The following is a 72,089-nucleotide window of genomic DNA, read 5'->3' as shown; positions in this document are numbered from 1 at the left end:
CGACTAAACCCGTTTTATTTGCTTCACTTGTTTCATATTTAAACTAAAAGCGAGCGTATAGATAATGAGCCAACAATTCGTATTATTTGAACTTTAGCTTCACCTGTTTAAAATGAGTTTATGAAACTTAAACAGTTTTCATATATAAATTTCAAATACTAACTCATATCTGATGGCGTAATGTGTTCTTTAGGTCGAACATAAAGGGAGAAATGTATTCAAAGACAAATGTTTAACAAGCGCTGTTTAACAACCTTTGTTAGTGAAAACTATTGCAAGTGAAATTCAAATTTTGGCCATTCAAGTATTTGTAAGCGAGGTATCCCTGCCTTTATAATATGTAAATCTAACCTACTTTTGTCTCTTATGTTATGAAGAGCAATTCAGCGCGGCCCCAATGAATATTAGATTTGCACTGATTGTCCAGTCGCAAACTTTGTGCACTTTTGAGCCCTAAAGGGTTAACCTTTACATATTTAGGTTACATTTCTACAGCGTAACAAGACATTTAATTATTAGCGAAATTCTTTAAACACAATAGAAATATTCTACTGCGAGTAATTTATAGTGTTTATATAACAAGTGACAATATAAACGAATCTATGGTTCAAGAATTTTATTCTCTTGATAATGCAAATTTGCAGTTGCAAGTTCGCATTATCCGCTATCAAAAAAACTTCTAACAGGAATCCTTTTTTGGTTTAGATCGACACCGTTGCCATATTTGTATTTGCAGATTCCGCCTAAAAAACGCAGAGCGCGGAAAGCGCTTAGTCTAAACCTTGTTTAGATAAATCACGAGCGCACCCTTGGAAACCTCAGCTCGTTAAATCACATTCAATAGTAGGAGATCACCAAGCTCTAAGATCGCATAGACGGACGTTCCATGGACCTTTTCGACTTTGTCTGTCATATCGTTCAATTTGCGTATAGCATTCTGACTCAAGGACGCCCGTGAGGGACGAACCTTGACATCTCGACTAACTCGGTCGCCATTGTTAAACTTCGAAAAGTAATAGCGCTAAAAGGAAAAGTGGCAGAAGAAACTCCATCATGCTTCTATCTAGGAAGATTGGTTTAGATTCTTCTTCTTTATGTTCCTAATCGACATCGCCGGAGATGTCGATGACAGCTTGTTTTTGATCGACTGCAAATTGCTCTATAAGCTTTCTATCTTATTGTTATCACGTCGTTCGGATAGTCAAGAAGCTTCAGAGCGGCGCGACATTTAAATGTCATGACAAGGATTGTCTTGTAGGTTACCTACAAGTTACGAATTTAAATTGAATAATTGCTGTTGTCATAAAATATTTTCAAGTCGAAAAATAAGAATTAAAAAAAAATCTCAAATTTTACGTATTCCATAAAAATAGCAATGAATATTATTTCATGCGTGCTATCAAAATATGCACCTTCAAAACGAGGGTTCGTCTGTAAGGCAAAAACGTTATTTTGAGAGGCTTACAAAAATATCCCTTTTCTACTTCAGCTGATTTATTTACAAAACAAACACGTGTGTAATCTTCTAAGTAGTACTTATAAAAGAGCTTAATTAAAAGTCTTCTTGATTAGGCTACGGGCAACACAACGTGCCCGAAAGTTATAAGACAATAAGAAGGAAGTAATTAAAACATTACCGTACAAAGTCAGAGGTTTCCGTCCCTTCATTACATGGGCTCAACAAGTCTACAAAATTACCGAATTAGAAAGCAAATTAACTTTGTAATTTAATTTTGCAAAGAACTTTTCCAAAGAAAAATTGTTAATTTATTTAAATGTTACAATTTTTAATATTATTATTATCCGTTAATATTGAATGACTACTATTTAATCATGTTAATTTATATTAGTTATTAAAAAAGATATTGTAATTATCAAGCGTACATTATATTTTAAACATTTTGCATTATTTTTTTACAACATATGCTCACCTGTCTATTTGTTCAACCCAAAGGGTATTTAGTTCACAATTGCACAAAGTGTACAAAAAACTTATGTTGTAGAATAGTCAATCCATGATTAAATAATTTAGATAAAAACAGCGCCGACACTGGAATTTGAGTGATAGTATCATCATTTCAGGCCATAGATACTCGCTTAAAGACATAGATGCCTCCCCCAAAGATATCTGTGGGGGGTTATACCATAATTGCCACGTTTGGCTGGCGGTTTGGCGATGTTATAGGATCGCAATATAGTATTATGGTACGTAGAAGACGCTGCTGCCTATCATCTGGAAACTTGTATGTGAGTAACGGCAGTCCTATATAATTAATGCACATGTATATTATTTAAGAAGTATTTTGGGAATCAAACATGCGAAATAGGATTACAAGCCTCGGTCTTCTACCAGTGAATTACTTTAGCGATAATGTAGCTAAGGTAAAATATTAAAAATTACTATTGAAATTTACATACATTTATATAAACAAAATCTTTCGATTTTTCATATCCCTTTGTCGAGTGAAACATTTAGGCGACCGCGCGTGTAAGCAGAAAGCGAGGCGGCCATGAACAGTATTACGATAGCAAAATTACCGCGTTAGATTTTCGCTGAGTAGATAGCGGCACCAGTTTTCATATTTAGGCTCCTACGTGTCGGTCGACGCGCACTCAGCACTTACAAAATGGCGTACCGGCTCAGTTATAGGAACTACGGGTCCGATATTGCCTTAGGGTTCATCGTAAAATTTGTTTATTTTTGTTTCGTAACTATTAGTGCAAATGGTATTAAGGTCAAATGTTCTAGTTTAAGCAATGCTTTTAATTGAAAATTATCAAAGGACGGAACCTTCATTAAAGTTTCTAACAATTTACTCCAAATCTATGTCTATGCAATTATCATTGTTTGCTGTCTTTTATTTTTACGTCAATATGAATGTAATTGAAATAATCTTTGTTTCAAATTGATTTATTAACAAGTTAACCCGTCTTAGCAATAAATAATCAATTCAAACCATAATAATTTAAAAAAAGCCACTTAAAAAAAAATGTTAATTGTAACGCTTTTTAATACAACATTGCTAGTTCTATTTTATGGTGTATAGTAAATAATGTACTCTTCCATAAGGAAGATTATCTATAAAGGGGATAATTATGAAAATATATTTTCAAGATTGACTTCCAAACGCTCAATCACAGCATCTGTGATTTATGTAAAATGCAATTGCAAGCTGTAGTAAAAATAGTTTTTTCATACGAACCTTCTACAAAGAATGAGGAATATTTTAAAAAGGGATGGGAGTCGGTGAAGCCGTTTTCAAATCATGGCATGACCAAGGGAAGTAGTGGTTCATTTTGTATATATTGTTTATAGATATGTTTTTGTATGTATTTTCGGATTTGCTTTTCATATCAACCGATATACGCCCACTGCAAGAAATAAGCCTCCTCCAGTTGTGGGACTACCCACGCCGCGTATACCGATTCGCGATGCTCAGATCGACTATCCTTTAGATTCTCTCAATATCTTCTTTTTCCTCTTAAACTTTTTGAAATGTTTTAATTAAGATATATGTACGTGCGTCGCTACTTCTATTTATTTATGTTTCATATGTTTCATTTGTAGGTTTTATTTTTATGTAATAAAAATGTTTACCGCTGTGGGAACGGCAAGAGGCTCCCCGTTTGTCCCGATGTTTGTCCACGTGTGTATTCCCACGGGACAGCAACCGTTGTTCAGCGTTATGCTAATTCTTCGCACACGCCGCGTATTATTGTTTCTAACTTTTGTACCTCTTGTTGCCTTTTGCACGTTTATTTATGATTAAACCTGTTGTTTTATTATATCATATAAATACAAGATTCTTGAATTCGTTCGTATTAACTTTAGATAAATTAATAACAAACGAAAGGAAGCCTTAACCATAGAAAAGGTTAGGCAAATTAACCAGGTTATTGTTAATTGAAATTAAACATATATACCCATGGTAACACGGCAGTATAGAACTGAGACTTGCTAACGCAAGTCGTGGGTTTAATTCCCGGAATACTATGTTTTATTTAATATGCGATTATGATATAGAATTACTACACTTCCCATAAACAGGTTTCAAGAAGATGGGCAGCAGCGTCCTCTGCGTACCATAATACCAACTGCCAAACGTAACGATTATGATATATCTCTTCATAGATATCTTGAGAGAATATCTATGCCTTGCCGTGGGCATTTATGAGCGGAAACGACGACAATGGCAATGAAATTAATATTTAAAAAAACGTAATGTTGTTTTGCAAGTACTTTATGTACCTCTGCATTATTATCAGAGGGTTATATCTTTAGAACTTTATTTTTAGGCAACATAAAACTTGCTATTGCTATTGCTTAACTTTTAAAATTTAAATGAGTTTTGAGGTGGTTGTAGTTCAACGAAATTAGTGTAAGATATAATCAAAATACATAGATATCAATATTCGCGCTTTGTCTAAATTTTCGCATCACGATTTTTGTTATGATGTATGAAGATAATATTAAAATAATAATACGTCGAGTATCAGGAAAGTGGAGATCCGTAATATGAAAGCAGCTGACATGATAATTGGCAAGTTGAAATGGCAGTATATATACCGTGCAATACAGATAGGCGTTTAGTTGGCAGACAGTAGGCTTTAAAGTTCTGTAGTGGAGACAACAGACTAACAGGCTCAGCACTGAACGACATTTTAAAGGTTGTCGGGAAATGCTGGTAAGAGGTCGCTTCCAATAGGTGTTTTTAGAAATCTATGTGAGAGGTCTTTATACGTAAGAAAAGCACCAATATATAGCTACTTCCGCCAATGCAGTAGTAGTCGTGTAATAAAGTGCACCGCCCGTCAGCTCGCTGATAAATGCGCATGCGGCAAACAATGCGAATTACACAACTATAATCGTTAAATCACTCAACACGTGTTTCACCCCTCCACGGGGCATCTACAGGAGTAATGTTACACCGATTAGTTCCAAACACAGATTCTTCATACAGTGTCAGGTCTTTATACAGTGGTGAACGTTCTATAGCCGAAGTGATGATAATGACATCATTTAACGTATTTTGAAATACATTTATTTTCAGTCAACGTTAGGATTTTAAAATACACTAATAGGTGTAAAAATTTTTTTTCACACGAGTTATAATAATAAAAGAATTTCAAAAAGACTGAATGGAAAAGGTAAGGTACTGAATTTAAGTCGTGGTTATGTTTAAAAATCTTACAGGAAAGAGCTACGTCCATACTGATAAGAAAGATAAAACATTATAAAAGTAGAGTTTGAAATAATATTTCGCCGGATACATTTCTAAGGTATTGTGTGTGTAATGTAGTGATGCATAAATTAAAATCATATTGATGGATTGGACATCCTCAATGATCAGGTTAGTAAAAGATTAATAAAGCAACACGTAAAATGTATGAATAAACGTCGTATGTTCAGAACAGTTTCATTTAAAATGCATGTTAAACAAACAGAACATCTTAAGGCATTTGCAATTTATATTTAATATTAACACTCGCTAATTTCGAGTTCAATTGCCGGTTTCGCGGAGTTTGCTTGAGTCTGAAGAAGGGGGCTTCTCGGCCCGTCTCATTTGCCGCAGACAGGGAAGAGGCGGACCGCACCTGTCACATTGATTGCCAAGTCACTCTGTATTTACGATCATTCTTGATATATTCATTCACGTTTACTAGTTTTGAACGATCCTTATTACACTGATAATGCAACACTGGAATGTAAAGAAAATTTTGTTCCTCTCTTTACTTTTTATAGGTATCTTATCTCCAGGTAGCTTATTATTGTTTTTTTCATAGATTTTAGAATGCTGTAACTTATATTTACTACTAGGTTTTATTTATTTTAATTTATCAGTTGACACTAACAATACTGTTTCAGTATATAAGTGACATTTCCAATATTGAGCAGGAAAGAAATATGTTAGTGTAGGAATTATTTTTTAAAGTATTTTGAATAATCACATTATAAAATTTGTAATAATAGCCCTCATGGTTATTTTTTTTTAAAGAAAGCCATTTATTGAAGCATTGGCGAACAAATTCAGGATTTAAAGAAAGATTAACTTTTAAGAAAGCGATAAATATCGCGGTCTTATGTTTAATTATTTAATTTATCTGTATAATCCATTTAAAGGATTATTAATAGTCAAATACTGCCGTCAAAACTTAACCTGAGTTCTTGTGAAGAGAAAAAATGTGAAAATTTCGAAATAAAACGTTACTTTATTTAAACGTCTCTATTCCCAAACAAACTAGTCAGTAAATTAAAACACATGTCCATAGCTGTCAAACATTTGACTGCAATGGGAACCAAAAAAAGATGTGTTAAGATTTAACCGAACAACAAATATCGTAAAACAAGAACCACAATAATGAAAATACTTACCTAAATCCATCAAGTGTACCAATCGTTAACCTAATAGTAACAGTCATTAATTAATAAGATATTAAGTTGTTGAATTAAATAATGTATTTGAAATAAGTTTTATTAATTTATTTATTTTATGAACTACCACAGACTACGAAATTTTGATATAAAAAGTCTGTCTGGGCGGTTAGTAATTCACAAATATGTTTTTAATTTAATTTAATACTCTTTACTGTACACGCTAAATAAATACAAAGTTGCATAATAGTAAAAAAAGTACAATAGGCGGTCTTATCACACGAGGAAAATTCTTTTAGACAACTATAGTTTGTAAACAGTGGAAGAATTTATTTATTTCAAATAAAAAAATTGTCAGAAGTTATGTTACGGTTACGTTATGAAAACAAAGTAAATAATTGAATATGTATTAAACTTCTGATAGTACTAACCATATATTAAAGTTATTTGTATTACCAATAGCACAAACCAAGTCGCCAATTCCAAATATGTTCGATATATCTAAGACGACGTCTGGCAATCTTGGCTGTTAAATGGAATGTACCTAATCGTCTCCAACAACATAGCGCGGCACCAGCTCGTCCAAGAGCGATGCAGCACGCGAACAGATTGCTCCCATTATTTATAGCCGGCACACGACCCCCGTAATTTCGATGCGAGACTTTCCCTTCTTTCCTTTTATTCCAATATCGCGATGTTAAAAAAATATGACGATGTTATTGGACGTGCCAACTTGCAAACCTACCACGGTCAAGCGAAAGGGGTGAATTTTTATTTCCGCCTGTGACGCTGTAGCTCGTAGTGCTTGTAGTTATTAAAACAAACTCAGACAGACGGAGAAAGCGTTGCTTTAAATGCTTTCCGCTTTTTATTTTCCAAAACAAGAATGCTACGCATAAATTAAATTCCTAAAGTCTTCTGTATTTCAGTGGACGAATATTTTTTCATTTTATTTGCTTTAAGAAACGCGAGAACAATTTCAATTAAAATCATAACTTGGTAACATTGCAATAATTCATTTTATAGTGTTATTTATAAGAAACCTCCATAGTATTCAGGGCGAAAACTTAATACTTCAAGATGAATTTATTAAAGCTCAAATTGTAGCTGACCCGCTGTTAACGTGGTGGGTGAAAATTTTGCATAGGCCGCATTTCATCCTGCCATTACATATTTATGAGTTTTGTTTCAACAGAGAGCCGCGCCGATCTTCGGAAATAAAACATTAATGAACGCTTTCATATTCTGTTCATATATATGCCAGCGGTGCCTTTAATTTGTTTACAAAAATGTTATGTTATAACATCTAACAAAATATTACAAAGTATTTTGAACGACTACATTATTTATTTATGTAATAATTAAATATTTTGAATGATAATAAATCTTCAAATGTGTAGCTAAGTAAAAAACTCAAGGGCCGTTACATTTTTCGTATATCGATGCACGAACACCTTTAATTAAGAAATTGCGGTGAATATAATGAAAACTTAGTAAAGTTTTTTTAAGAAAGGTAGTAACCTTTCTTAATGACCAACAGTAAATTTAAACACTTATCCCTCGCTGTCAAATATTTGAAATCGAAACCCGAAAAGGTGTGCTAGGTGCAATTCAGTTAAAAAATATCATGTCTCTGTGAAGCATTACAAAGAAAATAGAATCACATCACTACTCATATTTCAGGGCATGAAATAGATAGCTTATTTTCGTTAAAAATAGTTGTTACATTAAATCGATTATTATAAACTGGTCAGTCTGAAATACGTTTTATTCATTTTTTTTATTGAACTGTGTCAGGCTAACAATTTTAATACTTCGATTTCTGACAGAGCAACTAGTAGTAAATAAAACAATCTAATCTCACTGAAATTCGCATAACAGTGTTGATTAGTTATGATTCATTGAGCGGGAACTATTGCAGCAGGTAACTGCGGACCACATACCGGAAATACAGCAACCGGAATTGGTCGGCCATTACTCAGACAGAGCGCGTCCGGGACTTATCTGTTAGCGCATTTCGCACGTTAACTCTAGTGTTTCATTTAGAAACCCTAATTACTGACCTCTACTACGAATTTGTGAATAAATTACGTAAAGGGCAGTGCCAACTTAATTATTAGGGATTTTGGATTATGATCCACAGATTCGGGTTTAAATTCCGATCCGAATCTGAGAGATAATATGTGCACCCGAACTAGACCCACGAGAAAGTGGCTTGAATGATAGTAAATTATGGCTAACATGAAATATAAACAATATTCACAACATAATATTCATTAAGAGCTTCGAACCTAAAACTACTCGTACATTCATTTTAACTCATAAACTTATTGACAATATAAAAAAGAAACGTTATATATTAATAATAACATTTATAAGAAACCTTCGAAATTCTGAAAAAGATTATAATATACACCTACATCACTTCAAAGATTGTCTGTATGAAGGCGTTATTCGCGATAAGACCACTTACTGTATATGATTAATTATTTACTATATGTTTATATTTCTATTTTCAGGTATAAAAAGTTCTCCCATAATATGGACAGAGAATCTTGTTGAAGTCGTCGAAAAAGGCTGGATGCTCCAATCAATCTTATTGGGAATCTATAATCAAATAAATCTAGAAAGAGATCTATGTCTAACAGTTTAATTGATATTTTATTTCTGTATATTTAGGATGCATTCTTAGCAATTTATTTGTTGTTTTTAAAAATAAATAATTCAAGGTCTGTCATTTGAACAACAGCACGTCTTACAGGACGAAAAATGTTGGTCAAATGAATTCAGGAGTAGAGTGCTTTAAATAATTACCTACGTGCCGGCCTACCCTCATTTCAATCCAAAGAGGAAAGAACATTTTCATCCGTGCGTAACAGCTTGCAGTAACAGTTATTTATGAACGGTCCTGTAGATTTCGGCGTTTACAAAAGTTTCCCCATTACAGAACTTAGGCGAAAAAGTCTACACAAAAGTACTTACTAACTAATGAATAAGTAACTAATGGCGTTTGCTTCTAATTTCGTTTGAAATTAGCAACAAAAGAATTTTAAATTAATTCAAGTACAGTCGCAAAATTAAAAATAGTGTTCGTTGTTAAAATTGTTATAATTCAACGTTATAAGACATGTGTTTTAGTGTGGCTGCAAAAATTACCTGTGCACGTATTTCATATATCTTTGGATATAAAGCCAATCATGATGTTTATCTTTCATTTAGAGAGTCATATTTGGAATACATCTACGAAGAGAACGACAAAGGATAAAATCTAGAAGTGATGACATCAGGCCTAAAGGCAGAAGAGATAGCTAAAGATAAAATGAAATAACGAAATATTCATAAAAGTAGGACACAAATGGAGAAGGAAGGCGAAGAATAATAGGTATGAATAGACTGAGCTTGACAGCAAACCTGATGGTATTAATTTTAAGAAGAAAACAGGTTGTTTTAAAGAATTGTTATTATTTTTGAAGAGAGTATTGACAATATGACACTATAATGGCGGAAAATTTTTAACTTGCATAGGAATTACAATTTAATCTTATCATGTCAGTTAAATGTAAACTCGTGCAAAAATATTTTTATTGCTTTCAAATAATGGATTTTAAGTTTTAATTAGTGTTCTGTTATTTATTTTCGACGAATATCATAAACTAAGCTTTTAATCAAACAAAACGCAGAAATATTATTTTGCTATTAATTTTTCGCAGGCGTATATTGATCTAAGAATGATTGTAATGACGAGCACAGTAGACTTTTACTGCCTTACGTAAAGTAGGCCAGATGGTCTCGTGGTTGCCGCAACGTTTTCCAACGTAATTTATAGCACGTCGAGCCCCCTGTTGTTAACTAAAGTGAATTGTTCTGAAAACAAAACCTTGCGCTTTGCGTTCTTACACGATTCATATAATTACGGGTATATTTTGATTCATAAAAGCGAGACTAAAAAATTAAAGGTATAGTTTTTAACTCATAATCATCATTTTAGTCCTAGGGCATCTACTGCTGGATATAGGTACATCTATTGATCTCAACAAGGACCTACTAGAGGCAGCTTATATGTTATTAAGCGGCCCTTTGAATACTTTAAAAAGGCTATCTGTTCACCTCGTTTTAAAAAATACGCCAATAGAAATGTATATATAATATGTAGATGAATTATTAAATTTAATATTACTAAAATACTGAGCGAAAAATAAACATTCCAACTTAAACATAAACTTTTAACTGTTCATTTAACTAATTTAACTGTAAGAATAACAACGGTTTGGACTCTTCACTTACAACTCAAAGCAGAATAGCAAAATACATTACCTTAGCTAAAGTTAGCGAAAACAAAATGAGGAGACACGAGCAGGACCGTCTAATTGTCTAAAATAACACTCAAGATTGGGTTGGCTCATAGCCGGGGGTCGGGAACACAAGGCAAACTCCAAGTGGCAAGTTTCAGAGACTTAACTGAGATGAAAAGTGGATGTGCAGCTAATATGTCTATTACCTGAGATTAAAAATACTTTTATATTTCATGCTAACAGCTTCAGCACAAACCGTAATAACAAAAGTAATCAACCTATCGTAATTCGGAAGAAAGAATCTATATGTAAAACGGTTTCACAGAGAACATTGCATTTATTGATTTAATGTCTTCAATAACCAAATCAAACACGAGTAATAATACAAAAAAGTTTGTTATTGTTTTATACTTCGTGTAATACAGTACTTTAATAATAATGTAACTTACTATATTTGCATTGTAATGATTTTAATGACGTAAAAAAATTGCCCGTTTTTTTTTCTCTCTCCCTAAGAATGTTCCACATGCCTCTTCTAAAATAAAAAAGTAAATTCATTGAACCGTTCTATAGTTTTGGAAATCAATATTCAGAATTGTTAATATCTTGTTAATACATAGAAATAAACCCTAATATATTTTCAGACAAGAAACAAATAACAAAGATAATAAATTATATAAAATACACTATTTAATATTGTAATTTGAAGCAAAAATATAAGTTAAATTTCAATGAGATGCGCTTGTGAATTAAAATTATTTTCTTGCTCATAACAAAATAACGCACCAGTGAGAAATATATCTGAAATAAAAAAAACTTAATTAAATTATTTAGTTAATAGATGTAGTATTTTGAACTAACAACAATGGTCTTAATATTATTACGTGCAATTTGCGGCTCACTTTGATACTTAACTTGATAGTTTACCTTCAATTACCGAGTTTATAGGGCAAAGACTAAGAATAAATAGCTGTGGAATCGTTAATGTATTATGGGCCAACTTTGCTAACGGCTGCTCATTTGCGCCGAGTACTCATTAAGTAAACTTACTTTGTTGTACTTAGGTTAAATTTGTAGTACTATTGAATCAATAATTTCAATGAAATACAGTGACATTCATTTCTGTTCGGTTGGTGTAAACTATAGGTTAATTGAGACTCGTTCATTGTTCGCGGGAATTTTCCCCAGCAAGTGAATTGAATTAAATGACATCGTCACCGCTCACAAATAAGCATTAGAATTTTTTAGTAGAGAACACTGAGTCAATTTATGGTATACTGGGCAAATTTTTTTTTTCATCAACAAGTATTTAAAGAACTCATTGTTCCTTCGAAAACCATACACATAAATTCCAAAAAAAAACTAACTTGAACAAATACTACAAACTAGTTAACGAAATAATTAGAACTAATTTCATAGTCAACTTGTACGCGGTGAACAAATAGCGAGAGCTTTAAGGCCTGTCAAACTCACTAAGCAGATTTAGAAGAATCATTAAAAATTTGATTAGGTCTAGAGTGAAGTCTAGTGTTTTCGATCTTTTTAACCGAAGCACTAAGATCGCACGTCAATACACGCGCTACTGAAGAGTCAGCGTTGTGGAATTTCATGGTAGGAAACGTAGAGTCCGACTCCATTCACGAATTCTCATCACCCACAGGTGGACCTGGGCTTGGGCTGCCACTTGTCAATTATACCCGCTTAGCATTCCAATGCAAGAACGTCTGAGAAGGCCGGACCTCGGTTTGGTCGGTTGCCGTTGCCTGGCCAATATAAGGCGGTGAGAGTGAACGTCAATGCATTGCAAAGAAGCTTCTGTAAACCTGCCCTACGTGTCGTACTCAGCCCTTATTATATAAATCTATGAATTATTAAGAAATATTGTCTGACTATACAACCAGAGTTACTATATATGCATATACAATACATAGATTTTCAAAATATAATAACGACAAAATTTAATGTCATTTTTATTGGCGTTCCTAAAGACTTGACTGAAAATGCAATTACTAGTCATTAGAGCAGTTTATCTATTATCGATGAGAATATGTGAAAGTAGGCAAATACGGTCTATAGTGCATCTAAGTTTGGGTTATTGTTTAAAGTATTTAAGATAAGTATACCATTACATTGTTTTTTTATTAAACGTTAAACAATCAGAACACACAATACTGGGTATAGACAATTAATTAATAAAAGACAAAAATATCTTGAGTAGGCGGCCAAGAGCAAAAATCCCTGTTCTGACGTCATTCAATTCGCACTGGGCCCACGTGATCGTTTACGGTTTGTACTCTCTCTCGGAAAAGAGGCTAAAGATATTATAAGGTTAACAATTTTGTTGGTCTATTTCGATTTCGCCTACGTCAACTTACTTAAATACAATAACAACATTCTTAAATTCTTAGTTAAAACAATAAGGTAAATTAATTATAAAACAATTTTATATCCTACTTTTAAATTGCAAAGATTTAAATTTTTATTCTGGTAGTATCAAAATGTTATCTTTACAAAATCAATTTAACTAAGAACGTTAAAAATAATAAGGTAGCAGCTTAGCTGTAAAGCGTAAATGCTGAAACATTGTGTAGCTGTCTGCGAAGGTCTCGATCTCTGGGGACTCGTAGCCCGGTACCTACGACCGTAGCTTGGGCGTAGCGACTACGGTAACGAAGCTAGAGTTAAGAGTATGATAGATTCGCTTTGAATTTTTGGATGAATTATTTGAATATAAATTTGTTATATGTTACCTAAATTTAAATTAAACATATCTTATTAAAAATACATAAGTATGTATTTTACGTAAGAAAAAGTTAATAACTTTGGAGCTGAGTTATAATTTTGTTGATTAATTCATATAGTAATCTACTAAGGTGATGACGTCATAAGAAAACTTGCAGAAGTACCTAATTTAGTATAAACTATAATCAGATTGGTAACTTAAAATAGATAAAAGGTTTCTAAAACTCTCCAAAAACTCAGACTATATTTTTGTGATGACTGAAATATTTACTTAACCTAGTAGTTAGAAAAAAATTTCCTTATTTTACTATTACTTTACAATCTCTTAGATTTTTAAATTTAATACATGACTAAAAAGTCGTATATTAGTTTAAATTATATAAAATAGTGTTCCTATATGTACCAGATTTTCATTTGTGTATATAGATTAAATATTCTTTATTTATGAAACTTTTCTATAAGTAAATCCTATACTATAAATTAGACGAACGACTATTCATTTTCCTCTTAATTTTTCCCACTGACGCAATTTATTATCTAGCAAGAATTGTTCCATTCGGCCTTGGAACATCTTAAATTTAGGACAAAATATGTTGACAATAAGTTTAGTTATAATGAGAATATGCACCGTTTAAAAAAATGGTTTCATTTTTTCTAAGAAAAAGGAGATAAATAGTTTTCTAAGAAAGTGTTTGTCGTTGCATTTATCGCAATATTTGTTTCCTCTGTAGCATTCTAAGGCAGCCGAGTCGAATGTAATCAGTATCGTTCATCGCCCCACGCAACCGGTAGTTGGATTTCTTGAACCGTGAAATTTTATCAAGAGAATTAATCTCGTGAAACTTTCCCCTCGGACACTGTACTCTTATTTTTTAATCCGTCTGAAATTGATTTGAGTTTTTTTTCCAGATTCCTTCATTACTCGTTTAGCATGAAGTCAATTTTAAAGAGAAAAATCGTTATTTATAAAAAATGGACGCCTTAAATTGCATTTAAAATATATAAGCGATTATGACGTAAATTTTATATGAAATAATTTGAGAAGTCAATTAGACAATTTGAAGCCATAAAACGCCCAGCTTAGGCCGTTATACGTGAAATGGGTGTTATACCTATTTGCCAACTTCATAGTATAAAATAATCTAGTACTCGATGGACGAGACAGCTATGCAAGATTTTGTATTCCAAAATCTGAGGTATATATATGTATATGTATATATGTAAGGTATATATATGTATCGTAAGGCCTTGTTCCTTTCGACACTCAATAGTATAAAGTATACAGGATGATCAGATAAAGATGTAAAAGCTTTAAAGGGATGAATTTGTAACTTTCTTGCTGTCAATTAATGTATGAAAATAGTAAATAACGTAATGCTAATACAGAGAGAAAATGCATTTTCAAAATTAAGATAACTATATATTAAAACAAAATATTGTTTACTAACTGTTCCTACAAATTTTATATAGCTAGAAATTATTGGCCAGTCGCATTAAAATAGAAGAAATAAATTAATATAACATATTTCAGAGTAATCATTTCATAGAATGTGATTGAAAATAGGTTTAAAAGCTTTAAATCTTTTTACTGATGGGTTAACCATACATTCACCTCTTCAAAGTTATTACACCTATAACTTAACTTTGTAAAATAACTCACTTCTGTTTTGTCTATGCAGTCTGAACGTTGATCTTAATACTCTTGTTACACAGGTTTTCTATGATTGGTTAAAAAAGGTCACGTTGTAGAATTTATTTGAACATGATATAAGTTTAATAAAGAAAACGTTAAAAGAATTATCACAACCATTCACTTTCAACATACAACATAAATGGAAATCTCCTACACATAATTTAACAAAAAACCGTTTTGAGATTTTCACCGCAATGCTATTGTTCCTGTAAGCATGAAGGAGCTCATAAATAAGGTTGGTAAAGGTGAATATTTTATAAATCCGTTGCCATTATTGGATAGGGTAAGGATGTCCGGACTGTTTCAATTCTATTGGGGAAATCTGTTACGTCACACGCATGTATTTGTTATGATTGCGTGGTGTAATTTTATGTAATTATAAAATGCTGGTTTTTAACGTAAGTTTGTGACAAAATTGTTAACTACACATATATTTTTAAATAAATTATTTACGCCGTCAAAGTGTTCTCATGATTATCATATTAATGATAACTAGTTAATCTGTTTTATATTTTTTGCAAAAATATTTACAGACAGTATTTTTATACCTATTAATATATACCCGAATAATATTGCTGTATTGTGTATATTAAGTGTGGGAAAAGGATCGAAAAGTCGAAACTTCAAACGGTTATCAGATTAAAAGTCCCATGAACTGGAGTCACTAACTAGTAGTGTAATACATCAATCAGGAGAACGTAAACGGCTCTGCCAGACAGCTAGAGATAGCTAGCCAGAACGAGGCGCTATCCTTTGCACTGAGTGAGAGAAGCATAGAAAAAGATTTTTGGGGTAACATCCGATAGTGCCCAACTATTAAGTACAGCTTAGCTAATAAGACAGTCCTGTCAACAGATCTTAAAGTAATTTCAGCTATTGAAAACGCATTTTTTGATGAATCAAATTTTTTGATGACGTTAAAAAATATTAATTCACAGTTCACATATTTTTAATCATTAATAATAAAGTACATTTTGTACCTAAAGATGTGTCAGAAGCTATATGATGTGTTTCCGCACGTATAAAATCATTATCCCTTTTAATAATAGAACAGCGGTGGCCGAGTCCGAGCCATTTTTTTAAAATTTGTGATATTTCGCGAGTCGTAACAGAATACGTATTTAAATTATTAAAAAATGTATTAAAATATTTAAGTTATATTTGCAACAAGTAAATAAATTTACAAAATGTATGTATTGTTATCAATGTTAGAATTTTGGAGATTATGGTAGGTAGCAGCACCTTTCAGTAAATTGTTTATATGCTGGTTAGTTAATACTTATTATAAATAGAGTATTGGAATTTCGGAGTGATCGTTTTTTTTTTTTAATTATATAACACAAAGTTAAAAAGAGAACTCGGGTACGTTTATCGGGAGACACAAAAATCTTTCAAAGATCTGCATATAGCTCGAGAGCCGAAGGTTGGTCACCCCTATTGAACATGGTTATCAATAATACATAATCAAGATTATTAATGCATAAAAGTATTTATGTATGAATTGATGTAATTTTTTGAACATAACGTTTTATTGCCGTGTGGTTGACTATAATTATTTTTGAATATTATAATAACTAAATTAGATGATTTTGTCAAAAAAGATCTTGCTCTAACATGATCTTGACAGTATCGTCGTCGATCAAAGATGGTCGCCCAGAGCGAGGCTTTTCAGAAAGGTCGAAATCACCTACATGAAATTTTTTGAACCATCTTCTGCATGTTCTTTCAGAAATTGTACCTTCACTTAACACTTTCAATAAATTTATATACGCTTCTGTAACATTTCTTTCTTGTTGCAATTCGTACAAAATACAGTGGCGTAAATGAAGTTTGTCGGTAGCCATGGGTACACGATTGCGTCTTACTTAATACTAACAAGAATGAACTTCGTTTTAGTTCATCTGCGACAAAAATGTGTATACATTGTTAGCGATAAAAAGAGAGAGCCAAATATGTATCACAGGAATATGCGCATACTTGTTGAAACTGATTGTAACCGGAGCGGGCAGAACTTTCCGGTAGACTTAAATATTTTTAAACAAATGTGATTAATGCAGAACTTAAAATGAAAATGTTGTGGTGAAAAATATTTAGCAAAATTTTGGCTATTAATTCTTTACCTTCCATGCTAGTCAAAAGACTGCAACAAAATATCTCTATTTAAATAGGCATTTATTTTCATGCCACTTCTGAAAAGTCGATTATTTACGTTTAGTAGTAGGTTATGACTGGCTCCGAATGATGATCTGCTGAGAAGAGCCGGCCAAAAATACAACAGTTGTTCTTTTTAAATTAAATTTAACAATGTTAGATGTATACATGAACCATGTAAATACAACAACAGACCCAGTTCCACACATTGCGATCAACTAACAAACTCTTAAAAGCTATTGTAACATTTATTTCACACATGTTGTTTTAATTTTATATTTGAAACTGAGAAAAGTAGGAAAGCTTTATTATATATGCCTGCACTCAGACTTATGAAGGATTTGTTAATTTTTTCAAGACTAAATTTAGGCGTTATGAGTTTTTATTTATTCCATGTAATACGGGGACCGGAAAGTAATAGAAAGTAATATCGTTTCTGTCGACATGTATTACAGAAAATCCGATTGATTTTTACCACTTCGGCATTGAAAATTTGTATACTAGATGGCAAAAGGTTGTTGATAATGGACATGAATATATATGTTTTTTACAATTTTACTTATTAAAATTTTTGTGTATGAACAATATGTGATTAAATATGTATAAGTAAACTACAACCTAAAACAAATTAAAAAAATATGTAATGTAAATAAATCTAAAACCCAATGAAAAGTTGTTGTCATTTAAATTTTAGCTTTTGTTTTTGTGATAGTAACGAAGCGCCCACTGATCCGACTCGTATCACGGCGAGCGACGTATAAAACATTCATGACTCGATGTTACTCATTCATAACACCTCAGCGCCGGGACGCGATTAAAAGATTGCCCGGGCAACGTGCCCGTTATTCTTTATCGTAACACTATAACAGCACCCTTGTGTGTGTTAAAGCTTATTTAAACTTTCATTTTGATTTTATATGAGTGCGTTTTACTTTTAGTTACTCGCAAATGCGATGAGTTTTCTAAATAATTCCTCTGAAAACATCCACTGTTAAATTTAGGCATCCTCAATAGATCTTCAATAAGAACCGTAGGAAGAGGTATGTATTTAGTGTTTTTCGACGATTTCAATTAGGTCATCTGTTCACTTTATGCCACTCCAGAGTCTCAAGGCTCCTGCAATCCTAATGCCTTCCGTTCGTCTTCGGATCACCACGTTTTTGATTCAATCTTGTAGAGAAATGCTGCTTGGATTGCGAAGTATATATTTATAAATAATATAAACACCGTATTAAGGACATTAGACAAAAACAAAAAGTAATGATTGATTCTGTAATAGGCTCTTTTCAGGTCAGTATGCCTTTAGAACAATTCGTACAAAACTAATGTATTGACGGATATAAGTAAACACTAAAGGTGATCCGAAGTGAAAAATAATATGAATAAAGGAATAAAGATCAGATTCAAGTAATAAACTTTAATAACCCGTTTTCCTACTCTGAAAATATTTTGTAGAGGTATTTTAATATAAAAAGTAATTTCACTTATTCGTTTAAGTCTGTCAGTAAATAAATAAGCTTTATTAAGACTCTTAGAACTCGAAATACCATTCTCCAATAACTGAAAATCCGCTCGGCGTCGTCTAGAATTTTCATTACCAAAAGGACGAAACAAGATCAAAAATTGTAGGGAGGGCCGGAGAGATTATAAATGCAACAGCGAGCGTTTTATTGCTATGTTATCAAGAAATATTTTGAGGCTTGACAGAATCTTCAATTACACTGGCATGTGAATGGCAACTTCTATTTAATAGGAGCTTCCCAATTCGTTCGGAATGTCGTCTGCCAAACAAAATTGGTGTTTCCCTTCCGTATAACATATTCTGTATAGCATAACACAGATTTTTATTCAACGAGAATAGGATATTAATGAAGATTGATATTTAATAAGGTGAATACCTTAATAATACAAGATTAATATATTATTAAAACGTGTCAATCGTTACAGTAATATATATGTCCTATCGTATCAATTTTTTATTCACGTAATAATAAGTGTATGACTAATTTTTTATATGACATTTTACTTTACTGGCCACTTACACGCTGAATCATCACACACACCGGAAACCCACTTAGATAATTTTGATCTATATGCCCGTTTCTATAAACTACAGATTTTTTTTTTATAAACTTGTAGCCACTAAATATTTTGGCCAGTGAAAATGTTGTTTTAAACCTCTAGGGAAATAGAGTAAATGAAATAAACTAAAATCATGGCATCTACTTTTAGGGATAGAAAACAACACAACATTTAATTTAGAATTATCACTCTATTCTACTCACCGCTACTACAAATAATAGTTAAAATATTTATAATACTCATATAATACTCATATAATTAAAAGCTAACCACAGAACCGGCAAACCTCCAAACAAACATTAATTGAAAAATTATACCACATAAAACATCGCGAATAGGAATCCTTAATAACTTCCCTTTGAAAGACATTTCTCCAATTTAATTTTGCCCGAGGACTATTTTTAATTAATTAGCATCCTGGCTCACTCAACATTTGCTTTTTGAAGCAACTATTTATTTGCACCTTAAAAAGGCAACTCCATTAGGAGAATGAGCGACGGCGAGTGAATAGAGGTCATTCAGGAGAGATGTCGTCTGTCACAAAAGGAGCTGAAGGTAAAAGGAAACAGAAGGGACTGAGATGAGGAAGGAGGTACGTATTGCCGCTTTGATATTCTCGCGTCTCGTAATAATGTTTGATTAATTTCGCTTGATAGAATATTTTTGCAATGCGGTTATTAATGTTGTATATAAATACTTAATTTTTTTTCCTGATTTGTAAAATTTTAATATGGTGTATTTTTACAATATGTACGTTTGTTCTACTTAACGATATTGTTTAAAATTGCCGGGTAGTCTTTCAAACTTTATATTAAGTATTATCATTCTGTAAGTATTATTTATTAATAATTCCGAAGTAAAAATCTAGGCATTAAATATTTAAAATTAAACCCAACGACTTCTTTTTAAAGGAAAGATATTAAATGGGTAACATACATTTGTTAAGATACTTTTCATGGTATCTATGCAAGGATTGCAGGGTCGCTGTTAATATAAAAAAGCTGCAACTCTACGAAGATACGGTCGGTTTTTGTCGTGTTTCTTGTTGTTGTGATTCTTCATGAAATCATATTAGCGTGTGAGTGATGTATATATGAAAATTTAAATTAATAATTTATTGATTGATGAAATTAATGTTATTTTAAAACCATCAACAAACAATGAAGCTATATTAATAAAAAAACGAAGCAAGAAAAGTGGTCTACTGTAGGTAAATAAATTAATAAATTTAACTATTTAAAAACTGTTTATGTAAAAGACTCGCGTTATCCTATAGGAACTTGCGAACAGCGCAAAATGTTCAGTGTTCTTTTTTTTGTAATAAAAGAACTAACTTCACTGAATCCAACTGAATCGAACAGTCGTAAAAATACATTGCGATAAGTTGACTGCAATAGTACGCAGCCGGATACGGATATGCGATAACGAATGCAATTTTCCAAGCCCGTGAACATAGTTTAGGCGGGGCCCGGGAGTGATCCAGGGATCTTTTACCTAACTACCACCTGCTCCAAAGTCCCCTTCTGAAACGATTTTTAGCAAGCGCGACAGAAAATTCGAGCACTTGTACACTATTACGAGTTTGTTAGGCTTGTTGTAGTAAAACAATATCCATTCTTTATATATTACCATAAGTCGGTACGAAATTAAACCTCGGTATAAATACTAACACTTTACGAGAAAAATAAAGTTACTAAGTTAATTTTTAATTTATAAGTTGCAACAGAGATCATTATTAAAAAATCCATGTAAAGTACATAGTTAATTTTGCAATATTATTGTGACTTTCTAAGAAGTCTTAATTACTTTCCTTGCTTCGATTTAAGTTAGTATGGCTTCATCGTTTATTGATAGTTTTGAAATAATCTTAACTTCGCCAATAATTACAGTTATTAAAACTAGTCGTTTGCTATTTAAAGTAATTACTTGTTTTACTGATTTATTACTTTTAAAGTCTACTGGAACCACGTTTACAGTTTGTTTACGTTAGAAAAGAGACTACGTCTTAGATGTATATTACTATTAATAGTCATTACTAAAAATCTTCGATCTTTCCTGTTAGAGCACTGAGTGATATTGGAAGAGATATTTCATGGCTATGCGAACGCTGCCCAGCCGAGTTGATTCCACGGTTGATCTGTTTCGAGAATTTGTACTTACCTAGTTTTACTATACTTCATACGCAACTTATAATTTCAATCATTTTAAATTTAAAGCTTCCTAATTTATAAAGTTATTACATAAATCATTATTCTTATCTGCAAATAATATTTGGCTAATTTTAATGATGGACACATTTGTAAGCTCCGTTAGGTTTTAGTAACAGAATCTGTTAATATTTTCATTTTAAATCCTATTATATCGTCTTAACTAGCAAAATGGCGAACATCTGTTCTAGAACTACTAATGGTCTTTAAGTCATCCTTACTGGAGTTTTAAAGACGCTGTACTAACAGTTCCACTAACCATCAGCTGTATATCCCTACGTATACGAACTAACATTTGCAATATTAGATAGACCACACTACAAAGATAAACTACAGAGGCTTAACTACAGCAAGAATGATATCTCTGAAAATCTTTCCGATAAATCCCTCATATACTCTTAAATATCTTATTACTCCAGGTATTACAGATAGCTCCCGTATGCCGAGTATATATGTCAAAAGAGTAAACATCTTATGTGCTTGCTATCTAAGCTCTCTCCTCCGGATTAGGAAAAATGTTTCAGCCACAAAAGTTACAAGGATCCCTAAGCATCGCTGGTTTTAATGAGAACTGAAAATTAAAGTTTTAATCAAAATATTTGGCTTTACGTAGTATGAATTATTTCACCAACTTGTCGTTGAATATCACTAAATGTAACATTCTGTTAACTGTCAGTTGTTATATAAAAATGACAGTTTGCAAATGCTATTCCCGTAATCCCGGATAACGTGGATAAGTTGGGGCAAATGATTTCACATATGGAGGCAATTAAATTAATGACATTCTAATACCATTCTTATTTATGCCGTTATACATTAACATGCGGTTGGTAAAGAAATTTTGTCAAATAAAAGTTGTCAGCGAGTATAAATCGCTGCAAAAGTAGGTATTTAACATAAAAATCGATACCGGTATCCCTCTCTCTAGAAACTTTCTAACGACATAACCGCGTGCAATTGATATGCCCCAAGAGTAGGCCCATTGTAAAGAAAGGAAAATCCCGATCCGAAAATCTTGGGTGAGTTAGGAGTCTCTAGAACCTGCATCAGTATTCAGTTTGCGTTTCCGCCCGGTGTCGGCCGCCTTCTACCCGTCCCCTCCGGCTGCGGTAAACTCCTTTGGTAATTTGACTTTGTTGTTATAACTCAGTTTGGTTGTTTGTCGCCGTTTGCAGATTTATTAGTTTAATGAAACGTTCAAGTTATGTTGTAAAATGCATGGTCGATACTGTTCAACCTATTCAAGTTTGTATTGCACGATATTATTCTTTTTCAAATAGCTTGAAATTATGAACGAATAGTATAGTAGTAAAAGTGATAAGCAACTAAAAAAAGCGACGATCGTGTATACAAGTATTTCGGATTGGTTCCATTAAATCAGTGCATTGTTCTGTCCGATCCTATTGAGCTTGAATGGCGTACACCGCGCTAGCTTCATCAAATTGCACTGAACGGACGTTAGAGCACTCATCGAGCGTACCCAACGTTCTGAGGGTAAAAATTTGAATGGAATATATGTATAGGGAGGAAGGAAAAGCTGCGGTGGCGCCCACTGCGCTCATCGGGCATACTTCCGACCGCGCGGACGCTGGTCACAATAGATTGGGACGGACTCAATTTGATATTGAAATTGGAACCGGACCGGTGTTAATATTCGCCAGATTTATGATTTACAAAGTCATTTCGTAAATTATTCGACGACATTTGCTGATATAATGTCTTTATTTATAATTTAATTTTCATTTCTTGTTAACTTAAATCAATTACTATAAAAACTTTTATACTTTTTTTACTTAAATAATATGATAATTTTATTTTACTTTAAATTAATGATACACTAATGACACTGGAACTTTTCTTGTATCTATCATACTTAATACTACATAGTGTTCTGTATACATTTGTAGATCACTATAGTAAAATTAATTATTAAAAACCGTAAAAGTAGAATATAAACGAAAAGTTAATTAGTAATGTAGTAGTAAAAAGATGCGGTAGAATGTTCAACCTATGCTACGAAAGAAGAAAACTATAAATTCAACATGCTACACTTTCAAGTAAGAAAAACCAAAAATTATCTAGCGAGCACAACTTTCACAAATGTTGTTAGTACGTGACGGTACTTTAAATCTTCACTTATGAATAATGATTTAGAAGTTTTGAAATTACTTCCGAAGCTTATAGATTTCGTCGAGTTTACACTCAGATAGTGTCACCTCTGTGACGAAATAGAGAATTCAATGGATTCAGAGGCACGGAGGGTTTGTCCCCCTAAATTATGTCCCTTGTGTCGATCATTAATGATTCTATCCCTCATGCGACGCCATAATGTAGGTTACTGTGCAAATAGAACTGGGTGGCCTTAAAGGCCTTGTAGCGAATTGATCGACTCTTTTGTTCTCGGACCATATATTTATCACTTTCTTAAATAGATTTAGAGTGTATTAATAAAATAATGTTTTTGCTTTATTATATATTTTACTAAATTTAATTAAAATAGTTTTGGAAAGTTTATTCTTCTGCTGGGAGCTCTTCTATTCAGAAAGGCTTGCAGCTAATTTCGGAACCTTTTTGTTCACAGTGAGATGAAAGTCTTGCAAGATTGTTGTTTGGGTTTATTCTCGTCTACTTATCAATGTTCCATGTACATGTTTGTTCTGCGTTCACAGTTTTAGTTGTTGAAAAAATTAAAATTTTTTGTTCATTAATTAAAAATTAATATACGATGATATTTTATTTTGATCTAACAATGACAAAAGTCATTAATTAAATGTAATAATTAACTACTACTAAATATTATTTAAACCGTATGATGTCCAGAGCTAAGCGGCCTGCAGCATGCGTCTTTCTCGTGAGTGGACATCTGACGCTGCGCTTGCCGATCTGTGGTCTTCACTCTAGAATCTCTAGTTGCCAACGGTCAAGTGTTCTGCGCGCAATGTATATCTACCACATTAGTCACTTAGTACATGTCATACAAATATACTATTTTAAAAGCAGTCAAATAATTACTTTTATAATCTAAACTTAACTTAAATCAAAAAGTATAATAATGTTCTTAGATAAATGGGTTTATGTACCTATAATAGAATAGGTTGAAATTTATAGCTAGGATAAAATGGGATTTAATTGTGCATAAAAATTATAACATTCTGTTGACAATGGTATCCTCATCCCTTTCTTAAACTGACTATAAATATACATAATGCATTCATATAATCCGTTGTATACTCCGTTAGACGGATGGCGTTTCCATTAGAATCCCCAAAGAAATAAATGCAAGCACAAATCACTTAGTCTGATAGTGAAAATTTTTTCATCTTTCAAAAATGTAGAAACTACTTTAACGAGAAGGGCATAAGATTTGTTTTACAATGTTACGGTAATGTCAAAGTGGTTTAAGGAAAATAGACTTTATTTGTGAACTTCTAAGGTGTGTATAGACAATTCATAAAAACTAACCGATAACTTGGTGACCTACATCTCTAGAGAGGGACACCATTAGTAGTGTCTATTGGGAATAATATTTATAGGGTGCATTATGCACATGACATTTTTATGTTTTCGGCATCGTGTTGATAATATTGTTGTATGTCTGAATAAAATTTCCTTTATATTTGCAGATTTCCTTTTATCGCATGTTTATTATCTTGATAATGTTTTTCTTTTAATAATTCTTTTCCGTATCGATGTTTTTTGTACCGGGGCTATTAAATATAAAATTGCCAATAATCAAAATAATATAATTGAAATTTAATAATTTAATACGAAACAGTTAAGAAGATCCGTAGGCAAAAGAAAATAGCAGACATATCCGAGCAGATTAGTAAGTTAAAGTGGCAGTTACCAGGATATAAAGCGCGGTAAAAATGGTTACTGAGGCCCAAAGGTTCTGGAGGGGAGACCACGGATTAGTAATCTCAGTGCTAAGCATCCACCCGTAAAGTGAATAGAGGACCTTGGTAAGATAGTCAAATAATGCTATCTTACCAAGTTGTTGCATGCCACTTCCATTCCGACCTATTGTAAAACTGTGCCGAGGCCTATTTCCTGCAATGGATGTTCTACTGCTGAAATTATGATGATGTTGATGATACCTAATGACTCCTAGTCCATCCCAACTACGGGCTCTTTATTATTTTTTGAGATTTTCAGCGAAACTATATTACGTTAAGATTACTAAAAAATACTTGACTAATTCCACTTTGAAATCCTGGCAACTACAAGATGCACTAAGTTTTCAATAAAGAATTATTCACTCTAGAATAAAAAATGAATCATCATCATCGTCATAAATTCTTTGAGCAGTTTCAGCAAAGCTAATTTTACGATGGAGCTACTGTTTTCAAAGTCGAACAGATGTCAGCCCTGCCCCTATCGAACAATAGTAGCCCGGCGGCGAAGAGTAAGACTTGACTAAGCGTAAGTCGCGGGTTCGATTCCTGCGATACAATCTTATATAATTTACACTTTGTTCATTATTAGGATTGCCATTGCTAACGATCAAGTTTCCAAAGGATGGGCAATGGCGTTCTCTGCTTACCATAATACCCCACAGCGATCTGCAACCTTGCGTGACGATTATGGTATATTCACCATAGATATCTTTGGAGGAGGTATATGCCTTGCAGTGAGCGTTTATGAGCTGAAACAATGAAGCGATGTCAGAACAAAATCACACAAAATGAGCCAAAAACAACTAACTCTTACTATTAAATTTAAAAGTTGCTAGTATTGACAACCCGCATAAGCTAGATGTTCTGAAATCATATTTAAAAATATCGGAGACACCACATCATAAAGTTTTATAGGCAGTATCCAAAATCAATGCAACTTTTGCTTAAATTTGCCTAAATGCTTTAGTAATTAATTTCATTATCTGTTGACCCACATAAATAATTAAATACATCGAACCACGGTAATGACTTGCCACATGTTTATGGTCTAATTATTAATGAAGGCTGACGATTTAATCACCAGTAACAGGATACCACGCTTTAGTTTTCAGTGGTAATAATACTGGTTTTGCATAGGTGTACGTACCTATTACCATGCCATATGCATTTTAACAGATGGTATAATAGTTATATCAGAAAGTCATTTTTGATGGTAGTGATTGATACCAACCATATTGTAAGAAATTAACTGCATTTTCATCCGTTTCTCGCAATACTTTTTATGCCGAATTGAAGACATGTTACCATTATTTTCACCGATTTAAACGTTTATTCATCTTAGATGAAGTTCGAAGTTGTTTGTCGCCATTGGTTTTCCGTAAATAGATATAATAAAAATAGCCTCAATATTGATTTTCAACAACGTAATCTCAACAGATCGGATATTAGTAATAATTTTGTTGATTACTACAGACTTTCAATGCAATACAGTTTCGCAAAATTTTATGTTTGACTTAAACGTTACGTATTTAAAAAACCGGATTCTCTTGTGGTTCAAGTCTCTACTATCCGTTAATGCTTTATTTATGCCTACGACAAAAAGAATTACTAATATTCATCTGCACTAAAACATTTATTTTCAGCAATGTTTGTATTATGTATGTTTATTCTACGATTACGCTTTTTTACATACTTTTGACCATGTTGTGATATATTTAGACTTTTTGCGATATTTAATCAGTGTTCCCAGTTGGAAAGTGGTTATCGATTTTAATAGTTATAATGGCTTTACTTAGTTGCCAGAGCTAAAGCCTGCCTTATGTATCTAAGCGGTCAGACTAATCTTTAAAACTAGATGCCCATCACTTTTAAAAATTGATGCCATAATCTCTCGTATTAATGCTTATTCCGACTTCCTTAACTAAATAATGCTTATAACTTATTCAGCCTACAAATAAAGGAAGTGGCATTCACCACGAAGAACCAATCGTTATACATAGCTAAAAGTAACTTTGACAGACTACTGTAATTTCATATAACATTTCCTGTGAATTCTTTAATACAAAGATACCAATTGCTTATTAAGAATGACTAAGTGAAAAAAAAAACTATGTGCGGTTGGCACTTTGTTGTTGATCCATTCACATAGGGCGTCGGGTACCCACACCCATCTTTGTCGGTGAACAATGATCAACTAATGAATGATTTTCAATTTTTCAGAAACATTTTAACTTCTTTCTAATTTCCTCAGCCGTAATGATAATTTCAGTCATACAAGCAAACTGCTGTCACTTCTTGAATCATATTCATTAGACCCAGTTTGAAGCCAGATATGCACAGCCGAAAGCACAATTGTTAGCGCATATGTTGCACGATGCACGTGCAAAACAGGGACGAAATTTACACTACGCTAAAATAGCAATTCAAAAATTGTTCTAACACTATAACAAACGTCATTGACTTTCTATAAATAAAACAAAATTAGAATTTAACTTCAACTCATACCTAATTTTCGGTGTTGTATTTCGTAACAAAGTCTTATGATCCACTTTCCGTCCTAATTTTCTCATTTTATTGCCTTTCCAGCAATTAAAACACAACAAAAGCAGCTACCCAAAACGTGTCATTTGAATAAAATGACAAGTAATTTATTGTTTAATTCTTGTCCCTTCTCGAGGTAGAACACCAGCGCAGCTGGGTTGCTATTGTCTGCCAAATTACTGTTTGGATTTCACTACATTGTTATTTGCACATGCAAATCAGCATTTTGTTTTCATTTTCAAAGGCTGCGACGTCTGGGAGGAACGGAACCGACACGTTAAGTCGCGGTGCAATGACGTTAGCAATTTGCATAAACTGTTGAAATTTGTTAGTACTACTTTATTTGTATTTAAGAAGTAATAATTATTATTCCTCTATTATTTATAAAAAAAAAAACCGGATCTGATATACAGGGTCATAGGTTATAGATGTAAAAACTTTAGGAACGTGAACGCATAACTCATTTGTCAACAAAAAAATTTGAAGCTTTTACATCTATTTTCAATTGCCCTGTATAAAGTGTACACACAGAAATATAGTATGCATTTCATTACATTAATTTTTTTATATCAGGATGCCACTCAGTAATAACTTCTTTGCAAAGTTTGAAGGAACAAATAAAAAGTAAACAACAATATTACGTTATTTATTATTTCTGAAACCATTGGTTTTTGGACAGGGTGTACCACAAAATAATTGATGGCAAATAAGCTACACATTCATCCCTTTAAAGCTTTTACACCTATAACTTCTCACCATATAGGTATATCAAAAATGAAAATCAGGTCTTTATTAAAACTGACTTACTGAAATAATATCAAAAATTGTTTTTCGGCGCTCTACCAGCAATGAAGTTCTGATATGATCTGATGGCTAACGCTGTTTAAAGAAAAATTTACAAAAAATGTTTAAATTAAAGCCACACACGACGTATAGACAGTACGTATACGATATTTCGACTAAAATTAATTAAAAACCTGTTTGTTACACAAACATTGAAGCGATATGCTTCATCAAATTTTGCTTCCATTAAATTCGGTTACACGAACCGACATCCCACAGGCCTTTTAAAAACATTTACTTTCAAAGTGATACACGCACTGACGGCAGCTATGCGAAAATTGGAAAAATCAATAAATATTGCGACCCCTCTAATGCAATGATGGATAGCGCCCACACTTATCTGCCGGTGACATCGCTGACCGAAGCGCAAACAGTTATTTTTACCAACTCCTTTGTTGTCGCCGCTTTCATGTTGCATCGAGATTTACATCGTTGCGTAAATAATTGAGCTCTTTGTGCGTTATTTATAAGATATATTGCTTTCAAGAACTGATGTGACGAAAGGATTTAATAATAAAAATAAATTTACGGTGCGATGTCTTATGTTTTTTTCATTTACTTATAAACAGAATGTTGACAGTGTCTAACAATAAATGTACCATAAAATATAAATTAAGTTTTTGTGTATATATGTCCATCGTCTTACCATCAATTTTCCAGATATATTATAAATGGGTTATTAATCATTGAAATAAAAATACCAACATAAAAGTTATTAACAATATATTTAAATAAAGATTTATCCTACCTCCTACCAAAAAATAACTTGGAAGTAAAATTATTTTTGAGTAGAATTTCGACTTTTCACTTAAATGAAATAATCGTAACGTGATTGAAATATTTTCCTTTCATGTCAGGAAACATTTTAAGAAAACGGATACAAAAGATACTTTGCCTTTGTAATCTCATATTATTGAAAAATTCTTGTAATATGCGAAATAGGAAAATAAATTAAATAGATGATTTTAGATTATTAAGACATTCAATCAACAAATTGAAAATCCTGATAAATGTTTTTTTTTATATTTAACGGGGACTGACCAAAACTTTTTTTTCAAAGCAGCCAGTTAATAATCGAATAATTTAATTTTATTGTGAATATTCAAATACTTAAATTATAAATTTTATTTTTATGTAGTAGATACTTTTTTACTAATAGGCATCATACATCGTTTATGTAAAATGTGCACGCGTTACAAATTTCTAAAATCACAGCAATTTTTTTTTCGGACAGAACTCTCGGTGCTGCTCGAATGGTTTTTGCAGATTCTGCGGGTTCGAGGTGGCTGGGCCCGCTTAAGACTTCTTTTAACAAAACTTAGCAAAACTCAAGGGCCCCCGTGGAGCCTTGGCTTGGGCTGATACGGCTCGGCACGGGCTAAATACAGTTATTTTACCGCATTGGGAGGCCGACGAACTCTTAGATCGCGAAAGCGAATGCTCCGTAAAGAGGCTAGGTTCAAGGGCTCCCACTAGGGAATCTTGGCTTGAACTCGTCGACAACACCCGCATAGCATTCGGACAAAAAGGGGCCTAAGAAAGCCGAACCTCGTCTTGGTCGATTGTTATTGCCTGGCTTATAATAATACCACTGTTTCGGTTATCGTAACCAAAGCAATAAGATAGAGCACGACTCCATTTTTGTAATCTCATGATTTAAACTCTCTGTTTGAAATTATTTGTAATGTTATTAAATATCAATTCTAAAATTTCTTTGAGTATCATGATTTTAGATAAATCTGTTTCATTACTAGTAATGAGACTGCTATTTGTTTTTCTACTTTTGCTTGTTAAAAATAATTTCTATTTTCTTCTTGTTATTTTTATTTATTTTTGTATATTTGTTACAAAAAAATGTGTAATAAATAAAATCTAATCTAGTGTACATTACACACATGTAGATACTGAGTCCTAACAGTTTAAATATTTTTTTAAAATAACAACATGAAACTATATATTCAGTCCTCCCTCTTCAAAATTGTTTTGTAACCTATTGCTTCTCGCTTTATTACAAGGAAAAGTTCTTGTTATTTATTGGTTGAGTACACGCATCTAAACTGTCTGGTGAAGAATTATAGACAAATATCATGTGAGATTTTTAGTTAACAAACCGGAAGACTATTAAAATACAAATGCGAATGATTATGAAATATAGATGCAGACTGTCCAACGACGTCTTGCGACAGAAATGATGGTTATGAAGAAATATTTATGATCATTTGTTAATAAAAACTGTGACTTGTCTTAAGAACTATGAGAGTTTTTTTAACATCATAATTTCTATCACGTGCAAATAAGATATATTTAAATATTAGCGTTCTTTGCCTACATAATGTTCTCAAGTATTCATGCAAATGTACAAGATACTGTTGCATAAATAAATGCGCCATTTTAAAACTGTCGTAGATAAGTACGCTATTTGTAGTTTTATTCAAATTGGTTTAAAAAGAAGAGCAATTAAGATAATGAAGTAATGAAATATTACGGCGATTGCCCGCAACTTAGAATAAAACATAAATGTTAAAATTAAACTTTGAAGTTAATATTAGCATAAAGTGTAATTGATTATACATGTAAAAACTTTGAATGATAAAAACTTAATAATGGGGCGAATCCATAGGTCGTTAGGCAGCAAAAAAGCTTAAAAGATTTTGCACCTATTTCTAATCATTCTATATAAAGAGATCACATATGTTACATTTATTTTTTTTTTCATTGTAATGCGACGGGCAAAAATTTATGGCAGTATAAAGTCAGCAGGGATAGATAATAAAAATTAATTAACTTTAATATGCAGTAATCCGTAATTTTAGAATTTCGAAAGATTTTTTCTTAATGTATAATCATTACGCTATTTATTTACGAAAGCATTGATTTTTGGACATGTTGTACCATGCACTGATTGATAGCCAATAAGCCACACTTGCAAAAAGTCTTAACGGAAAAGGTATTGGTAATAATTGAAAAAATTTCGTTATAGAGATTTCATTTCCGATATCAAATTCGATGTTTTTAAAGACCGAAACCCATAGAAATAGTGCAGGACTTAACAGATAATCCCCAATTCAACCCTCCGTTATTAACCCGTCCAAACTAACGACGCCGCTATCGTTCATGGGCACACACATGCGCGTGACAGTACTGTTATTACATCATTAATAAAATTACAAAACTCTGGGCGCATGTGCTGCCATTTTAACTTTACTACCCATTCCGTGTCAACCAGAAGGGTTGATGCAGTCGCCTTAATTAAATTTGGGCAATCATCATCGCTAGTTTATAAGCACGTTACACTGTAACAATGATCCCAATGTGACAATTAAGTGAATTAAGTTGAAACACGTACGGGACCTTTATCTTTTCCAACAGAGTTGAGACCGCCTTTGAGTTATTCATAAGACCTATGACTCTGTGATTTTGAAAAGGTTTTCAAGACTCACAATAACAAATCACCATCCATTGCAAATGATGATGCTGATTTGAAAATTATCAGATAATATTTAGAAATGTTCCATAGATAAATTAAATACAAGTTTTTACGCCTATTTTTTTAGCAACTTCGAATTTCAAATTTTCTTTTTAAACTATATTTGTTTTCATCATAATAAATAAACAAATATTATACAATACAATAAAAAATATTATTAAAAAACTGTATATTTGTGACACCGACATCTTTGTTTTAAATTTTTTTTGTCTCAATTTTTTATTATGCTACATTAATAATTTAGCAGTTTTTTTTTACCGAAAATAAAATAAAATTAAAATTTCTGATAAATTAAAAAATCTTCTCGGAGTGGATCTACGATCATCATGATTTGTATTTGCGGATAGCATTGGCAGATTCCAAGAGTTCGTCGGGACAGGCTGCAGATGTTAATATAGCAAAGGCTCCCTGGGTAGCCTTGGCCCGAGCACGGAGACATACAAAAGTTTCACCGGAGTCTACCACGACTGCAAAGCTTTGTTCACTAACGCGGACGCTCCATCGATTGACTAAGCTCACGTGGACTAAGGCTAAGGCTGTCACTCGTCGAGTTTGTTTGTTTTATGTTTATTGACATGACCGCGTTAAAAAAACATGTTATAGTTCATATTATGTAAACACGCGATTGTAAAATAATAATTATTGAGGATGGACAAACCCATCGGTGCGTCGTCATTTATACTCACCAAATTAGAGTATAAATGACGACGCACCGAAGGGACAAACAGAGAGAAAGAGAAAGAGTTCCGCCGCAATCCGCCGGATCGTTCGAATATCTCAAGATCTTACGTTGTATGTAGAATGTAAGAAAATTATCGGTAACTGTGTTAACAGCAAAGCTTACTTCTCTTTCCTTCAAAAACACTACTGAAACTTTAGCTCCGACGTATATATAAATTAATGTTCATCAATTATATTTTTCTTTATTTTAATTTTTTTTTACTTAAAAAGTATTTAAAAATGGTTACGTTAAAGCAAGAACATCATTGAATCAAGTATGGTAAGGGTGCAATATTAAAGGGCTTAGAAGTGTTGGTTTCGAAAAGCCTTATAGCATCTCTATGCCTACGCTCTCTTGGGTATAGTATTAAGGGGCACTTTTACTTCAAGTACGACGTATATTAGAGGTAACTCTCCGTTTCGAGTAGTTTTATAACTATTTTTATTTTTGATTATCAATTTAACGATAATAATATAGCCAGTATTATCAATTTAATTTACAATATCTCGATTTTGTTGTTTTTGACGCGCTTAAGAATTCGCTTTAATAAATGCGTTAAAGCGAATCAGATTGTTGAGTACCATAGAGTTTCCTATTACAGGAGCTTTTTATAACTAAAGACTCCAAATTTAAGATCACCTAGTTGTTATTCCATTTAGCTAAATCTCTTCTTTAATCTTATATCTTAAACCATAAAACTTAATGATATCAATCACTAATTATCCTCTTTTTAACTTTTTCATTTATCTCTTTTATAATTTTATAGGTAAGGTTAAAAAAACTTTATTTACTAGTGGTTGCATTAAAATTAAAGAAAAAATATACTACAGTAATACCGCAGGGATTTGTATTGTGCGGGGACTGTTTTTTGAATATGAAGAAAAAAACTGTTCCCGCGTTTAGTTTATGAAACAGGATAAATGCATTTATTCACATGAAAGACGTAAATATTGATATTATAGCGTTTATGAACGCGTGCAATATGTGTAAATTTTATGCAAAACCAAAGTTAGGGTTACTCTTTAAAGTCCAGCTTTTGTAGATAACCATAGTCTAAAAACCACATACGTCTTGGCTAAGATCATCGTACACTTGTTTCTATATTTTTAATCATCATCGTCATCATCATGCCAGTCAAAAGACAGGCACTGCAAGACATGGCCTGCTCCAACAATAACCAAGTGAGAGGTGTGCTCCCGGCACGTTTACCGGCTCGTGGTCGCCACGAAAGAACTTTTTGGTCACAACAATTGGCGATTGCACGAGCGATGTGCTCACTTCAGACTAGCAATTGTTCGAGATATTTTGGTTACCTCACCCCTGGTTGAGAAACAGATTAAACGAGGAACGACGAATGAGGAACTAAATTTCTAATTCGATCTCAGCGAAACTCTGAGCCTAGCATTCTTCATTGCTTTTCTAAATAATTGAGAATTGTTGTTAAAATATATTGTAATTAACTTCTTTTACTAATCAAACACTGATGTGTCCAACGAAATGTGTCTAAATTAAAAACTAATTGGTCACGATATACCTTTTTCGTTAACAAATTTATTATACCAGCCGCCGAAATCATATTCCTCATAATAAAACAAAACACCCCTCGTTGGAGTGCGCAACTTAATCAAGCAATTAATTACTAATTGAATTATATCCATCATTGGCCGTGAGTGGATGTGACGAGCCCCGGTTTCAAATACCTGTTAGAGTTGACAGATATTAGCTTTTATAAATATTTATAAAAGCTTCACTTTATTTTTGTAAGTACTATTTAATTAGAAGACTTTTGAATTTTTGTGTGACGGGCACTTGATTATTTTAAATTAAATGTCAAGTGAAGACATGGTAGTAACATAACCATTTATAAAGAATTTTATAGACTAGTAGGTATTGTTCAAATTTGGCAATGTTGTGAAAAATAAAAATTAAGCATAGCAGTAACGGCTTTTTTAGCTTTTCACAGCAATGTGTCCTACAAAATATTTAAGGGCTTTAATTTTTTTACTGCAGAAGAAAGCTGTTCGTGCAATTTATAATATGAGTCTCAAAAACTTTCTTCAGAGAAAAAGATACGTGGAGTTAAAGATATTACAATACATACCCAATATTTTATCCATATCTATGGTTATAGGGACACCAATAAATTTAAGAAAAGAGATATACATAATGTAGACAATAGTAATACAAAAAAACCTGATGCCTCTCTCTAGGTTCCATGAAGCTACTAACAAAAAAAAAGTTAATTGTAGGTAACTGTTTACGCTATTACAATAAACTCTCGTGAAATGATTCTGAATAATTATATAATAAAATTAAAAACTTTATCTGACTAAAACCACCAGTCATATAGTACGACGCGCTGTAGCACGTGTTATGTTGGCATAATTTTCTAACGCGATCAATTATTTTAGTCAGACTATAAAAAAAATGTTGTATAGTGTATAATTTCGATCTTAATGATTATTCTTTTTTTAATTTTATTTTGAATATTCTTACTTTTAATTCTTAAGTGCTAATACAGCTTGAAAATCAATTACTATTGTATTAGAGAAATTTTTGGAAATCGTAAAATAAAATAAACTCGACCGACTTATTGCGGACGCCTCTCAAATCAGAACGCATTGGGAACCCTCGTACGCAAAACTAGGGGAGCTTGATTTAGTTCTAGTTCTAATAGAATTGGGTTATACTTGCAATCTCATGACGTACTCAAGTTATCACTACAGATGATCTTAAGCAGATATCATTATGAATAAACGAATAAACAATGTACAAGATGGATTTATGATAACTAAATATCCACACAGCCTTTATAGTGCAGACTAAGGTTCAACAAACCTCTCCAACGAAATTAATTTTAAAATAACAGTAGAAATTTAAATGACATCGTTCACATTAGACAATAATTTGAATCATATGAAAACGCCTAAATATGTAAATGATATAAAAATAATGTTAAAAATGTTTATGATAATAGTTTATTTAATTTTTTGTATGGAAACATCAAACTTATTGATGAAATAAAAGCTATTGAATATGCTAATAATAACATGAATATTTTTTATAAATGTCGTTACAATAAAAAGTTTTTATACTAGGCTCTTTTAATTGACCAATTTGTCGACTACTGTCCACCGAAAATATGGATCGAGTTTTTTGTTTAATATCTTATTATTGCGAATAACTATATATGGAAAAGTACAATGTATAGACCTTATTTACCAATAATTACGTCTGTCCCATGTCTCATATTTTTTATTATTAGCTGTTTGACATAAAATAATAATTAGGACGTCTTTATAGTCTGCACAATCTCGATTTTTATGTTTTAATCAAAGATCTAAGATTATTTCAAAATAAAGAGGAACATTGTTCTTTTGTAAGAGCGACTAGCGACTAATTAAAATGAATTTGTCTAAAAAGAAATTCTTCTTTCACCCTCACTAGTGGCTGTTGATCAGTTTGAGCTCATTAAAATTGATGCTTCATTCAGGTTCTGTATATTTCAGACGGCGGAAAATTAAAACGATACCCGAGGCGGCCGCGTCCTCCATGCTCCCTCCGCCGTACGCGTTCTATTGAAAAAATATGCAAAACTGGGACGAATGAGAAAAAAACTTTGTATATTTTCATACGTTTGCCTCGCTGTAAAAAGTTTATCGGTCTCACGGAAGCAACACAACGTTTTTTTCAAATCGCATCGAGTGCAGTCTTCAATATAGTTCAACTCGATCCCAATGGACAGGATTTTTCTATTACTCTTATGCCCGTTCAATTTATTTGCGAGCGACACTCGACGCTAACTGAAATCACTGTCCACTGAGTGTTAACAAGACAAAGGGAAGTCCTATTTATAACGGGTGTGTATACGTTAATGTGGGTTGAGTATACCGTTATCGGCCAATTACAGACGCGCCGAGTGGACCACAACGCGTTGTTAAATACTTGCCAATAATGTACTTACGGCGAGTGGAGGGACGAGATTTTGCTTTATGAATCGGTCACTAGTAAATTGAATGAGTTTGGAACAATGCAACGTGTTACTTTTATTTGAATGCAGCGAGCTTAAATACGTTAAGGCAGAGGAAGGGCTAGTTTTTGTAACAAATAAATCAGATGGTTTGTAATTAAAATTTTTTCTGCCCTACGCCATTGCCACATATTTTTATTAATATCTCATAATATTTTTGTAGTATAAAATGTTTATATGCTAAATATTTCAACAGGATTTAAAGAAATATTACTTTGTGTGGATACAAACATGTTTGTGCTGTAATTTTTTCAATAGATGTAATTTATTTTTTAAAAATGAAGCATTATTTAAATAACAATCTTTAATTATTAAAAAAGTATTTATAAATGAAAATCGATTATTTTAATTTAGACGATAATATTATAGTTTTCGTCACGTATTGAATATATCAATTAATGAAACAAAAGGTTACAAAATAATACAACGTTTAAGTCATTTATTTTTATTATTTTTATTAAAAATAGGTATTCAAGACCATTAGAAAATAAAAATCCGTAGTGGGTTTTGTATACATTTTGAGACATTGTTTAATGAACTTATTGTAACTAAAACATACGTTTTATGTTATTATAAAATTTTAAAACAATTCCAATTTTAGTTTTTAAAGGGTACTAACACTTTGAAATTAAATTGGAACCGAGTAGTATCAATTCAAAACTTTTAGATTTAATATCATGCTAATAAATTGTTTATATAGTTGTGCGTGTAGTTGCAAGGTTTCTGTTGTATAACAGTTGTAAACATAACAGTTGCTTAAAAACATCGTAAAAAGAAACTGTTTCAACTATTTTATGAAAATAATATAATATTGCAGTATGAATCGACTTAAATTATAAAATTAATTTTTTAATATATTTATTACGTAGTTTTTCCTCAGAAAAAGTTTATTACTCAAGGTAAAAGGTGTTTTTTTAACGTCCCTAAAACTGTAAAAGATATGAAGAACAGGCTGTGTGGTTTTAAAAGATACACGTAAGGAATGCAGTACATCATTGAAGTAGAAAAAAAGCCTTCGATTGCATTTTACATACTATGTACATAATAATCAAGTTATTAGAGAGACAGAAGCGTCCTAATTCAATAACACTGTTCAACTATAACTTACTTACATAGATGATATGCAATGATACATGTCGTGCTATGTCGTCATAATAACAAGTGGTTATACTTTAACTCATATCACATTAACTTACGTAGATAAAGATTTTAATTTGTAAAAGCTTCATTTGAATTTCAATTCACAACTCGAATGTTACTTGTCTTTACAATAGGAATAAATTCTTATGGCACACAAAATAAAAAAGAAATTATTATCACTAATATTGATATACGCCTAATTTCATACTATTCGATTTAATCTAAAAGGTCTACAACAGTCTAGTTGATCTACCAACAATGAAGTCGAATCTCACCTTAAATATGATCATAGTTTTAAACTCGTGTATTCTAATTACGTGTCGCGATTTTAATTATGCTTTATATTATCAATCCTTCATCGTAAATGAGCAAATCAATTCAATAAGCACATTTAAATTATATCTCGGCATTAAAACCATTTTTTTTAAATTCTTTAATATTATTTACATTACAGTGGATTGTAATTTATATTCAATTATTGCCAAGCGTATGTTGTTATCAGATTCTAAACACTTATACTAGTGATATTAGGGTTACAAATTCGTTCATCGATATTAAGACGGACATATCAATCGATTATCTTCAATCCCAATAGTAATTCTTATATCGTTACTTTTATTATTATCGTTTTAAATATTCTTAATCTACTGTTTCATTGTTTATATTTTAAGCATTAAATATACTGATAGTATTGTATATACAATATTTACAGTAATATATTATACAAAAGACTAGTTATATAATAAAACTTATATTTGAAAAAACTAATAGTGTCATAGGCATGTAAAAGTAGGCATATAAAGATTTGTTAGGCCATGATATTAGTGATATTCACTAAATGTAAAATATGTTTAGTCCATCAAGTAAAATATTGAAAATAATAACATCGAAAAGATCTCTACAGCATAAGGAAGAACCGCGATCTCTTATGACGTCACTAATTTAGTGCACTCTTGCAAAACAAGTCGGTCTAAACGTCCGTTTGGCACAAGTCGCCGAAAACCGGCAAGGCGTGATACTACCGTGTCACTGAATCGACGCGCGGATGTGGTGCCGGGGGTGGCTGGGTAGGCGCGAGGGATGGTTGCGACACACCACTCAGCGCCGTCTGCCCGTGTCTAAATGACGTCAGTCGAGCCAGTGTCCGGGTGCCATCATTGTCAAAATTTGGCCTCTCGTACTGATGTTTAGCTCTTTGCCTTTGTTGATTTAATTCGTCATAGGCAAGCTCCGCCGCATAACTTTCGTCATCCGATTCTTCTTCACCAAATGCCCTATACGTAGTTTCAGATTCCGAATTATTTCTCGAGGTTATACCACACGATCTGCCCATTAACGATTGTGTCGCATCCGTTTTTATAATATTTTTATCGCTCTTTCGCTCTTCCAAGCTCTGGTTGTATCTAACTTGAGCTTTTTGTGTTTTTTCTAATGAAGGTAAATCATGAAACTTTAATACATTTGGATGTCCTTGGAAATATTTCTCACTATACACGTTCCGGTTGTAATATCCACCGTTACTTGCCGGGTATAATTCTTCGTCGGGCATATAAGAGTTATCAAAATTTTCTATATTTTTACTTCCAGGTGGGAACCAACCCTGTAGAAAATGCAATAACAAAAATGAGCTAAATATTTTGTTCAAAAATAAATAGTATTAAACAGATAAACCATTTTGCTAATATTTAATAATTACCAGCGAGCTAACGCATTGCCGAGTGTTAGCTACTAAAGTAACCGATGCGTACGCTGCCGGGCTGTTCACGGTTTTAGTGGTGTTCCACTCGTTCCCATTCAATCTCGATGATGACACTTCAGCGTATTCAGGTAATGGCTGAGCTACTTTATCATATTCTGAATTCGTTTTATCCTTGCTTTGATTCGTATGTGTACCAGACATACATAACCCAGGTTGATTTTCCATCCAGAGTAGTGATTCTGTTTTCGTTACGGTATTTTTATTATAACAACTGCTTAATGGATGCGATAATGACACCGCAGCTTTTATATTCATTTGTGTTACCAAACTCGTTCCATTCGAATCTAAAATTAATAAATAAGTATGATTTTTCTGTCGACTATACGCTTTATTGGGTTAAACTTCATCGACGTTAAAAACAAACAAATGAATTTAGTGTAATTTTAAAGAGTTGAAGTCACGAATAAATCGCCCGGAGAAATGAAAAAAAAAACATTTGTATTTATTTTTGCTTTTTTTAAGGATTTTTATCATTCCTTTGTGCCCCGAACGTGAATTTAAAGTGAAAGAGATCTACTACGCTGACGAGAGAGGGCTCCTGCTACCTTTCAACTCGAAAGTAATCTAGCACCCCTCACTCCCCGTCGCATGGCAAAGCCTCCATCAAACAAATGCTCAGCACCCCGTTCCACCCCTTAACACCCGAGGAATGTTTTTAATTTTGAAATTCTGATGCTGATTCTTCATAAAAATATAGAATGCAGATAAGCAGAATACTTGAATGTTTGTTTCAAAACCAACTTTAATTAGCAGAGATATTTAAAAAAATTACCGTATATGTTCGGCAGAGCTGATTTTTTTGCAAAAATGTTATGCTTCCGAACGTAAATGATTCCGCCAACCATAATTATTTTAAATAATATAATTGCTCCAATGAGAAAGTAAAACCACGATTCCAGTACAAAATCACCAGCTACAATTGACACTTCACCGTTACTTGGATACCTGTGTATGTGAAAACGTTGTATTAAGACACAGGCTCAGCTTAAATAAAAAGAAAACTATATACTTTAAATTACCTTGTCATAGGATCCAACCCGATTGATCGGGAATCCGTATTGAAATATACTTTTTGACTAAAAGGCCCTAATCCGACTAAAGTTTCGGCAGCAATTTGGACGGAATAACTGACTCCAACAGTCAAATTAGTCATTATTAAACTAGTCGCTTGTTGAACCGTAGTGTTTATCGCAATCATTGATTTGTTTGCAGGAATGTCCAACCAATTGACAACCACATTGTAACCGATAATAACACCGTTTTGTAGATGTATCTCAGGAGGAAACCATTTTAAGTGGACTGTTGTAGAGTTTAATATAAGCATTTCTATATTTGTAGGAGGTCCGTCTGGAACTGAAAATTAAAACAAGAATTTAAAAATAAACTCAATTATGAATTTAATATGTAATTATAAATTATAAAGAATTACCATCATCTAAAGTTTGTGCAACTCTAGAGTTGGAAGGTTTCCCTTCAAACTTTTTGTAAAAGGGTATGAGAAAGAATTCATATTTTGTATATTTACGTAAATATGTTATTTCATAGCCAGAAACGTCGTTCGAATGTAAAATGGTTTTCATATCATACTCGTCTGTCGTATTATCTAAAGGCCTGTAATATATAAATAGCCCCTCGAGATAAAAAAAGTTTAATATCTCCCACATGAGCTTTATTGTTTTTGAATCAATTGGGGTTGCTTCGATAAGTTCAACTATACTATCTGTCATTACATTGTTTCTATTTTCAGTGCTGTTAGAAAATATTCCATTGGCCCATAAATTATCTTCTCCAACGGTTACTGAATCAGAAACAGGACTTGGGCCGGACAGTCCGTGGGAATTTTCGGCTCTTACTATAAACATATAGGTTATTCCTGGTATTAAAGACTTGACAACATACTGTGTATGATGTATTCTTTTGGCTACTGTTACCCATCCGCGAGAATTTCTTGGTGTATTGTTCCCGGAAAGTGTTTCTCTAGAAAAAACTTCAACTTGATATCCTAATATTGATGAAGAGCCAATTTTATTGTTTTGATTCCAAATCAAAGTAACACTTGTTTCAGTTATATTAAATATTTGTGGTTTTGTGGGAGGTCCCGGAAGTGCCGAAGTATCTGCGGCTCTGAAGAAATGTATGTTTGGATTCGTTGGCGTATCCACAGTTAATACACCACTCCAAACGTATTTTCCTTGAGTTGAAGAAGCAACACACGTGTATGTACCGCTATCATTTTTATCCAAATCTTTTAAAGTAAGCGTACCATCATTTGAAATGTTTCTTCTATAGTTCTGTATCAATGCTTCCCCTTCAAAATACCATGCAATGATTGGTTCAGGTGTGCCGATCGCCGAACAGGGGAAAACTGCCATCGATTTTATAGGTAACGTTTGGTTAGAGGGACCATTTGTTATGATCGGTGGGGGCCGGTCATCGTCCGACGTCACTGTTAGCTTCCCTCTAAGGAATGAACTTCCAGCAAAGTTGACCGCCGAGCATACAATTGTACTTCCGCTGTCATTTTTGTTTGTTTCATTTATCATGAGCATCGATACGCCATTGTCAACTGGTGATGCGTGATACTTATTTTTAGACATTCCTGGGAGAATAATCGTTCGATTGCCTTCTAAACTCCAAAATATTGTTGGTTCGGGTTTTCCAGAGGTTGTACATGTGAATGTTGCTGTTGAACCACTTTCTATAATAACTGTGTTTGGCTTTAAGATTATTGTCGGTGGATCTAGAATAATTAAAGATATTTTATTTTTAAAAAACTCTACAAATCGTAAATAAATATAATTTTTTAATTAATGCATTACCATTAACAGTCAAGTAGCCGCTAGCACTCACTGCACCAACAGAATTATCAGCTTCGCAAGTGTATTCCCCTTCATCTCCTAGAATTACATTGTCCAGTCGTAGACTTCTATCGTCTAAAACTTTTACGCGTCCGAGAGGCATATTTCCTCCGCCTGCTGTCCGACGCCATAGTACATCAGGCAGGGGGTCCCCACCCACTCTACATTGGAATGTTACACTTCCCCCGGTCTGTGCAACTATATCCTCAGGTCCAGCGATCAAATACGGTTTAACTGCAAAAAAGAAAATCAAATCAGGCAACCGGATAAAATACAGAAATCTGATAAAGCTTAACCGAAATACAGCGATCTTTTTTTTTATAAAAGAATGCAATAAACTTTATAAACGAAATACTTACTATGTATTTTTAAAGTTGCAATTGTAGATTCTCTGGTACCAGCTGCATTTCGTGCAATACATTGATACCTACCAGTATCAGTTTGTCTTGCATCTTGGATTACAAGACTTCCTCCATCAACCAAATGCATTCTAAAACGTTTATTAAAAATTTAATATGTCTAATAACGAATGAGGCCACTTGATGCATTTCATTTTACGAAATAAAGAACGATGTAACGAAAGTTATTCAAATACTGGGCGGAATATTTCGAATGGAAATTAACATTCAATAAAGGGTCGGCTGATGGAGTCGGAACTATTCAGATTTTTACTTGATTGCTTGTTTAGCTCTTTAAATATCCCCTCTTCTTATGACTTCCTACGATTTTTAATTATTTCACTTCGTCCACGGAAATAATAGTGTCAATAAATTTTTTTCGTTACAAATTTATTTTTATTTTCTTTGATAAAATTTCATTGACATCGATGCATTGTCTGCCTAGACGTTAAACGTTGATTGTTATAAAATTTTTATTATTACTATTCCAGTGTAATTAACATATTAATACGATTTTTATATGAGTGTTAAAGATAAAACAGATGAATTTATTAGAAAACATTGTTTTGAGTTTCTTTTAGTTATTATAAATAAATAATATTGACTAACCTGGAGTCACCGTCAAAATGTAGTACTTGACCATTTTTTTTCCAATATACTGTAGGTTCGGGAGATCCCCGTGGAGGCAAACATTCCAAAATAACGGTTTCACCTTGAGCTGTTTGTGTCGTTACGGGCTCCAGGCGAAACTCTTCGCGTAATACTTGACAAAAATTACAGTATAAACATAAAATTCAGAACACACTTAAAAAAATTAAACATATTTCAGAAAACTTTAAAAAATACTACTTACCAGCAACATGCAAGGTAGCATTTCTACTTCTGGCAGTTCCATAGGGATTTGCTGCCTCACACCAATATACACCAGCATCCGAATGGGCTCTTCCGTGTGTAGCTCTAAGAAAAAATAAGTCACCTGCTGGCAACAAGCTTCGATGAGTGTCGGAGACAACTAGCGTACCACTTTTGTACCATCTAATAGTGGGTGGAGGAGATCCACCCGCTCGACAGTTCAACGTAGCTGGCTGATGCCTTGCCACGGTGACGTCCAGCGGCTGTTCTATTATATACGGTGCTTCTCCGCTGCCTACGTAATCATCATTAATGCCGCCCTCTGCGGGAACTGAGGACAAATAAAAATAAAAGAATCATTAGAAGTACAATATAATTTCCTCTATGTACATAATTGAAAAAAAATGTTCATAAAACTGCCATAAAAATGTAGTGAGTCATCAATAATCGTCGATCGTGCTACGTCCCGTAACATGATTACTTATTAGATAATCAGTTTCACAGTGACCATTATTTATTGGCATGCTTTCAATCAAAAACGTTAATTAGTTACTAAACAACGGCGTACTTACACTGACGGTCTGTAATGTTTTACCCAAAATGCAAAAGTACTGTTGTATTAAGAATTTATAATAAGAATATAAAAAAAAAGTTTATTAAAATTTTATAAACCAACTATAGAAAAACTGAAATGTTAATGAAAAATAAATGTAGGCATTATTAAGTTAAATCACATAAAACATTAAAATGAATAGAATTATAAAATACTCGTATACAGCAGGTTCAATTGATATACATAACTTAAATCAGTTGTTATTCTTCAAGATTTTAATTCTATATTATTAATTCAACGAATTATTTTTCATTCAGTAACGATGTTGATTATAGCACGCAGTATGTCATTAGAGATTGTTACAAAGCAATGCATAATAATAATGAGTCGTGTACGTAGAATGTACAAGAGAACTGAACGCTTCGACACAGAAGCCCCTCCTCCGTTCTACAATGTTTATAGAGAAACGCGCAGATGTTAGTTTTTGACACTCGAATTGATGTATATCCATTGTCGGGCCTTAAGCTATTATTGCAGCGTCGAAAATCGATTCCCGCAGCAAAAAATAAAACTAGATTTTTTCGTAAAATGAACCTTTTGCGTTGTTCTGCGACTCAATATTTGAAGGTCGTCAAAATCAATAGCGATTACTCTTTTGTGCAATGTAATTGTGTTTACCTATTCACGTGTCCCAACATTGTACATGCGGTTCATCACTAAGCCTAATCTATAATTGAATCTTCTGTTGGTGCACTATTATTTTTATTTTTGCACATTAATCTCACTTGGATTACGTTCTACGGATTGGTTTCTACGAAAAACTATATCCACTTTTTGGAACTAATTTTAGTATTAAATTTATTTAAAACTCATAAAATATATTAAATTTTTCAGCAAAAACTAAATGCTTATGGAGATGAAATTAAATAAATATTCTCCATCATCATTTAAGTTGTAAGACATATGTTGTTGGACATGTCTTCTACATATATTTGCAATAAGATCGGTCCATGGTGTCCATTTCAGAATCTAAATGCTCGTTATTTTTTCTGTGCGCTATGTAGTTTGCCCACTGCTACTTAAAAAAATTCGTCTAAGGATCTTCTCATTCCTGATTCGATTTCACCTACTTAATAATATTTCATATACTCGTATTCATTACTAATCAATGTACGTAATGTCACGCATACATTTTACATTTTATAATAATTGCTGGATTGGATCTATTCGCTTCTTGAATATAAAAGGAAATAAAAAGTGTTAAATAAATATTATACATTACCGTAAAAGATCGATGAAAACTATGAAATCTTAATAACTTATATTTTGAAGCGTAAATTAAAACCTAGGATATTTTTTGAAATAATAACGTTCATTAAACTTAACTTTTGATGCGAAGTTAGAACAAAGTAGTAAGTAAGTAGTTAATTTTCAAAGTAAAGTTTCAAAAACATTGCTATGCTGCGACAAAGTCGAAATGCCGAAGGGAGTGATTTTTAACTCACACACGAATAGTTAGGACCTATTGTTCAAAAGTCTTTGTTAAAAAAAGTTTGCGAGGGTACGTCATGTCCCCCTGCTAATTTATACTACTTGCACATGTTGACACGCGACGCAAAAAAAATAAAAATAAAAAATAGTTTATAGAAACACGGTTTTCACATTTTAGTCCGTGAACATGCCGTCAGTCCTTGTTCTTATCGTTTGAAATCCGTTTGAACTGAAACGTTACATGCTTTTATATCAGATAATGACGTTAATAGCGCTCTATTGGAAGTGTTAACGAACGATCGAATCTTTGCGTTAGAATCATGGTCTATATTTGTCTTAAATGTCTTTTCTTTGATTCAAAAGGATACCGAATTCGGTTTGCGATATATCTCTTTCTCGGTTGTAATAGCATCAAAAGAGTAGTCGAATCTCTTTGATCAACTTATTTCGGTGTGTTACAAAATAAAATTGTGCGAGGTATTCATTTGAGATTTCAGAGGGCAATGATTATCACTTTGTGTAATTTAGTAGGAATTTGAGAAAATGATTTCTAATTCTAATGAGTTGAAAAATAATAATTGCATCCCAAGGGAACAAATTACGATTTTTCAACTTTTAGAACACGTGTTCGAATTTGGGACCCCTCTTTGCAATCTGATGCTATCCTATAATTACGCGTGTATTGATTTCGTATGCAATGGCAGAACAAATCGTTTATATAATATAGAGTACGTTACGGTCTATAAAATTGTTACAACTTCTTATTTAAGTTCTATATATGCAATAATTCTGCCCTTTACCCAAAAAACCTAAATATTGTGCGTGATCTTTTTAAAAGCATGTGTTATGTTGTAATGTTTTGTTTAAATCGTCGAAACAGTCACGAACCGTTACAGTTAATAAAATGGCACTTAAGATTTTACGATGCAAAAAAATAAAACACCCATGTCGCACATGTGTGGAGAATTAGCCGCCTCCAACGGATGGAAAGATTAGGTTAATTTGAAATTCGTGAGTTATAATGTTTGTCTTGTGAGGCGTTCTAATGCGGAGACAAATTGTTGACGCAGTATCAGCTTTCATTAGTTCCGACCTACCTACATACAATACGTCGGACGATGTTTTGGTATGAAGCATAGTAGGATCAGCTGCGCTATTCAGATCGCACTCCATACTTTGAATATTGAACTCTACTACATTACATTACGTGTCACAGTTGAAACTTTTATTTAGTTTTATTTGTAAAGTTGAAACTATTTTCTTTTGCTGTTTGCGAAAATGCGTCGGCGACAGTTGCGACATATCAATGTATGGATTTGTTTTTATAGAGCCGGCACGTGGGCAGTTGTAACACTACGACATGACACCGTTTATGATACCCTTTCTTTAACATGAACTATCTTTATATGAGTAAAGATTAATCAATCGCGGACAAATTAAATATATCAGAAGGCAAAACAGACTACAAGAACACCAATAAGAATGTCTTTGGAGATGGAAACCAATATGAATTTTAGAGGACATGAAACTAGAAGAACTTTTAAATAGGAGGTAAAAAGCACCAAATTGTTATATTTGAAGTTCATGTTATATATAAATCAATTAATCGTTCAAACTTCTTACTTAAAGTTTAACTTACGTTTAATTAAGTATGATTCCTGTATAGTAAATTAATGTTGTATAAACTTCATTATTATTATTATTTCAGCCATAGTAATAACCTTTACCGTAACCTTATTCTCATAGAATTGCAATAATACCAGCGGATAGCGTGCGTGCCTATGGAGGAGGTCTACATCCAACAGTTTGTCCTGCAGATGAGATAATGATTATGATGAATGTTAACCTAGTAATTGGACACAAGGTATTATAGCCTTACTTTTTGGAACTATAAGAATTTTTAGACACTTTGTATTATAGTTATATAAATTGACGCATCAAATAAGCAACGAAAATTTTGTTTGCTTGATTGACACATTATCTGGATATCACACAGAGTTTATTAATTTCTTATTTAAGGTAGTTTATTTTTATACATTTTTATTATTATTTCCATGCAATATTATACTTTATATCTCTAAATCTTTCCAGCTTAACATACAAGAATTATTCACAACTTAATGGTAAATCTTCTTCAGGTTTACCTTTAAAAAAAAATGAAGAGTAATGGTTTGCAAACTAAAACTTATCGCGTTAGGATCGATTAGCAAAATATATTTTGCGATGTCCCCATAAGATAACGTTTTTAATGGCTGACATCTATATTCGAGAACAACTGAGATTGTAATCGACGGTCATTTAGAACTCTTAGGTTTGATATAATGCTTTAGTTGGTGATTACTGAATGAATGGATTCCGTATCTTTTCTATAGACCTTATTCTTATATCCAATTTATTTTTAAAATTCGCTTCGTTATCACATAACATAAATAACTTTGATTCAATTTTAGTATTTAAGGGTAAATGTATTACAGAATTATAAGTGTAATAAAAAATACTGGAGAAATATTTAAACTGTTTTTTATATCAACTCGTACGTTGGCGTGTAAGATTCGTCCGAATTCTGAACATATATGATAGCATTATGTTACAAAATTATAATGACACTATAAAGTATTCGTTATATGTATATAAGAAAATTTGGTTACAACATTGTGACAAAGTTCTAATTAAAAATAGAAAATAAACTTTTAAATAACACCATACTTTATAACGGTAGGGTCCAACGTATCTGCATTCATAACCGCCATAGTTTTGTTTGTCGTTAGATCAGTGAGATACGGAGCCATTTTTCAAACTCGAATACAATGACGTTCAATATGCCGCCCATTGTAAGTACCCTGAGCGATTGATTCTGTTTACTTTTATTATACTTTTTTCATCGCATTTTACGCAGCATCCATCACGCATTAGACACAAAAGATAGGCGTCGTTTAACATTAGCCTAACTTCTTTACGCTTTGATAACCGCCCGGGGTGCCCGGCGGTTTTTATGAACCGATACTCTTATATACACTGTTCAACGCAGTTTAAAATAATTACGTTACTGTGACATCGTATACTGGGGGCATTGGGATCTTCAAAGCGGGGATATTCATAAACTGTGTAGTCAGTTGATTTTAAAATATGTACGATCGACAGATGCGGCTGAGGCGCATGTGTTTTGTTAACCTTATGAGCTCTGTCGGTGAAATGGTATTCTCGTCGAGGTATTTATTGGACTCGTGGGATTTGTTTATCGATTTGAACTTAACAACTTGAGAGATTTGAACATGAATTTCAAAATGATTGTGTACAATGTATAAATATGTTTTTAACTTTATTAGACGTGATGTTAAAGACATGGTTTATTACATAAACAAAAATATTAAATTATTTATTTATCATTATTGGAAAGTAAATTTAAGTTCTATAATAGAAATAGGAAAGAAAAAATAAGAAATATATAAAGGAGAAAATAGGAAATAAAAAGGATTAATTTAATAATCAATGGAAATACATTTAAATAATTATTAGAAAGTGAAAGAGAATTATCAAGATAAAGTAGTAGTCAGTAGGCTTTATAGCGCGTAGAACTATGGCCGTTGGGACCTCAAAGTTCTGGAGTGGAGACCACCGATCGGAATCCTCCAGTCCGCTTCTAACCGGTCTTATTGGAAATCTATGGATTATGGTGGTAAGTATATGTCCAGTAGTGCACATCCTACGGCTTAAATGATGATGATTGAGAAAGAATACGAGTATAATAAATACTTTCTTTTATAGATCGAACATTTTACTGTACAAAATTTAAAATTAAACGGCGGGTAACGGGTGATCTACAAATATATAGGTGTCATTTGTTTTGGTGATGGAGGGTCATAACTTGTTTTTGTATTCGATTTAGTTAAAACGGTGATAAATTGTGGTAATTGGAAGGACACATTTTGGAATAACTTAAGTGGGGTTATGGTATATTTAAGATGGTACGACGAGGCACTAAATATCGAGTAGTGTAGGGGAATGCAACCCCATTTAAGGGTGAGGGCCGAGCTATTAGCGCTGGTTGAACCTTGACTCCTCCGGGCATTTGTAATTCTTATGTTACGCAAACATTTGGAAAATGTCGTGCGTACTAACTGGTGTCTTATTCCGTAGTATCTATTTACTTTCTACTAATTATTATAACAGTATTTATTTAGACATATCGTTTAGGTATTTATTATTTTTCAAATTAGGGATACAAACAAAATATAACTTAATGATCTAACCAATAGTCATAAGAATTTTTAAAGTGTCCAGGAAAAACATGCTACGACTCAAACATGATACCAATCATGTAAATTAGATTTTTGATAGTTAGTGTAACCTAAAGTGTATTTTTTAAACTATGATTTAGAAAAATGCATGTTTATAAATTCTGATAATTTTTCTACATTAACACGTAGCTAAGAATATTTATCCGATAAAGTGAATATGACATCTTTTTCTTTAAAAGATATGTAATATCGAACAATTTGCAGAAACACCTAAGTTGTTGTTGAAATAGGCTTCGTGTCTCTGAGAATATAACTAAGTATTACAACAACAACAAACAAAACATTACTTATAATAAATAGATTTATTTATTGTACATCTACAAATCTTCAGAAAATAAAAACAAGTCATATCAATATCTCAAACCGCAGTCTTGTCCCAAATGGACTTCTGGATGGATTGAAAAACTAGTTGTACCAAAGCTTCTACTGCTAAAAATCTCTCATATATTTGTAATAGATAGATAATCAGATTTTTTTTTTGATAAAATACCGTAAAACATTATTAGACTGCTATTGATAAAATTCAAAACGCATGTTACAGGTAAATTGCCGGAAAAAGCATATTATTTAATAAACGAATATTTAAATGATGATGAAGAAAGAAATAATTACATATGTATATAAATCCAATCGATAAGCAGAAGTATAAGTCTCATACAGCAGTAGTTTACAAAATATTAGTGCTCTTTATAAGAATTAGTTTCTATTTCTCAAAATAATATGTATTAATCTTTTGTATCTTGATTTCAACTTCTTTCCTTCTAATAAGAGTGCCTTTTTTGATCATCAATTTAAAAATCATCGGTCAACTGAATACATTCCATATGTAAACGTAGTTGATTCATTTTAATGAACATAATTATTTTTATTGTATGTGTGTATTCTTACCCAAGCAAATGAGACCAATTAACGACGCCACCACAGCCAGCGTTTCCATTTTGAAGCCTACAGCCACATGTTTCTAGAATGTACCAGATTTCCAGCTTCATGAACACCCATCATTTTCAAATTTTATTCTGAAAAGAAAAGAAAACATGTTAGCATGTCATTTATAAGATGAATATATTGAATATTGTTATAAAATATAATAAAAGTCATCTAGTCCTAATTTTAAATAAAATTACTAGAATATGAGCATATAAATGTAAGAGTACATTACTATTCGACCACTTTATTTTCCGCTTGGATTACTTATAATAATCACACATTTCAACAGAAGATTGCTAAAAGAGCGGTTTGATATGAAGGTGATACTGTAAGGACATTCTTCAGTTAAGTATAAAGCTATGAGGGTACCAAACGTGGCGATCGCAACAAACTTAGACGCGTTTTACAATAGCCAACGAAATTCATTGATTTTCGGCTCATAGACGTCGACTGCCAGGCCTCCCTTAAAAGTCGCCACGATGAACGGTCTGCCTCTTCCCACAACCTTAACTATGTCGTCGGTCCTCCTACTGGGGGACCTACCCACGCCGTATCCACCGACTCATGATCGAGCATTTTTTAGTTCAAATGGCCATCAGTTGCACGACCGATGTGCCACGTTTACTGCCGTTTAAGACGAGCAATTCTCCGAGCTATGTCGAGGATCTTGCTTCTTCGAATCGAATTGATCTCTCATTACTGAGTCAATCCCGCAACAAAACATCATCGATCACTGGATGACCTTGAGCCTTCCTATGAGGCCAGATGTTAACGACTTCTGGTCTAATCAAGTCAAGTCAATCACTGGGCCCCATATTAATATTGCTCTGAGGAAAGCAGTGGATAAGTTGCCTCGGAAAAAAAATAAAAGCTCGACTCGATCATAAAGGCGTTTTAATATTGACAAGAGTTTCAGTAATGAAGAAGCCGTAGAGAATACGTACTCAAAACAACGCTAATGGTTTCACATACAGGATTAATAACCATTTTATTAACTTTATTATTACATTGTTATATAATCGACAGGTTTTTACTGCGCTGATTATTTACTCATTTGCCATTCACTCGGTAGTATCAATTAAACGTAAAATTCAATTATATATTCGTTTGCACAATAACAGGATCAGTTAACGAGACTCGATCACGATGAACTCGTTGTTTTAATGCCTCATCTGCGGCCGCTTATTATTTACTTAAACAGTTAAAATATTACAAAGTTAATTAAAATAGTTTAAATGAGTACATAACTATTATTGTTGAAGATAATACAATAATACTTTTTAATGTCTATTTGAGAACCTTAATGAATTTCATGACCGTATTTGTTTTTGCCGCCAAAAAGTTCCTAAGCGTTATTCGATTATACTATTAAGGAAATCGTACCTATAGTCTATTCGCGTGTAGAATACAGTGATTCATTGTTGGGCCTTTCGACTAGTCCACTATTCCTACTTATTTTTTCACTTGTACTTACTACTGATGATTTTGTCCCTTTTTGGGCAGTTTGTGCAATATCTTATGCTGACTGTACCGGTTTTCGGTGATGTGTATTGCTTCGGCTATTGTGGTATCCGGTGTGGTTCAGACCTAATCGGACTAGTGAACCGAGTAGCCTTGTGATCACTGACTATCTAACTTTCCAGTGATCAAAAATGTTTCAGAATTGTCACAGATTTTCTTAGCTAGGTGTACGAAAAAGTAAACTGGTAACACTCCGAGTTACAAAGTTTCGATGCGCATCGATCGCTTCTAACTACAAATTGAAGTTTATAGTGACCAGTTACAGGTATACTTGAAAACATAACAGTTAAGTACGCCAAGCGATGATGTTTTACTGCAATAGTTAGTGATTCCAGATCTGAGAAAATACTACAATAGACATAGTTGGAATTTACAGTTATTAGAGTAATCTATTTAGAACTGATGAACGTTGCGGCCTTTAAAATCTGTAGTAGAGACAACGGACCGGGTAACAAAGCCTGAGATGTCCACCCATAATGTGTACACGCGACTTTGTTACGGCGTCTAAAACACCAGAAGCAGGCCGCATCTTACCAACAAATTGGAAATCTTCAGACGTCTTTCGTCTTAAACAATGATGATAAATAAACCGACTGAAATGAAAAATACGCGTACCCTTTCATCAATATCTTTATTTAAATTTATACACTAACTATAGCTAACAAGCTACTTTACAAGAGAAATTGGGAATCGTATTAAAAGTGACGTTTCCTTGTTTGTCGTTACTACAATCAATATATGTAATTGAAAACAGATACTCGAACAACGAAATCAGATTCAATAATGCTAACAAAAGGCGTAAACTATGCGTGTCCGGTACGAACTGCATTACCGCCCTTATTTTCAACATCGCACTTATACGTAGGTCATTATTAAAAAGTTATTGGAAAGGGTTAGCTTAACAATGAGTAAAAAAAATCTTATTATACGCACGCGTTCAAGATGAAACATGGACGTGTACGAATTATTTTATCTCAACTACATTCAATATAAACTTCCGTCAATGTCGTGTGGGTTACACGTCGGTTTTATTAGAGTTAATAAAATAATATGCTTCTTTAGATCTATGTACGTAATTCAATGTTTCGTCTATTTGTTTTCGTATGTCCTATTATTTTAGAGAGCTCGAATCCACATACGTTATTTTGTTATTTAAATATAAATTATGTTTTTAATGCAAAAAAAAAGTTTTACTGCTTCTTTCATAGATCTCATTTAAAGGTTATTGTTAATTCGAACAATCTTTTACACCCGTAATCTACTCGTATCTTAAAGATGCTGAATAAAAAAATAAATGATGTTAGAAACTCCGTAAGTATTTCTTGTTATTGAACAGCTGTTGAGAAAGAAAATTAGTTGTCATACATTACATATACTTAATAAATTTTATATTCTAATATATATTAGACGCTCAAACATACTATGTTATCAAAAATTATCACTATGTCATCCAATACAAAAAAATAATACGTGCTTCAGAGTGATCATAGTATATTTATTGATTTTATGTCTAAATAGATACAAAATTTGACAACAATTACTATCAAATATAGAATTTTTATTTCGTACTTGTATGACTTTAGTAATATTGCAATTAAATTTTCATTGTGATACTTTATGATACACATCTTTTGAATAATGGCACGTCTTTTTTGGTTTTAACGGTTATTTCACAACTTTCGTTCTAATCTTCGATTTTTTATTTCATAAGACTTAAAAACAACGAAAATGTCTGATAAAAATAATTGAATTTTTCGAAGCGTTTGCGAATTATTCGCTTTATAGCTTTAACGTCTATAATTTATCACCGTATGTTTACATACATATCCAGAATACTTTGTTAATTTCAAAGGTAATTTCAAAAACTAAAAGAAAATTAGAATTCTTAATGTTTAGGTTCTTAGACTCTGGAAGGAGAGCTATTTCTTTTACCAAGAAAAATTGGTAGCTCCATGTAAACATTCAAAATTATCTGAAGCTCTCGTAGACCGTAAAATTTGATAAAATTGTCCATTATAATAAAATGTCGCAGAAGCTGTCTCCGATAAGATATAACTAGCACGTGCTATAAATTAATGCTAGATTATGAGACGTTCAATAAATTTGCTTCAAAGCTCCCAACGATAAGATATATGATTCACTGATTTATATTACAAGAGGAAATTGTTAGCAACTAATAGAGGATATATTAAAATGAGCAGATTAAAACAGTTTCCTGTTAATTTTCAGCTTAAACAGCTTTTACAGTCGCAGCTCGTTATGCCAAACGTTTCGGTCCAATGAAACTTAATTACTCGGATTGGAAATCTAATCTAAATTTGAAAACAATGACAAAATTATCTGGCTAAATTAATCTATACTAAATTGATTTTGTAGCGAATTTACTGCGCGGTTTTTCATTGCATTACTATAATTACATTTTAAGCGTACTCTAAACGTTATCATTATCAATACATTGTTTGTGCACAAAAATAATAATAAATTTCTTCGAACCTCTAGAGATTTTCACGTTCATATTATTTTTTTAATAAAAAATAATGTGTGTTTCTTAGCAATATATAATAGTAATAACAAAACTACTTTGATAACTTTTATTATATACTTTGATATTATAATGGTAATATAAAACAGTAGAGAAAATATGAGTGAAATTTTCTTTTTACATTAATGAGGGCTGCAATTAAAATTAACTAGTGGCAACAAACATGTATCACAACGTTTGTTAATAAAACCTGCGTCGCTGTTATTATTTCGTGTTGTTTATTAATGAGAAGATTATCGACGTTGTAAACCTTTTCATTTAAACTCAAAAATTTAACTGCAGAATTCATTTGAAAGGTTAATTAATACAAAATTAAAATAGTTATAACATAAACATGAGATAACCACAATAAATTTATAAGTGGGAATATAATTCTACTTAAAAATTGTTTTTAGATAACAATACTTTGTACACCTTTCCAATTCTTTTTGTATACTGTTTAGGTTTTCTCTGACCGCATAAGACGTAAGCGTAATGTCAAATTTAAAAATAAACACTTAAATATTTTCAATGACCTCGCTAACAACCATCATTTTAAAGCAGTAGTTCTCACGATGCACACATGCGCCAAGAAACTTAAACGGTGAACCAAAACAAACGTACCCAAGGTTAAGTTTATAATTTATTGCCACTCGAGCGACGACAAGGCACCAGTTACCTAAAAAAATATCGCCCGATATAAACAATAAGCTCTCTCGATGCAAGAGACCGTCGCGTCGACTACGGTAGGGATGACGTAGATTTAGATGGGTACCTACATTGCGTATATGGAACGAGGCTTAATTGGAACCGACGGTAAAAGTATGCCGTTGTTTTAAAGCTTTCAGCGTTTTAACAGCCCGAGTTTAGAAATTGTTACACAACATTTTTATTCACGTTTATCTCCCAGTTTCGTTTTACCTTTTTTATCCGAGTGTGCGTGTAAAATTCCATTGTGATTTTATTAGAAATCAAAATATGCGCTAAGCACCCGAGTAGAAATTTCTTGTACCAACAACAACATCGTTAGCAATGTAGGGACACTCGAAGACATAATACGAATGTTGACTTTTTACTTTCAAGGTGCGGCCAGAGATAACTTTAGCAAATGCACTAAGCTTTGAGCTTCATCATGTTTATTTTTCACACAGAGCTCTGTCAACATAGTTTATTAACATTTGAAGATTGTTTGCAGAGTTGATTAATATTATAGCTCGCAAGTATAATATATGGAAATGATATCACATATTTATTTAAAAGAGTTTCACAAGTTAACAAAAAGAATTGTGAAATTTCCCGCGTATTATTTGTTCGTCTAAGCTTTATAAGGCAGCTCTCACCGGCGTATGAATTACAACGAATATATGTGATTTTATTCTTACTTCTAACGTGTGGTAGGTCTTGCTTGAGGTGGCCTGTAAACCGTAAATTTTATTGTGCTACTGCTGCACCGCGCCTTAGGTTAGTACGGGGGTGAGACATTCGGGGGGAGGAAAGGAAAAGGAGTAAATACCGTTTCACTTCTTTTGACACTTGCGGTGGCGGCGCTTTAGCGCGGTATCATTAACAATATAGTAAGAATTGATTTTAGAATGCAGTAATCAGCTGAAATAATATACGATAACAGATTAAAGAGACCATTCATTTTAGACATAATAAATGTAGACATAGCGTCCCGTATAAAATTCTATTTAACAGCACAATATTATCGGCGGGCAGTATACGTTTGCTAAGAGCAATACTCCAAACATCAAATTTTGGTTTTAATACCTCATCAGGACAGTAAGAATAAGGATTTTTTTTATAGAAATAACAAAAACAAAATTCCAAGTATAAAATTAAAGACAACATTTATTTTCGCATATAAAACACAATTTAAACAAGCTGCAAAACATTCGACTTAAATTTATTTAAAACAGGCGTGTTAGGATTATATTTGATTAACTACATTACAAGACTAGACTTGCTATGTACAAAATAGAAAACTTATTTCTGTAGAAACACGTTGGGTTCTTAACAAAAAAAAATTATTATAAATAAAATGATCACTGTTTATTTACTGATATTTGTTTATTTACTTTTTATTATTTAACTGCGGTAAACTAATATGTTTTGATAATACGAAGTTTGTAAGGGTAGCTCGTAAAAAATAAATTCCCATGTCCAGATCAAGTATTTAAGTGAACGAGAGTGTTATTACAAATGTAAATGAAAACATGCTTTTGTATGGCGTTTGTTTTGACGGGAACGAGCATATTTACGACGCGGGTACAGCAAGTGTCGACGTACATATATTAGACCCACACAAAGAGCGATTGATTGTTCTGGTCTTTTAAAATATGAACGCTGCTCCAATTTTGGAATTGATTAATTGTAGGTTGCGATGCGAGATCCATTTTCAGGGATCTATTTTAGGAGCTCATTGCGTAGTTGTCATCAGCGTCGACCTTTTTAATTGCTGCGGTCTTAACATCTTCAAGATACATTTTTTAATGTCTGTACTTTGTTTTTAGATTTAACTCTTGTGGGATTAGTGAATAAAATTTTGGCAACGTATTCATGTATACTTATTTATTTATTATTAGGTCTGTTTTAGCTGGAAATTCACACATAGCACACTATAAAATTATCAGATATACTACGCGAATTACGAAGTACACATTACTATCAAATGAAAGTAAATTATGATTGTAAACTAGAAAGAAAGAAAATCGCAACAGATAATAGTATATGATAAAGATATATACGGAATGTAAATGTTGAATGTGTGTGAAGTATATGTTTGGTTGATAATTTTATTACAGTTAAATATAGTATAAAGTATAAAGCATACAGTACGTATCAGTATATATAGTATATACTGCTATTATTACTGAACATACATAAACAATCAACAGCCGATGTTTTTTTGGAAATAAATTGAATAAACAAAACAAAAGATGAGAATCTGAGCGGGTAGCTACGTTCTTTTGTTCGTTATGTAATAGTTTCAAATTTAGTTACGTAATGCTAGGATTTTTTTATGACTGGCGTGTATTACCCGAAAATTGCACAAGTTTTTGCCGAAGTTTCCGACAAAGCATCGCCCGTCTCTAACAATGCTTTATTTTTGTTCGTGCGGTCTCAACTGACAGTTCGCGTGATGTATTAGTCTCGAGCAGAGGATTATTTTTACCCATTTCATGAAGTTTGCATGCGTCTATTGTATAGAGCGGAAGCGGCATCACAAAGCAAGCTATAAGAGATTATTGTCGGGTGTGAGTTTTGAGACCCGCAAATGATCTTAAGGTTTCTCTATAACAATATGTATTCTTTATACGTGTTAACACACGTCTATTTTATACATTTTAGAATAGATTCATCACTATAATTATCACTTCAGCCGCAAGACGTTCATAGCTGGAAATAGACCTCACCCGTATTTATTTTGCAATAGGACCAGTTGAAACATCCAAGGTCTTTTGACGAATTTACCGAGATCTGTCCATCTCATATACGATCTACACTGCGTTTACTAATTAACAGATTAACAGCAATTTGCTAAAGTTATTTATTTTTAATAAAAATCACTAAAATATTACTCTAATTGTTTTACAAACAACCTGAAAACCTTTAGCAGAAATATACTTAAAAATTAATTTATAATACGTTTACACTAATGATAAATAATTATATTAAAAATGTATATTTAAAAATTTATCAATTATTAAAAATTGCATAGTTAGATTCTTTTCGGACAAATCTTACTAAGTTCTAATTCAAATGCCAAAACTAGAGCTAAAACAATGAGAATAAAACAAGATAAACGTCTAGCTATAAATCCTTCAATGTCTATAAGAAACCTCTAGCATTAAACACGAGCACTAAGATACATAACGATAGTACTTAAGTGTGCTATCCATTAATTAAAGTGAATCTAAGATAAGATTTTGAAAACGAAAGTCCGTAAGCGAAAGTAAGGAAGCCTTTACTATTAACAATTATAATATATAGACTTTTTTCTAAATAAAACATTAAAATAACGTTTAATAAGTTAATATGAAATTAATTTTTCTAATTTTCCAAACCCAAAATATTGGCAAGTTGGAGTGACAGTGGACACAGGAAAAATGGCCACTGGGTGGTCCCAGCCCTCCAGGTCCCAACCTTGAGGTTAAAGTTCTTGAGTGGAAATCACGGACTGGCAGCATAGAACGTTTACCCATAAAATGATTAGACGACCTATTTAGGTTGTTGAAAAGCAATGAATGCATACCAACTTTAACTAGTCCTATTGGAAATCTAAGGGGGAGGCCTACGTGCAGCTATGGACATCTTAGAACTGAAATGATGATGACGATGATCATTGAATTTCAAATAGTAATCTTAAAAGATTAACACAGACGCTTGCAAATTTTCCAATAATGAAAAAGTTGCTCAAAATAAGGAAAAAGGAGCGAATTATTATTTTAATGTAAATTATTGGTACTAATAAATAGTATAACTATGTAAGAATAAAGATAATATATGCTTCCACTGTAAGTAATGACTTACAGTGGAAGCATATATTATCTTTATCGTATTAAGATAATGCATTTGTTTTAAAAGGCAGCTATTCATAATTATAATTAAGACATTACGTGCTCAGTTTATAAATGAAATAACACTTACAGCTATATGTTTAAATGATTGCTTGTTTTGTTTAATAAATACATAATAGATTGTAAAATGATCCTTCTCAATGTACATTATTGTACCGGATTTGATAAGCTCATTAATTAATAACACTGGTGGTCTCAATGGTACATCAAATACTATCATTAACGATAATTCTTTATCCATGATTAAGTCAAGCATTAATTTCTCTACCAGTTATATTGTTCTGAAGTTACAGAAGCAACCTTTAACATTGTTATAAAAATTAACAGGAAAGCTTTTTATTAACATCGTATATTTTTGTTTCATTGTTTCGCAAATTAATTACTTTTTATTAAAATCATTATTATTTAATTTTGTATTTCACTGATTTGTTTATGAAAAATATCATCAAAATCTTCTTTTTGTACGTATTAAATAAAAAATATGCAATATTCAAAACTTCATATATGCGAAATATTCATACCAGGAGTTCAGACCCAGACAGGAGCTCATTCAATTCTCACTGGACCGTCAATAAAACTCGGAATAATTTGACTTGGGACGGCTGTGGGCGAGGTGTCAAATTTTCCACGTCATTAAATGCCTCTTCAACTTTTAGATTTGTGTTTTTGACATTCAAATTTATTATTTATTTGGTTTCGGGTTAATTCTTCTTTATTGCATAAATTCCATTGTTAATTTAATTTTATTTTGTTGAATTTTCGAACCTGTTTACCACTCATTTATCTAATTTCAGATTTTTTTATTAACTTTGTACTGCACAAAGCTATGGAGCGGATGTAAAACGCTCTAATATTCTTTTTGTGTAATAATAAAAATATTATAGCACAAATCATTTCTTTTCTATTAATAAGCCATCTCATGGAGTAGAAATCGATTTAAATTTTTAAGTGCTAATAATATCGTGACGGTTTTTTTTTATTACAGTGATTAGTTATCATAACTTTTTTTAATTAATATACGATGACAAAAAAATTCAACGCTTATTATAAGCTGTATATTTTAAGTGTTGCGATGTCAAAAAGATTAAATAAACGGTAGCATTAAAATTGATTAACAGTTTATTCACACGAACAAAAGGATTTAAATGTTTCTTAGTAACTGTCGCCTTTGATGTTGTGGAATTTCTCGGGTTAGCGGTGGATTCATTTGATGTGTTTATTTTTAGCGAGTCTGCTTACGAGTGTGCAACGGCCGAGGCGAGACAGGGCCAGGTTTGTTTGGCTGGCGTTGCATCGACCAGCGAGCACATTAATGTTGCACAATGTTTGACCAAATGTTTCCACTATCGAACCACGCGCGCTATCAAAATATTGACCCTCTTATCCGCAATGAGACTGAGCCGTAGTACTTTAAGACATACAAGTGCGCGCACCTTTTTATTTACTTACACCATTAGCAAGCACTTAATAGTGTAAGCATGCGGCATTAAAATAATATTTGAGCCTCAACGACGCGGCGAGTTTACCAACAAAGAATATCTTCTATCAAAACCTCATTATACGCTAAAGCTACCTTCACGTTTTTTGCGCGGTTAAACTTCCTAAATCGGCTCGTTAAAGTCATTTATTTAGGACCACTTTTTGTCGAAAGGGATAAAATTAAACGTAAAGAGTGACCATGTAACAATTAAGGAGACGTTAGAGATAAAAAATGTCACCCTCGTAAAGGCTCTTTACGGGTGCAGTGGCTAAAAAGGGACAGTTTTTATCACCTGGGTTGGAAGTCACAAAATGTTTATCACCACTCTATGACATGTTGATTTATGCTTTCAACCCCGTCGAGAGGCGGCGGCGAGTGAAGTGTATTAGATTGTTTAATTGCTCGTTTATTTCAGTAGATAATGTCTGTTTCTGAGTGGAGAGAGTTTTAGGTAACTCGAGTGGAAAACGAAAGATAATTTCTACATTTTAATACCACTTTAATGCAAAAGTGGTATTATTATATCTTCGATACTGACGAATATTACGTGTATCAAAAATATTACACTATAAATATAAAATTCAAATTCGATTAAACATCAGCTGTTGATCTAACTTAAGATTTATTACTCGTAATTGCTATGAAGAGCGCATCAACTCATGCATTATGTATCACACTCGGGATGTACGATGTGTTTTAAGACAAAAGATATAAAACAAAACCTAAAAAAGGTGGCTAATGACTGACTTACACTTTCCTCGAGCCCACCCGAGACGTAAAAATTAAAGGCTTATCTTAAATTATGCTTAATTGAAGGGTCTAAAAAGAACAGATTGAATTTCAAAACGCAAGATTGATGTTCTTCGGTGTTGCCGATAATAATATAAACAACTTCGATAAATTTATTAGGCAAATTACTTAGCGACGTTTGAGATACGCGACCGCCTTCGATATAATAAAAACGGTTCCAGATAAAACTTTAGTAATAACGTTCGCTTGATGTGTTTTGATTCGTTTAATTTAAAAAAAATCTTAAATGTTTCTGATAAACATAAAAATCTTATAAGTAAACATTAAAATTAGTAGAACTTTGCTGTATTTTTATAAAAATTAAGGTTCTATAATCTATCACACAAGACTAACGTGTATGAATGTATATCATAGATACTACTCCACATTTTTTCACTTTTTTTTGGTCAGTTATGATGTTGAATTTTAATATAAACAAGGTGTATTATTTTACTACCTATTAATTATAATAGTGAAAGTATATTTAGAGAAAATTACTTAATATTGAAACCATTATGTTACGTTTAAAAAAATGTGAACAAATATCTATGAAAACACAAGATTGCATTGTTTCGTCCTTAAGAGAAAAACTTGGCATCATTATAATCATATAAAACAGACATTGTAATTTTAACTATTATTTATAACAATAATTTGCAGTTAAATATTTTCTTTGTTTATAAAAGTAAACAAAAAATGAAAAGAAAAAAGTACTCAATTTATTAATATTGTTTAACAAAATTTTATTTATAACACTTTCTATTTCTTAAATTTTTTCGGCTTTTTATTTTGTGCATTGAAGGTTTTCTTGTGAATTTATACTACAACTGTTATTGTATAACAACTATATAACTTTTTAAAAACAAATTGTGGTTAATAAGAAATATACGTAACTTAGACGAAGGGTAAATATCGAATAGAAACCAGAGCATAAATGTTGTGAAAGAACTATATTAAACAAAAAGCCGCTGTATTTAAGCCTCCAGGCCCCATGCACAATAGCGTATTGTTTCCAAAAACCTTAACAATACTCCAGTGTTTGGCCATTCCTCTCTTAATTCCCACTAAATCCTCTAAACGGAGCCTGAATGGAAATCCGTGAATTTCAATAACAACAAACGCTCTTAAGGAAACAGTATCGTTTTAATTGACCGAACAAAAAGCTCTTATGGACCCTTGAGAGAAGAAATTTTACATAGAACAAGCTCTCTGTTCGTACGCTTGCTGCTTGGTCTAATGAAAATTTTATTACAGCTTTAAATATCGCCTTTCTAATGAAACATTGAATAATGCAACTGGAGGTGAGAATGCAGGTATAACTGTCCAATTTAATCACGTTTTATTGAAAAAACCTGTGAACCAAACGTTGCATTGATATTTTCTTTTAGGTCAGATTATGAATGTTTATTTGCGTGTGTCTTCGTTCTTTACAGTTGATCTGGAATATTCACCAATTAACTTTTCTGTTTGTAGGTATCTTCACTTATTTTATGCGCTGGTAATTGCCATTTTTTTAATACAGCCATACGGTTTTAATTGTATTACATTCAAACAATTAGCATTACATTATTTTCGGATATTCCCGAGAAGTTTCGAAAGTTGAAACAATCTTTATTGTTTTTGGATAAAACTATATTGTTTTGAAACGCAAAACTATTTTTTAAAATAATGCTAACTGACCAAGTGAAAAACTGATAACAGTGAACAGTCAAAACCTAATCGTTTTTCATACTTGGAAACACTTCAAAATATACATTTATCTTTTTTATTTAATTCTAAACCAACATGTGCCAAACATTTCCCTAGTTGTGCAACTTCGCAATCTATAAATCTAGATGACAGCAACACCAAAAATATCACCGACTCTCTTCATTTATACCTACATGTTACAATCTTTTTTTATCCTTTATTTTCACCTTTTTTGTATGCATGCGTTACAGTAGTTGAATATTACAAGCGCTACAAATAACAACATATTAAACGTCTTAGTCATCAACGTTCAAAACAGAAGAACCTTGTGCTGCAATTAAAGAGTAAGGATTTAGTCTCCTGCTTTATTAAAACCCACGTGCACATAACTTAGCTGATGCAACTGATTGCAGATGATACCATATAAAAAAGGATTTGATTTCCAAAGACCACGATTCCTTTCAAATCGATGAGTCAAGAGATGATTTTTGTTAGCAATTGTGCGTGGGCGAGAATGGGACAGTTAATTCTAATTATGGCGGTATTGTGCGAAATTTTATTGCTATCTCATTGGCGCGCTCATTACGGTTGCCGGAGTAATTGTACCCCATTGTGTGCCGTCCCGCAGATGCCATTTTTCTGTCGAGCGTGTGAATCTGGAACGAGGGGACCAACTAATGTCCGTGAAGTTTCCGTTAACTTCCCGAGCCTAGCAGGCGACCATCCGGAATTGAACCGAAACTAACTTTAACGGCCGATGCGGATGGCAGATAAAATTAGCTTTATCTACAGATAAATGTTGTGTAATAAAGTTTGTTTATAAAATACTTCAGGCCGCAGCTTGATTTAAGATAACATGATTCTAATTCATTCCTTAATTTTAATTCTATATTCTCTGAAAGTATGTTAACGGTAATGATGAGAGGGCTATGCTTGGTGAGAATATCTATAGGCGAATATTACAAACGTGTTAGCAAGTGGCAACTAGCCCGCGTTTAAGTGGGGGCCGTCAGGAGAGCGCCGTGTTGCTTCCGACCGCGAAGTAGTCCTTGCTTCGCAAAATATACATGGCACTTCATTCACATCAAATGCAAATGCTAATAGCAGTGAGCAGATGATTCTACAAAAATAAATAATAAAGTTCACGGAAGGACAAGCGCAGCATAATTTCACCTACAAGATAAACAACAGAAAACGCAAAACGCAGGCCGCTTTCAGCGCTTTTCCTAAGTCTTGCAGTGATAAAATTTCAATAAAATCCAATTTTTAAGTGCGATTATTTAATATTTCGTTAAAATATTATTCAATGATTGTGAATTATAAACTTTTTTTAAATAAAATTTTCATAATACAATAAGTGTTCAATTGAGTGTATGCATGTGTGCGCAATAAACCACGGTATAAAAGCATGAAGACCCGTAAAAATACCTCGCTCTCATGGGGCTTTGCTAAAAGGATAACAAAATAAATAGCCGCCGTTATTGTGCGTTTATTTCGGTTCAAACACACGTTGGCCTTTTAGACAACTAGTAGTGATGGACTCCTAAAGTTTCATCGCGGCCTGTCGGAGCGATTAGCGCTCTGACAGCTAATTTATATACTCAACTTACCGATCTATTCCCGGAGGACTCTACCACGCACTGCACTACTATAGAAGTGACAAAAGATTTAATATACTCGTTCGTTTCCATTTTTTTAATGACTTAAAAACAAATTACAAAAACAGTTTGTTGTGTGTATTTCATTTATAATCGAGTTATGGTAATATAACATTTTATGTCCAGCTCGGGAGCAAACACAAATATAATTTTTTAAATCCATAAATTTACCATCCGTGCCGCAAAATAATTTCGTTAGGTCATAACGATAATTTTCTGTCTACCGATATTGGGTTAAATAAACTATTATTTCGATTTGCATACAATATTTACAATTACACAAAACATACAACGAAATGTAAATTTAAACATATATTTTGTTAAGTAAATTGCATATGATATTCAATAATCGTAAACAAAAGAATCAACGTAGTACAAAACCGAAAAGGACATTACGGGAATAAAAATCACAGCTGCACGGCGCTTACACGTCATTGGCTTTTCCATGACATTACGCTGAGCCATAAAAGTATTCAAGTACAGAGATAATATTGTATTCATGTACTTGTAAAAACTACGGATATGTACTGTATTTTGCCGACTCTAATGGATACGTAGAACTTTGTCTACATTGTTCCAAACGCTTGCACGAGTAGCGCATTCCCGACGACAAACCACTCGACGCTAAATTTGGAAGCAATTTTGGGAATGGATCCTTGACAAATAATTTGACTACAAATTGGTAGAATAATTCAACCGTTTAATAGCTTTTGTTAAGATCATGAATTCTTAACGTGTTAACGTAATAATTTACTGCTAAATTACATAACTCGACTAACATGTTTAAGTATCTTTTGTGCTTTTCTCAGTCCTGAACGTATTCGTCGAACCTTCAAGATTTGATTCTAAGCTTTAATAAATTCAGCTTTTCGGGTAATTTTCTCATGACGTTTAAAGGTAGTCACTGTAAAGAATCATATTATCAAATAGTGTTTATAAATAATTACCAGAAAGTACTGAAAAAAGCTTGAAAAGTATATAAGATACCTCCATCCATAGAGACATAAATTTAGTAAAAATCGCTTTCGCAGACATACCCTAAAAGCACAGCGGACTCCACATCGCATGCTCATAAATTACACCGACGACGTACGAAAATAGCGCAACACCCTAACGTCATGGGAACGTACCATCAACCCCATGCGAATGCTAAACGCCTACAAAGCCATTCGGCTTCGAATCAAATGGAATAAGACGTTGTAATTGCGATTGGAAACGCCCGTTCGATAAACAATTTATAAACGCTGAGAATTCAGAATGATGAATGCATCCATTATAAAGTCTGTTGCGTAAAATGGAAAGATGCAGCTCAACAATGAAGTGGGGCGCAGACGGAAGCATTGTGGATTTTTCTCAGTAATCTCAAGCAACAATAGACGCCTGCTTGCCTAGAAGTCTCCTCGTCTTTTGTACTGCTAATTATTCTTCGGATGAAATAATTAAGCGTGAATATCGTGAAATAGGCAAAGATATAGCATATATAGTTGTATTTGCATCATTTTGACAATTAGCTCACTTTTTTGTGTATATGTCATTTCAAATTAAGAATTTTCTGTAGATTATCATAGCAAGGTATAGGCCTCCCCCAAAGATTGCCGTGATCTTGATATAGCGCTGCTCATAACAAGCGACTTTTCACAACCTTAACTGTATCCTCGGTCCACACAGTGGAAAGCCTACCCACGCCGGATCTAGCGCCGTCTCAGAATATTCGTCCATATATAACCTAAAATATTAATAGAACTGTGTATTTTTTTTATTTATTCACACTTTACCAAATAGAGCCAAAAAACATTGTGTTTGTTTTAAAACTACTGATACTGAAACAAATAGAATATTTCATCATTGTCATTCCAGCCCTAGGACGTTCATTTCTGGACATAGGTCTCTCCTATTGATTTCCTAATAAATCAGTAGAAGCTAGCCTGCATCTAGCGTTTTATGCAATGTTTAAAGTGCAGAAATTACAGTATAATCGCTACTTATTTTGCCTATACTAGTTTTCAATTCAAACTTTCACTACTTCATAAACTTTTACAAATCGAACTTTATTATCAAAACATCTCAGACATTCTGCAGTGATTTTGTGTAAATTTATATGGTTAAAACAAATATGAAACGTCCTATATTATACATAGATTCCTAACAGATAATTTAAGTATAACGAATCATTCATTCTATGATAGCTTCCTGAACAGTCTTGCAGGCACTTACTCGCTAACATAAACAACATAGATTTCCAGCACCAGGCGTCATCAATCAGAATTAACCAGTAGTCTCACTGATAATGTATCGCCAACAGCTCAACGTTTAATTGTTGATGGATCGTCGGCTAGCCCCGACATGCGAATTTCATTGGATATCATATTTCGCTAACAGAATACATTTCATTCCCCAACAACCGCGCATACATTCGATACGCCTTTATTATTATGCCTTTACGTCTTTCCCTCTCTCACTTTCGGAAACGATACGTAAAATGACGGAAGAAACTCGGAGCGGTAATGGAGAAAAATTGTTCTTTATTCGATTTTGATAGACTTGATGGAATTAGATTTCACTGTCACGTACCTAAATACCTCGAAGCGATAAAAAGGATCGACGCTTTTTATCTGTTTAGATAAGCGTATGTTTATAATCAGAATTTAAAAGGCGGTTACAGGTCTTGATCTGATTTAATAATGCATCCTTCATGCAACAAATATACAGGGTGATTGATAGTACATGCAAAAGCATCAAAGAATTGAATATATAGCTCATTTGTCGTAATAAAACACAGCCATACCACAAAAATAATTGCTGCTTGAACCGCCGAAAATCCCTTAACACGTTGTTATATTTCTAAAGAAAATTCTTGAAAATTGTGTATTATTGCAAGTTTGTTGTAATGACCAATATTGTGTTATTCTTGTCAGTAATTCTGTCACGTGGTTTATAAAAGCTCAAATAGCTACTTCTCCCACAGATACAATTAAATAAAGAAAAAAAAAGGAAAATTTTAACATATATAAGTATTCGTTTTCATCTAAGGGCATTCAGGGCTATAAATTAATAATAAGATATCAATTAAAAAAATTTAACCACTACTATTCCTATGTCCCCAAGATGGGGCAGAGGGCGTCTGCAATACGTCGCCATCCCGAGCGGTCTTGAGCCTCGCGCTTTACTTCGCTCCACGTCATTCCAACTGTCTTCACTTCTGCAGTGATCGTCCGCCGCCAGGTTTGCTTTGGGCGGCCACGTCTTCACTTTCCTTGAGGGTTCCATTCTAGGACTCGCCTCGGAATGTGATCAGGGTCCCTTCGGAGCGTGTGGCCTATCCAGTTCCTCTTGCGGCGTTTGATCTGCTGGTAAATCGGCATCTCACCGCAGCGTTTCCAGAGATCTACGTTGGAGATTTTTACCACCCACCAACAACACATACGAATAACAATAACATGACAACCACTACATAAGCGACTATTTAAAACAATTATACACTAAAACACGAAATTAAATAACAATGGCTATTTCAATTTTCTAATACTAATATTAGCTTTTCAATTCAAACGTAATCTAGCATTCACACTCGTTGGGTGTCCTAAGCAAGCAATAAAAGTTTATAATATTTTGAAATGTTATCTTCAACAAACAAGTACTACTGAAGTTGCACCTTAATATAATTAGTTTACGACATGATAAACGTCGCATCAGTGTAAACAAGTAAAGTGTCGGAGCGCCGCACCATTTGAATAATAAACATCAAACTGTTCTAAGTAGGGATAGTGGGTAATTGTAATTACTTCCATCCAATTATTACACCGTTTACTCGATTCGAAACAGCAATTAGTATAACTTGTTGTCTAAAACACCCATTAAGTTGGAAAGCATTAATTTAATTTATAGAGACATATTAGATATCGCGTTTACGTAGGTTCCTTAAGTGAGCCCACATTCCCAATTACGTACTTGATAAGCTAATATTTACGATCGTCAGAAGTCGGCTTGCACTCAGAATTAAAATTCATTGTTTCTCTTATCCTGGGAAGAGATAAGCCGAGGTCACAAGATATCTTCGCCTTATCTGGCCTACAAGGATAGGCTTTTAGGAAGAGGGGTGACTGATAGCAAAGTAAAGGAATAATTACGTGACCTCTTTGAATTTTAGATTGATACTACCTTGAATTGATCAACTTACTTTAAATCTAATATACCCGTTTACTAACTTTAGATATTCCACTATAAGGCTTATTATTCAATAAACGAATATTTGAATAAAAGGAATCCTTGACAATGATGTCGCTTGATTATTTTGATTTCTTTTAGACTATATCCGATAAAGTTTACATAAATATATATCTGTTTTATTAACTTATTTAAAAGATGTGTTTTTGTGTAATTTATTCGTCATACCTTTCCACAACTATAACACCTAGTTTTGAGTCACGAATAAAATAGATAGAAAAAAATAATAAGTTGAAGATCAATAAGAGTTCTGTTAAAAGTTCTAATAATGAACAAATGAATTTAATATATCCTAATATATGTTAATACTACTATAAAACATTCATTAACATCTGTATGTTTGTGGAATGTATAATATGAAAACTAGACTCTCTAAAAGGAAAAAATTGTGATGAATAACTTATGACGATACGTAGTCAATATATATATATATATATATATATATATATATATATATATATATATATATATATATATATGTATATGAATGGGATAGTTAATATTATAGCCAAGTTTTGTGTTTATGTTTTAATGTATAAACAAAAAAGTGATGTATTTAGATACATTATGCTTGAAATAAAGAATTGCTTGTTATACAGTTTACCGTTTTATAATACACAGCTTTAATGCCCGTTAAGAATTGTAAAATAAATTATACAAAAAAAGGTTTTATTGAAAATATTATTAAAAAAAATTATGAAAGCTTATATTTTGACTGACACATTGTCGTGTCCTACACCGAATACAACAAGGATGACAACCATGTCTCCAAACTTTAATGCTTGACAGTAAACATGAAAAAGTGCAATTTTTAAAAGATAAAAATCACAATATTGTTGAAAAGTGATTCTTCATAGCCTTTTTTTTTAAAAATGTTAAAGGAAACATTTCGCGTTTTACGAATAAATAAAATAACCAGTAGGATCAAAACGAGAGGTGGCTCATGAAGTGTAAATATGCGCATATTTGTACTCAAAGTATTGTATGTTAAACGTCCTCAAATAGCGTTACGAGATGAGATGCATCCGTTCGGTTACCGATGACCTCTGCGACACGGTCGGGTTAGGCGACAGGATTCGAAACATTAACCGGTGTCTATTATACAGAGTACCACAATTCGAAAATAGAATACATTGTCACACGAGTACACTATGCGTGCGATCAGTGTACGTGCGATCTTGCATTGTCATGTTAAAGCTACTTATGAACGAGTGCACATATTTTTAAACAGGCTTACAATAATCTTTGCGTAATAGAGGTTACAACATTCCATACGATCATGCTTATTAAATAAAATTATTAATAAATTAATGCATCGATGCGAAATTTTTAAATAAATTGTCAGTTCTTTTAACAAAAACAAGACAAATAGAGAATTAAGCGGAATGTCGTAAAATAAAGGATGAAGGTAGGATGGGTGATAGACTACAGGAATGAAAGTTTTAAAAGGGGTGATTGCTCATATGTAAGCTAAAAACTTTAAAGCCTTTATACTAATTTGCAATTGCCTAGTAAAATGTGATAACACTGTTATATGTTTGACCAAAACTTTTGGCAATACAAATTCTGAGGCGCAGGAAGTAAATATTAATTAATTATAATATTAGCAATTGATTTTTATTAGGGTGTACCATACATTAAATACGTTCACCCCTTCGAAGCTTTTACGCCAATAACCAATCACTGTATGAATATTTATTTAAATTTGTTAATCGTTAAACTTAATTAAAAACAAGATGAATGGAAGAGGAAATAATGTATTCGAACAAACCTGAAAGCTCATATGCTATAACCAAAAAATATTGTTGAATGCTTTTTGTTGGACCAGAAATTAACACAAGCTGTTAGTTTAATTAAAATCATTTGAAAAAAGAACAAGTTACCGCTGTGCGTTCATATTTTTTATTCTGTCTATGCATAAGTAAATGCAACACCAAGTAAACGTATCGAATAACACGGTTACAAGAACTAATGTTTCTATTTGTAACTACGGATGTTTCCGGCTTTTTACTTTGGCGGGCGGAGGCAGAGCAATTAAAAGAAGATTTGTGAGGCAACATTAGAATTGTTAGTTCATAAACGTGCGCTTGGAAAGCAATACGAAATCAATTTTATTTTTAAAATTACACGTAGGCAAATGTTGGTTGTGTCGGCGGGCTTAGAATTTAAAAGTAGCTCTATCCATTCATTATTCACTAGCCATTATAGAAGGGACGGCTTAGCGTCGTGTGTTCGAGTCACACTATTAATAGAAATCAATGAAGGTTTGCAATATTTTGATGGCAAGTGGTCT

At 32.7% G+C, this 72,089-nt stretch overlaps 1 protein-coding gene across 1 annotated transcript; it reads right to left on the bottom strand.

The window, feature by feature from the left end:
* Nucleotides 1-37,493: 37,493 nt before the first annotated feature.
* LOC137928636 (roundabout homolog 2-like) lies at nt 37,494-51,414 on the bottom strand. The gene is made up of 10 exons (XM_068771542.1): nt 51,296-51,414; nt 44,067-44,396; nt 43,823-43,976; nt 43,175-43,305; nt 42,777-43,049; nt 41,387-42,697; nt 40,977-41,310; nt 40,730-40,902; nt 39,895-40,241; nt 37,494-39,798 (listed from the first exon to the last, which is right to left on the bottom strand). The coding sequence occupies exons 1-10, from the start codon at nt 51,342-51,344 to the stop codon at nt 39,217-39,219; spliced, it is 3,684 nt and encodes a 1,227-aa protein (XP_068627643.1). The 5' UTR covers nt 51,345-51,414; the 3' UTR covers nt 37,494-39,216.
* Nucleotides 51,415-72,089: the final 20,675 nt, after the last annotated feature.

The sequence above is a fragment of the Battus philenor genome, unplaced genomic scaffold (genome assembly GCF_028537555.1).
Source record: "Battus philenor isolate CCGP_79_NKW_IND1 unplaced genomic scaffold, ilBatPhil1.0.hap1 SCAF_4, whole genome shotgun sequence".
In the NCBI taxonomy this organism is placed as follows: domain Eukaryota; kingdom Metazoa; phylum Arthropoda; class Insecta; order Lepidoptera; family Papilionidae; genus Battus; species Battus philenor.
Note: the sequence above shows the minus strand (reverse complement) of the source record. Positions and strands in the feature narration are given on the sequence as shown.

Bases quoted from the DNA above. Each gene is read 5' to 3' on its own strand.
- LOC137928636 (XM_068771542.1), bottom strand. From the start codon at position 51,344: ATGGAAACGCTGGCTGTGGTGGCGTCGTTAATTGGTCTCATTTGCTTG. The intron at 43,050-43,174 runs GTAAGTATTTCG...TCTTTTTTGCAG, and splicing joins TGCAACTTTAAAAATACATA to TTAAACCGTATTTGATCGCT. The intron at 41,311-41,386 runs GTAATTCTTTAT...TTTAATTTTCAG, and splicing joins TGCACAAACTTTAGATGATG to TTCCAGACGGACCTCCTACA.